Raw genomic sequence first — 57,392 nt, 5'->3', positions numbered from 1 at the left:
CTCGCCGTTGGTGGTCATCTTCTCTCTCTCTCTCTCTCTCTCTCTATATATATATATATATATATATAACACAACAAGTACACACTTGACCACAGTAGACTCAGCAATCATTTTATAAATTACACAACACAACCTCACTCACCCCTCCTCAACACAGCCCCTCACCCACAAACCCTCCAGGTCGCTCGCCAGACTGTAGAAACTGAAATCCACCCTGATCCTCCCTATGAGAGAGAGGACTATATTAACATTGTATCTCTCTCTACTGTTTCTCTCTAGCCTCTAATCCTCTCTACAAGGAGGCCCCAGTGAGACAGAACACTGGGTTTATGTGACAGAGCAGCTGCTTTATTTTACAGAATGAATCGGCACCAACAATGTCAGACTGGACAGGCTCCACTAAGGACTGGGGAAGCCAAGCAGGGAGCTCAAGCAAAGGTGTTCTGACAAGACACAAGATGCTATTCCAGCTGGCGGATTGAGACAGAGGAACCATAGCCACCAAGCCTAAAGCCCGGATAGAGGGGCTGAGTGAATGTGGTGTGGAATGTGTGCAGGAGGGTCATTGCGTCAGATGAGACACTGTAAAATGACAGAGTGCCGGCCGGCCAGTCCAGAAACACTCCTACTCTGGGGGAGCGGAGGGCAGGTATGACAGTCTCATTGTTATTGTGCCAGGCAGAGGAACTGCTGGAACCAAAGCACCACAAACACCAGGACTTGTCATTGTGTCCAAGGAGAGAGTCAATACCACTTCCTTTTCTGCTCATTCCTTTATATGCGACTCCTAATGAAGCCACTCCCACACACCACTCAATCTCCCAGTAGCAGCGAGCAGACAGACCTTCTCTGCACAGCACTTGCAGCCATCTGGCAAATCTTTTAGGGTGATCAGGATATGGCTTGGTCACTCCCTTAAATTTCACCTTTCTGTTCCCCTCAGAAAGATACAGCGCTGAGCATACTGTGTTGAGGTCGTGTGTGAGATCACAGGCATCTGAAGACAACATGGAGGTTAAAAGAAAGATTCCTGTACTAAAACCAACTGGATCAGAACCAGGAATCCAATACAATAGAATGTGGTTTTACTGGGACTACAACAATTATCCAGGCCATGCCACATTTGTTATATTTTGTAATCTTTCATATTGAATTTGAATGTTGCAAAGAAAAAGCAAATTTGTATTTAGTATACATTCAGGCAACCTGTAAAGAAAATAAACAGTTCTTCTCCTATAATACATTTTTAAACTAAGATTTTATTCCAGTGCACTGTGTTTAGCAGTAGTCTGCTGTGCTTCACACACCGATCTTGTTGGGAAAGAACCTTTGTTACATTTAAATTCCTAGCTGGCTTCTTAATGTTCACTTGTAGAATATCCCTATACATTTCTCTATTCATGGTGCCTTCTATTAGTACAAGGTCGCCAACACCTAAAGCTGCCATACACCCCCACACTTTAATGTTGCCTGCTCCATGTTTCATTGTGGGTTGCAGACACTCTTCTTTAAATTCTGGCTTTCTCCACGCCATCACTGTCACCATATGAGCCAAACAAATTACATCTGGATTCATCCCAATCATTAAATCCCTTCTCTGCACTCTGCACTGCCTGAATAAGCACATCTGGCATTTGTTTTAAAACTTTAATATTGGAGAAAATGTGTTTATCTTTTATTTACAAATTGCCTTATATATATATAAAATACAAATAAGTAGCTTTTTCTTTGCAACATTCAGATTCAATGTGGAAGCTTACATGTCACTGTCTATATGCTCATAGTTAAATCTGGATGCAATACATCTTATGGCATGTCACAAATGTTAATTTGTACATTGCCAAATAAATAAATACATAAAATAAACATATATAGCTATCAACCACACTGTCGTCTCAATGCTCTTAATAAATACATACAGACATTAAATTAGACTAGATAGATAGATATACAGATAGTTATAGAAAACAGGCCATGCAGAACGTAGCAGTAGAGGAGAAGTGAGGAGCAGGGAGGGAGATGAAAGAGGGAGAAAAGAGAAAAGGGGTAGAGAATGAGTGATAGGGTATAATGGGGGAGGGGGGAAGAGAGTCATGTGTCAGAGAAAGAGAAGGAATGGGAAATGGAGAAAAGGAGAGAGAAAGCTCTCAGAGCAACACACACCATTAAAACACTGACTGCATTTAATCAAAGAGAAAGCTCTCAGAGCAACATACACCATTAAAACACTGACTGCATTTAATCAAAGAGAAAGCTCTCAGAGCAACATACACCATTAAAACACTGACTGCATTTAATCAAAGAGAAAGCTCTCAGAGCACACTACACCATTAAAAACACTGACTGCATTTAATCAAAGAGAAAGCTCTCAGAGCAACACACACCATTAAAAACACTGACTGCATTTAATCAAAGAGAAAGCTGTCAGAGCAACACACACCATTAAAAACACTGACTGCATTTAATCAAAGAGAAAGCTCTCAGAGCAACACACACCATTAAAAACACTGACTGCATTTAATCAAAGAGAAAGCTCTCAGAGCACACTACACCATTAAAAACACTGACTGCATTTAATCAAAGAGAAAGCTGTCAGAGCAACATACACCATTAAAAACACTGACTACATTTAATCAAAGAGAAAGCTCTCAGAGCACACTACACCATTAAAAACACTGACTGCATTTAATCAAAGAGAAAGCTCTCAGAGCACACTACACCATTAAAAACACTGACTGCATTTAATCAAAGTGAAAGCTCTCAGAGCAACATACACCATTAAAAACACTGACTGCATTTAATCAAAGAGAAAGCTCTCAGAGCAACATACACCATTAAAAACACTGACTGCATTTAATCAAAGAGAAAGCTCTCAGAGCACACTACACCATTAAAACACTGACTGCATTTAATCAAAGAGAAAGCTCTCAGAGCAACACACACCATTAAAACACTGACTGCATTTAATCAAAGAGAAAGCTCTCAGAGCAACACACACCATTAAAAACACTGACTGCATTTAATCAAAGAGAAAGCTCTCAGAGCAACACACACCATTAAAAACACTGACTGCATTTAATCAAAGAGAAAGCTCTCAGAGCAACACACACCATTAAAAACACTGACTACATTTAATCAAAGAGAAAGCTCTCAGAGCACACTACACCATTGGTTGCATTTAATCCTCCTACAAAATGATTACTCAAGCTGTTAATTCAGCCAGTCCTGTTCTCTGGGAGTGAAGTCTGGAGTACAATCATGAGTGCAGATTACTCAAAGTGGGATAACACCCCCACAGAAATCACCTTCTATTCTGTAAAGAGGTACTCCACCTCTACAGTACTCTCAACAGGGAATACACCCTGGCAGAGTTTCTCATTATTATAAACACCTAGTAACTAAATACAGAATCAGTGACCACAAATTGGCTATTGAAACTGGCAGATACAGAGCACAGTGGAGACCCAGAGGAATGACTCTATACCTAGTGCCACAGTGGAGAGATTGAGACTGAGACCCACTTCATCCTCCACTGTGAGAAGCACAGAGAGCTGTAAGAGAGATACTTCCTCAGGCTCGCAGACAGAATAGGGGGCTTTCTGCACCAGAGCCAAGAGGAGAAACTGCAGGTCTTTCAGGGGAAGAGGAGAGAAGGAGCAGTAATATCTGCAGAGTTTGTAGTATCCTGCCACAGGGCCAGAGACACACAGTAGACGAGCCAGACGCACAAATATCATTGTTTATTTTATGTCTGTTCTTTTGTGTGAATGCATCTTTGGCAATACTTGTTGAACTTGTCATGCATATAAAGTATTTGAAAGGATAAATAACATTTGAATAGAAATAAAGAGGAGTATAAATGTACTGGAAAAAGATTGTATGGATGGATATGGATACAGATATAGATAGATAGATAGATAGACAGATAGACAGATAGATGGATGAAGATCTGGAGATAGGGCAACAGGGACAGAAGCAGAAGGAGAGAAGTGAGGAGTGAGGGAGAGTGTAAGAGGAGAAGAGGGGTGGAGGGGATAAGAAGCGGGCAGAAGAGAAGGGAGGGAGAGTAATGACTGACGGAAAGGATTAAGAGGGGAAAGAAACAGGGAGAGAGGAATGAGAAAGAGAAAAAGAGAAAAAGAAAAAGAAAGAGAGGAGAGGGGAGGGGATCAGACAGGAGCTTTCAATCGAAGGTCTCAGTCAAGCAGACTTACATTTTAAAAACTGCGCTCTGTTCCTGGGCTCTGGAGCCTGCAGACTACAAACTGCAACTTCATTGACTGGAGAGAGAAACAGAAAGAGGAATGGAACCTCAGCACCTCTCTATACTGTATCCCCTTTAAAGATCTCTTTCTGGACTGCCCCAGCAGGCTATGGCCTTCCCAAACTGCCTTCTGATGGAAGTCTTGTCTCTCCTGTCAAAGAATTCTAAAGGAATCGCACTCGATTTGGTCTTTCAGTTCAGCTATTGCTTTCTCAGCCTGGAAAGAGGCGTCAGTAATGCTGGGTAAGTCTCCAGCTTCAGGAGAGGCAAAGAAAGACTGGAAAGACAGGAGAAGGGAGGAAGAAGTTTTCAGTCCAACAGAATTGAGCTCCAGAACAATTCCCCACTTCTGTCCTTCCGATCTGAGAGCAGACAGTGTTGTTTCCTGTAAAAAGTGGATGTGATCATCTGGGTGTGAGAGCTGCTCCAGCTCAGCATCCCTATTGCTCAGCTCAGTGATGTCCTGCTCCAGTCACTCCTGGGCTCCTTCAGCCTCCCTCACTGCAGCATCCTGGGCTCCTTCAGCCTCCATCACTGCAGCATCCTGGGCTCCTTCAGCCTCCCTCACTGCAGCCTTCTCCAGGGCTCCTTCAGCCTCCCTCACTGCAGCCTCCTGGGCTCCTTCAGCCTCCCTCACTGCAGCCTCCTGGGCTCCTTCAGCCTCCCTCACTGCAGTCTCCTGGGCTCCTTCAGCCTCCATCACTGCAGCCTCCTGGGCTCCTTCAGCCTCCCTCACTGCAGCCTCCTGGGCTCCTTCAGGCTCCCTCACTACAGCCTCCTGGGCTCCTTCAGCCTCCCTCACTGCAGCATCCTGGGCTCCTTCAGCCTCCCTCACTGCAGCCTAATGAGCTCCTTCAGCCTCCTGCGCACTCAATACAAAAGAGATCGGATCAGCTCACAGAGCTCTGATTGAGAGAACAAACCATTGAGAGAGCTGGAACACTGCTGGAACTCGGCTCCTCCGTTTGTTTGACCGGTTCTTTTACAACACCAGTATTAAAGAGCTGCCCAGCCGCAGTGTTAGACCTGAGAAATCACCAGTTTGAACCACACTCGGAAATGGTGCAGCGCTTTTGCTGTTAACAATAATAATAATAATAATAAACACCCAACTGTGCATAATAAGGTTGTAATTCTCTGGTGAATTGTCAGAGTCACCAAAAACACTAGGAAGAATTACATACTTATATGTTCAGCTTTATTTTATAGTATTTATTACAATACATTGTCACATAACAGATAAATTCACATTCAATCCCCTTCAGATGCTTTAAAATAGAGTTATCAGTCTTATGATACACAGGTCTCATACATGGCAATCTTATTTTACACAAGTCTTATTTTACACAGTGTACAAGACTGTAAGAATGCTGCAGTTTAGAGGAAAGTTACAATTCCCCATGTAAAATAATAATAATAATAATAATAATAATAATAATAATAATAATAGTCAGCGCCGCTTTATCGGGACGCCTCGGGAGAAGGAAAAATATCCTGAATAAGCGGCTGTCCCAATTAAACAAGAGGCAGTTGAGACGACCTGAGTGACACTTTTTTATTCTTAATGAAATGAAAAAGAATGAAATCACATCACAGTATGATTAAATGTTAAACACGTCATTTAAAAGACTCCTTCGAGTTCAACGTAGTTTACGCAATTCACACGTCACAGCGTAATCACGCACTCACTGCACTGTGCTACACGACCTTGTTCTGAAAAGCAAACTCCGTTCATCATTTGAAAATACTGTATCCCAATTAAACAAAGCAACGTCCCAATTAAACAACATAAATAGCATTGGGAAGAACCGTCTCCCAGAGCTGTAAGCAGCAATCCCGATTATCAGTATCCCGATTGGGCAGCGCTGACTGTAATAATAATATTATAAGGAAAAATGTACCCGACTGTAATAAGCTGCTGGTTTTATACAGCTGATTCTGGAGGGAATTAAAAGCAATTACCCACCAAGGCATATAGAAAAGCTGTTTTGCAATATAAAATAGGAAATATTAATATTTTTAACTCTAACAAAACACTATTCTTGAGAAATGCATTTGCTTCCCAGCACAAAGCAGACTGGCCTGTCCCAGCTCACACATATACATAGCCATGGCTGCTCTACACACACTGTTTAAACTGCTGTAATACTCAGAGTCAGACTGATCTAAAGGGAATCTGGATCACTTTTTAAATATCTCCCTGAACTTTGTTCCTCCAAGTGACAGTGAGGATTGTGTGGTATGGGAGGGGTGACAGTGAGGATTGTGTGGTATGGGAGGGGTGACAGTGAGGATTGTGTGGTGTGGGAGGGGTGACAGTGAGGATTGTGTGGTGTGGGAGGGGTGACAGTGAGGATTGTGTGGTGTGGGAGGGGTGACAGTGAGGATTGTGTGGTGTGGGAGGGGTGACAGTGAGGATTGTGTGGTGTGGGAGGGGTGACAGTGAGGATTGTGTGGTGTGGGAGGGGTGACAGTGAGGATTGTGTGGTGTGGGAGGGGTGACAGTGAGGATTGTGTGGTGTGGGAGGGGTGACAGTAAGACTGTTGGGTTATGTGTAGTAGTTCTGTTTGCTGTGAGACTGCAGGGAGCGACTGCTACCGAGTGAATGCAGGTTTTAATTTTTTAATTTTCTTTGTTGTAGCTTTAAGAGTGTCTGCAGCTTTTAATATTTATTTTATACACTATGAAATAAAGTTTTTGCTCCATTGTATCATTTTGCAGACGACTACTGGCCATGATTGCCTTTGTATGGATGTACTGAGAAATTAAGCTTTTATAGGATTTACCTGAAATACGTAATTACCATTTCTGATTCAATTTACACTTTTGGTCCAGCGGTTCCCAAACTGTGGTAAAACGAGACAAATTGTGTAATGGCGAACATTTTTAGGTTTTCTTTTGCACTTTCATAATACTTGTCATACACAGACAAAGCATTAAAACACATTGGGAATTGCTTTTAATTTCAGGTGTGAAACGGCGTGTGACGCTAGTTAGTTTCAGAAACAAAAAGAGAGGCTGTGCAGTGCAAGACAATTACGTAGCTGCAGGACACTTGAGATGTGTATTGCTGCAGAATGCAGGCTCCCACAGCATAGCTCTCACAGGCAGCTCACACAGGGTAGTGCTGCGTGCGCAACTCGTAATAGACATCATCATTATATGCTACAGCCCGATCACATAAGGGTGATGAATTTAGGTACTAAAACTAAGTTTATTTCATAACAATAACCAAACCCTAAACCTAAGGTTCGTGGTGTATTGGCCGTGGATCACCAATTAATTCTCACTGGGTAATCACTATGTTCAGGGTTCTCCCCCTCCCACACCTTGTTTATGGTCATGTTTTAGGGGTGTTAAGGATGAATGGTGTAAATTACTAGTTGTGCACGCAGCACTACCCTATGTGAGCTCCCTGCGAGAGCTACGCTGTGCGAGCCTTCGTTCTGCAGATATATACTCTTGGGGACACTTGGGTTCACCGCCCTGGCGTGCATGTCTATTGCACACCTCCAAGAGGTACCAATGAGAACAAAGAGACAATGACACACAGAACCCTCACCACCAATCACCATACAGTGCAAATTATATGTATTATATTTAGGACTTATGTTTTTCGTTTTCTATTAATTACATTTTTTGGTGCTTATTTTTTAGCTATTTTCGAGTTTTATGTAAATGTTTTTTTCAGGGCGTTCGCTTTTTATATACTGTATGAAATTATTGTTTTCAGTTACTTTCCAAAATGCTTGGGCGGTTTTTTCTGTCACAATATGTATAGTAACTCCACAGTACTTGCACACTTGTGCCCTCTTTCCTTTGCTGTCTTCCACAATGAAATCATTATGCTCACGGCCACATTCTTCAGGGGTTTTGTGTGTAGACATTTTTTTACATTTCATAATTCGCAACTCTGTTTGAAATCCTCTGTATCTTAATTGAAATACAGCTTTAAATTAAATACATACTGTATAAAGGAAATTTTGGCTGGTATTAAATTCGGCAGATTTATACATTGGGGGAATTTTTTTCACAACACCTTCACAAAAAAAGTCAATTTTGCATTTATACTTTTAATTCCAAAAACATTTACATAAATGTTTACTTAATTAAATATTCTGATAAAACACTATCTCATTTACAATAACTTGTTATAGCATAAAAACATAAGAAAGTCAATAAACGAGAAGAAGCCAATCGGCCCATCTTGCTTGTTTGGTTGTTAGTAGCTTATTGATCCCAGAATCTCATCAAGCAGCTTCTTGAAAGATCCCAGGGTGTCAGCTTCAACAACAACATTACAGCGGACTTGGTTCCAGACTCTCACAATTCTCTGTGTAAAAAAGTGCCTCCTATTTTCTGTTCTGAATGCCCCTTTATCTAATCTCCATTTGTGACCCCTGGTCCTTGTTTCTTTTTTCTGGTCGAAAAAGTCCCCCGGGTTGACATTGTCAATACCTTTTAGAATTCTGAATGCTAGAATCAGATTGCCGCGTAGTCTTCTTTGTTCAAGACTGAACAGATTCAATTCTTTAAGCATGTCTGCATGACATGCCTTTTAAACCTGGAATAATTCTGGTTGCTCTTCTTTGCACTCTTCCTAGAGCAGCAATATCCTTTTTGTAGCAATATCCTTTTTGTAGAAAGGTGGCCAGAACTGAACACAGTATTCTAGATGAGGTCTTATTAATGTATTGTAAAGTTTTAACATTACTTCCCTTGATTTAAATTCAACACTTTCACTATATATCCGCTCCATTTTGAGGCTTCTCCTCTATTCAGTACTTTCTGTTTTGTACATGTTAACCACTCCCTAATCCATGTGCATGCATTTCCTTGAATCCCTACTGCGTTCAATTTGAGAATCTTTTATGCGGGACTTTGTCAAAAGCTTTTTGGAAATCTAAATAAACCATATCGTATGCTTTGCAGTTATCTATCCACTGTCGACGTTGCATCCTCAAAAAAATCAAGCAGGTTAGTTAGACACGATCTCCCTTTCCTAAAACCATGCTGACTGTCTCCCAGGATACGGTTACCATACAGGTAATTTTCCATTTTGGATCTTATTATAGTTTCCATAAGTTAATGTTGCTGGTGTTTTAGGCAAATTAAATTATACGTGTGAATTTGGTTTAAGGAAATGGTAAAATATTCTTATGCAATTCAGCCTTAGTATTTACTTTCGTGCGTTCCGTACATATTTGTCTTAAGTTCAAACAATTTAAATTTAAAGAAAAATACGGTAAGCCATACATATGTGCGCGGCTTTATTATGCGTTTTTCATGTACGAAAAAAAAACGAAACAATATTGGTACGAATATCAAATTCCACTAACAATACATACTTCGGATATTTCAACGTGGCGCCAACATTTCTGCAGAAAAAATAGGTTTTATGGGTGTGATTCGCTAGATATTTCAGGATTTAAGATGCTAGGTTTCTTAAAAAAAAAAAAAAAAGATTTCTATCTTGTAACGAGAAGTAACACTTAAAATATAATTAGCTGGAACCTATCACTCAGATTGAGCCCTCCCCTCTCCGCCTCAGTTCTTGTTTGGTAGCGCACTACAAGAAGGGCTTAACCCTGAGCTTCGTACTAAATTGGTACCAAATAGTACGCAGCTAGGATGAGCCTGAGATAGTACCGTATTAGCTAGACTGCAACTTATTAGTATAAGTTCGTTGCAATTGACCCGTGGTGCGTAGACCAGGGAAGTGCAGTGCATAGGGGTAGAGCTATAGATCTACAAGTGCAGTCTAAAAAGGTGGACCCCAGTTTGGCTGTTAAACGCATTTTTCCACTAGCCAACACAAACAAGTTGTTAAGCATGAGAAAGGCAGACAGAAATCAAGCATATCCTGTAGACTTCATTTGCTAAACTTAAATAAATGATCAACAAAATAATTTTATATACCGTACAGGCGAAAAGAATGGGAAAGAGTTTTAAAAACTTATCGGGTGTTTACTTCCAACAACCACTAACAACTAGTTCCCTTTCTGGACACGCCCATGAAAACTCTCCTAGCAGCATGATGTAAACCGGGCGGACATAATTGCCTAGGCAAGAAAAAGGCATTGCGCATGCGTCAGTGTTGTGGTTCCTCAGAAACTCCCAGTTGACTGTATCAGCGCAAAGCTTTAAATGACAAGCAGCTATTTCTTAAATTTAGCGACAGCACAAAGAAATCGCTACCTTGCAAAATTAGCGATTAATACAACCACACTACATATCCATTTGACAACGATGTCAGGACGAGATTATTTTCAAATGATTTAAAAAGGCTTCCAGAGATAACATACCCAGACATCTAGCATTGGAGACAGTGCTTACACCCGAAAAGCATATAGAAGCTCACTTGCGTACAACTACTTTTTTTTTTTTTTTTACTGGAGTCTCACACATCCCCCCCCATGTCTTTTCAAGACACCGGCCATACAACGGCCACCTCCCTCCACCCTTAAAAGACCACCCACCCTCAAGTCCACAAATGTCAATTTTCGCCTTCTTCCACGGGCGGGCTTGAGGGTGGGTTGGTCCCTCCGGCGTTTCCAGGGAGGGACCCAGGACCGGCGAGGAGGGACCCAGACGGCTTGTCCAGGGCGACCATAGCGCGGACCGGTGACCGGGAGCCAGGACTGACAGGCAGAGGCGTGCGCCTGTGGACCTGCGCAGCGACCTCTGGAATTCCAGGTGGAGCGCAGCACGATGCAAGGGGAGCGGAGCAATCAGCAGGGGGAACGCTAGTGACCTCTGCCCCTTGCGTAGCGACGTCTGCCTCTTGCGCAGCGACGTCTGGGATTCCAGGGGGAGTGGAGTAAGGGACCAGGTAAGCGACTGTGCCTGGCAGTGCTGCGACCTGGGAGCAAGATCCAGCGCAGGGAGGTCTGGGCATTCCCCACAAACTTTGCTTTTGTGACCAGGACAGTGATATTTTGAAATTTACCTATTTCCAATGAGAAAACGGGTGAATTTGTGTCTTTTTGTTCACATAAAGTCAGAAAAAAACAACATATGAATCCAAATTAACATGTATTTATACTAAAGTAATACAAAAATGACTACAAAAGATTTAGAAGTGAGTAGTCTTTTTGGTTGGGGTAGTATGGGTTTCTCTCCTCAGCTCCACCTCTGAAATTGTCATCTGGATCTACAACGTCTTCCTCGCTCTCTGACTTGCTGCTCTCTTCTAAAGACGGCTGCTCTCTCTCCGGAGGAGTGGGTACGGGGAGCTCATGGCAGTGTGGCACCGGGGCGATGGATGAAGGAAGGTCCGGATACGTGATAGCAGGTGCATTCTTGCCAGTCCGACGTTTGGAAGGGTCCACCATGCAGAAGTAGCAGTTGCTTGAGTGGTCAGTGGGTTCCCGCCAAATTCTTGGGATAGCGAACTTCATGGCTCTCTTTTCCCCTCTGTACCATCCTACAAAAATACATTTATTTCACCCATGACTAATGTGTAAGAGATTCTCGCAACATTTTTCATATAGGATATATTTTTTCAATAACATTGAAAATTGTAAAACATTTTAAAATTAAAAACTTTTACAATTTTAAAAATTAACAAATTTTATAACATAAAATTCCGAGCAACAATTGTCCATCTTACCTTCCAGAGTTTTTTTGCAGTGCTCGCAGGTGAAATGAGGTGCCCAGGGTTTGTCTTGATCCCTGACAGGCATGCCGAAATATGCCTTGTAGGCCTCACACATCTTAGCAGATGCTTCCACGGAATACTTTTTCGCTCTTGTCTTGATAAATTGGCCGCAGACATAGCAAAATGCATCTGCCGGATGCTTGCAGCCTCTTGATGCCATCTCAGAAAAATGCAGATATGTATCCACTTAGGCAGCTGGAACTAAACTGAACTGGTGGGCTTAAGGCCCCTGTATTTATACTACTATTTATATTTCTGGAAAGTTCTAAAAAGTTCTAGAAGTTACTCCAAGTTTACTCAGCACTGAATCTATCTGGAATGTTCTGGAAAATAGGTAAATTTCAAAATATCACTGTCCTGGTCACAAAAGCAAAGTTTGTGGGGAATAATAGCCACTTTCTATACTTCTGAGGCATACGCAATTAGGAAATAACACTTACTACCCAGGAACCAAAAAAAAATAAAAAAATTGTTACACGGTGTTATTTTTACATACAAATTCTGGTACCTATTTATACAGTTGGATTTTTACTGTAACAATCTGGTGTAAAAGAATCGCCCTCACGGAGGTTCGTTGCCCCTTTAAAAACACGACCCAACACAGAAATGGATTTTTTTTGAAAGCGCGGTTGCGCTATTTTTAATGAACACAAAAACAAAATTAAACAAAACAAACACCTAGCTCTCTTTGAGCAATAACTAAACAGAACAGGAACCTAAACTAAAACAGGACAGCTAAGCTGTTTACCTGTACAAAACAAAACAAACAAAACAAAACACACAAAAAAGGCTTCACTCTACCTTTCTTTTTCAAATTACGGCTGTACCCACACACCAGCACAGTCGGGCTTCTACCCTCTTCAGCAGCTGCCCAGAGCAGACTGACTGCTCTCCTTAAATACCCTGCACCTGGCTCCAATTTTCAATAGTAGCCAGGTGCAGGTAATGATCAATCAATAAAACAATTAACAAAAAGACAATTAAACAATTAACAAAACAAAAGTGTGCCTTCCGCACATGTTTTTTCAGCAGAGAGGTTTTAACCCCCTCCCTGCCATCTCACACTGGGTAAAGTACCTTGCTCACGGATACAGCAGCAGTGTCCCGCCTGGGATATAACAGCTTCAACATTTGTGTAACTTTCCATTGGAAATGATGGGGCTAAATATTCTAAGAGCTGTATCTTTAAAAAAAAAAAAGTGCTATACTAGGAAAAGCATGATATGAAACCAGTGTTATCTTGCATAAACTAATAATTACAACATTAAGGATTTTTTTTTTCTGTAACTTTTCCTTGACACATTTATCCTTCATTACTTTTTTCTGATGAAAGAACATACCATTACAATCTTCAAGTCAAGTGTGTTTGTCCTGATGTAAAATTGCACAAGTTAATAGGGAGTAACTTTACATAAGATATATGACAAACCTTTACAGATTAAATGAAGAATCACACAGATTAATAAAAAAGGAAAAGGCAACACAAATAAACAGCACATTGATAGATTTACATTACATATAGAAAGAAATGTAACCATGAATCATGTTAAATTATAGTTGAGTTTAATAGAAATGTAATAGTAAGATACATAGGAAATGGAACATATTATTATTATTATTATTATTATTATTATTATTATTATTATGGCAGATGCCTTTATCCAAGACGACTTAGTGTTTTTCAAACATTAAAATACAATATACTATATATACACAACATTACATGGTGTAACAACAAATTCAGGCACATTATGAAGGTACCATTTTTTTTAGACACAAATATGAAGTACAGTAAATGGAAAATTGAAAATATGTACAGCATTTCAAAACAGATTTTATTAGAAAATTGCAAAATATGAAGTGATCCAATCTTTTTTCACCAAGAAAGCAACAATATGTTTGGAGGAAGAGAGAAGAACTTAAAGAAAAGTTAATCCTGCCCAGTGTTAAACATGGTTGAGGTAGTGTGATGGCATGGGCTTGCTGTTCTTCCTCATGCACTTGGAGACCTTTGTATTGTAGAAGGATCCATGAATGCTGGAGGTTGTGTGGTTATGGTTGTGAGACTCTGTGGCAAAGTGGTAAGTGGTTCGTGCAGGTGCAGGGGTGATGCAGTGCAGTAATGAAACACACAGAGATTTATAATCCAGTTTGGAAACAGTTTTTATTATATCCAGGTCTGGTGACCAAATAATAATCCCTGGCAATTCACAACAATGTGTAGAGCACGGAGTAAATAACAACGGGGTTGCAGTTCCAAATAATAAACACGAATATCTGTCCCACAATATGCTAACACGGTCATCAGTCCTGGGTGCGTGCAGTAGTGCTCGTGGTGGGTGATACAAGTTTATTTTGTGACAGTGGTGAAGTGATGCTCCGGTTCAGTGCTGGCCCTTGGTGACAGCTCCGGACACTTGTTTTAGCCGTCTAACAATGTACAAGACAAGACGATAACAAACGAACAAAACACAACACTCACGATTTCAGTCCCCATATTGTTTTCACTGTCCTTTTCGGTTCTCCTCACATTTAAACCAAGCGAAGGCTCTGATTACGATTCTCCGCCCCCCTTATATTCTGTCACGCATGACCCCTTGGTAAACGAATGCAGCTTCCTTTACAATCTGCGGCTGCAACATTGTTTCCCTTCCGGGTCAATACGTTCTTGCAACAGAGTCTCGCCTTCTTCCAGATTGACCGACTTCCTGACCCGGGGAAAGAACTGTCAGGCCAGCCCGTCCAAAGAACTCTGTCCTCGCAGCTTAGCGCCCTCACAGGTCGGGAGGGAGATTTACAACCAAGATTCATTATATTTGCAACCAGTGTATTGAACTTCATTGGCAGATATGTGTGGTCGTGTACCAGACTGCCTCAGTCCTCAAATGGTGAATTTCCCACATCAGGTTCTAAAATTCTCCTTCCAGACGGCACTCGAACAAAGTCTGTCTTGTCCTGTGCGGTTAAATTTCCTGTTGTTCCTCCTTGAACACCGCAGCGCGTCACAAGGTGATGGAAGGCAGCCTTGAACTGTCCAGCCGACAGTAAAAATCAAAAACAAAGATACAATCCACAATAGGTAAAAGCTCAATTTTCAAACATTTTGTATTGGCTGCATGCTTTCACAAATGCATACGTATGAAATTTATTCACAATTACAAGAAGCAGAATACATAGAATAGTATATATCATAAGAAACGCCCAACAGCTTTGCACAAGCAAAAACTAAAACTCAGAGTAACAAAATGCCAGTAAACATTCACATTACCCAATCTCCGAACAGCGTTGAAGAACAGCTCCACATGGTCTTGTCTGACCTTGTAGGTACTTCTGCTTGGTAAGAGTTTCTGGAAGCAGCTGTAGCAGTGAGACAACCACAACAAATCCTGTGGTAACTGTATGTCTGGGAAACATAAGCATTATTACACCACCCATCTTACAGCCATGAAAAGCCTTATACAAATCACATGGAGGTAACACAACTTTAGACTGTCACAGTGCCATGGAATTACATTAACTATATATGTTTTATATTTGTAAGTCATAAATGATAATTTACCTCTGTGTGCAATAGAGCAGGGGTTTCCAAACTGTGATCCGCTGCCCTAAGGTGGTCCGCGACGCCGCCCTGGGTGGGCCGCAGGAGCAATGACATTCTATGTATTTTTTTCTATTAATAGCGAGAAGCAGGCATTGGCAGCAGCTGTAATTATAGAAAAATAAAGTGCAGCAAGGCAGTATTGGCGGACTGTCAATCAAAGCAGAAATTCACAAATCAGAGCTAACAGATTGCCTACCTGTAGGCGGGATGTAGAACGAGAGCTCTGACAATAGGGCGGTGTTAAGGTCATGTGATCGCTCTGCTGGCAGATGTAAAGTGTGTTCAGTATTAATAAAATTACAGTATGACGAATCCGCTACCAAAGAATATGTTTTGCAAAGTATAAAGAACAAAAAAGGCAGCTGCAGGAGTTTGAATGCATTTGTACCGTGGGCTCAGCTTTGAGGTGCTGGAATGGTTTTTTTTTTTCTTTTGTAGTAACGTTTTCATACTAACTTTTGTAATAACTTTTATTAAAAAATTCAATTGATGCCTAAGATGAATACGTTTCTCACCAAGTAGCTATTAACATTTAAAATATTGGAGTTCTTTGATGTATGTTTCAATATTAAATAAATCAAATTATTAATCAAACTCATAAATCTTACATACCGGTAATTGATTTATTAAAATGTTTCGATATACTGCTATTTTATTTATTACTGGCTCGTTCACAGTCGTCTTAAAATAACGCTAGAATATGTTTTGTTGGAAAAAGTTATTTGATCAATTTACGCACCTGAAAATAAATAGCACATGTTTTTACAAACGGGATGGCTATCCTGAGGTTTGTATGTCTGTGCAGGAGTGGGAACGCAGTGTTTGGAGCGTGGAACAACGAATGAGAGAGACGGAAATGGACCAGTAAGTATTGGGCTGATTGTATTCCGGTGTTGAATAATGAGTGCGAACGACCCGAGTGTTTTTAGCCTATTTGGTAGTCGATTGGAATTTAAGAAGTGCACGGAATAGGCTATATTGCGATATGGTTTCTCTCTCGCTCTCTCTGTGTTCCCTCCCCTGCACGGACATTGTGTGTGTGGGGGGTGTGGGTATTTGTACTTTTGTCCAGTGGTATTGTTTTTATGGACAGTTTTACTGTGTCTTTGAATGTTTATCTCCACTTTATTGCTGGGTAGCAGCGTTGTTGCATTTGCAGTTTAATACATGATCTCATTAATGTGATCCTTGTTTAACTGCTTGAAATCTTGCTCTCTGTTAATAGGTGAATGGAATTATTACATCTTGCCTCAAGAAAGAAAGCTCTGTCTTACTTCCTCAATTATCCTCCTGGGAAGTGGACCTCATACTCTTAGTGCTTGAGTCCCATAACTATCAATTATTTGTGTGTTTCAGATTCTCATCTCTTCCTTACATCAAGGCTTCATATGAGCCGTTCCATCGTCTGAGAGCCGAACCCGGCTGGTAACTGGGAGCCAGTCCTGAGGCTCTGCCTGTAACGACTCTCTGAGAAGTCAGAGGACTGTATTTTCAGGGGCCTGGAGGCGGATAGGGCTAGCCTCAACTCCATAAGGAAGGCTCTCTCGGTTGGAGTCTGGTCCATCCTTTTCTCTCTCTCCTGTTCCAGAAGCCAAGCCTCCAATCCTAAGTTGCAAAAACATTCTCTTCCTATGTCAGCTCTGGCTCCTGCCCCGTGAAATATATATATATTGTAATAAGGTCATACAGGGTCATTATGTGAGCCAGCGCCTGTCAAAGTATCTTTTCCCTGTGTAGTATTATCAGAGCCACTAGAGGGTGCTCTCAACATTACAGGATGAGGTAATGCTTATTGGATTTAATTATTGTGGACACCTGCTGGTAGTTTGATAATTGTGAGCCCTATCAATGAGACAGGTTTTACCCAGCTGGGGGGGGAGACTGGGTGTGGTACTGTGAGGAGTGAGATTGTTGGAAATCAAAAGAGAAGGGAACTCTGTGAAGTTGGGTGTTTTTTTTGTTGCTGGTTTAACTGCACTGGGTTAACAGCTTAGCTGTCCCAGGTGGTAGGTAGGGCCTCCGGCCTATAAAGTATAGTTAGTATCTTCTTATGAAGACAGGTTTTTGTTTGTTTTCTTCTGTTTGTGTTTTCTTTATTTAAAATACTGGGCATCGTGAGTGTCGTTACACCCTATCTGAAGTTGCCAGTCTGTGTTTACTGCACCAGCATACTGCACCACAGAATCACCACGTTACATCTGGTGGCAGCTGAAGCTTGCATCAGAGCTCTTACCAGATCTTCCATTATTTATTTACTTCCAGATCTGTAGGGGCAATAAAACATCCCAACTTCACAGAGTTCCCTTTTCTTTTGATTTCCAACAATCTCCTCCCCCTACCCAGCTGGGTAAAACCTGTCCCATTATGAAACTACCAGCAGGTGTCAACAATAATCAATCCAATAAGCATTACCTCATCCTGTAATGTTGAGAGCACCCTCTAGTGGCTCTGATAATGCTACACAGGGAAAAGATACTTTGACAGGCGCTGGCTCACATAATGACCCTGTATGACCTTATTACAACATATATATATATATATATATATATATATATATAAAAATTATTTTTTAGCTTGAATTTGTAATGGCATCAGCTGCCCCTGTGTTTCAGATAAACTTCCCCTTACCTGGTTAGTCTGATATGCAGTCACTCAAGTCTGTCATCGAAATCACTCAAAGTTAACATGCAAATGAGGCCACACCCTGAAAGTTATGCCGACCACTGGCACTAACGCAGACAGTAAAGGATGGGGCAAAGCATGTCACCACAATTGCATTACAGGGTAAAGGCAGTTTGCTCATCAAAATGAGGTGCATGCTCATTGTGCCCTAGTGTTAGAGCAGGGGTCCAATCACGGTCCTGGAGGGCTATTCCACCCTGGGTTTAACAGGTAAAAAGATATAAATTACCTTTAGATACAAATAGATCTAGACTAAAAGTGTTTGCCTGGGATGGAAGATGGAAATTCTAAGATATTTTTTTTTTATTTTTTTTATTAAGCAAAGCAATAAATACCAAAACATATCTCAATGTATCACTTCCATATACCATTTGCCTACCATGTTTCTTTTTCATTATTGCTACTGAAAACATTAAAATATAAAACCAATATAATAACTGAACATGTGAAACATTTCAGCTTTAAAATACAAATGATCTTATTGAAAATATAAGCAAAAGAAGCAAATGATCCAAAACAAATGAACACGTTTTCATTTTCATATCAATACAAATTCCCTGACAGTTTACACATGGGAGGATTTCATTGTTGTTTAACTTGTTCTGATAATAACACCTTGCAGAGATGAAGTCTTTAGCGCTGGCTAAGCTTTGCTGGAGGAGGCGGAGGGACAGTTGTCTTCTTGACTGCATGCTTCTTATAGTTCGATTCAGCAAATCTGCACCCAGGTCACTGGATTCATGCCTGTTGAAAAGCAACCTCTGGCTAAAAAAGACAATGAAATGCACATTACTAAACTTAGAAGAGTTTCTCTCTCTGTCATTCTCATCTATAATCATACACAATCCCTGCTTTCTACTTTTTTCCATAGGTGTGTAAATATTTTCAATTGCCCTTAATCCTAGCCAAACCCCAGGCTCTTACATAGAAATTAACAGCAGAGCCATATTATTAAGTTTGTTACATTACACTTAAAGAAAACACACAACAGCATGATTATTCACCCATTGTTCTGGTAGTGTGAATAGGATGATGGTGCATGTTTATGTAGAATATGATACACATTTACCATGTCAATGTAACTGCATTCAGATTTGCATCCAAAGGCTGATGTAGCGATAGCGATGCACATCTCCAGAATGTTCAGGACCAGAAGAACTGCCACAATGCCTACATGCTGTAAAACACAAATCAGTTCATTCAAAAGCCATTGTCTAGACAGCACATTATAACAAGAATGAAGCCTATTATAGGATATATTGAATACTGGATGCTGGGGTCCATTATAAGATGGTGAATCCGGAGATCTGATGCAGGACTTTGTGGAGTAGTCCTCTCTCAACAATGATCTTAACTTTAAGCAATAGTTACAGATTTGACTGCATGTAAGGGGTGTTATGTCCGTACTAAGCATCCTAGTATAGTAATATTATAGATATTAAATATTACATACAAGGCAGTTAATAATACAATGGGATTTTAACTGCAATAATGATCTATAACTATAAAACTCAATTTTAAAAAGCAGGGTTCCTAAAGATACAGCATTACATCCCCACATGTTGCTAAAACTGTTTAAATAACATATCTGTAAATGTTCTTTTCATTGTTAACATCCTGACAACGTTTTACACTTTAAAGTCTGTTTCAAAGCTCTTTTCAAAATGTCTGCTGAAGTGCACTGGGGTTTGAGATCTGTCCTCTAAATCACTGCAAGAAGAGTGACGAAAAAAAAACAAACAAAAACAAGTGCTCTGGCTTTTCTGTTCTATACCACATCATGGATCGTTATTGCTTTGTTACCGCTGAACAACAATCCTTACTGTGCACTAGAGTGGCAGTTTTGAAAAGCGCTTTGAAGTTATAAGTGTAAACAGCTGTCAGGATGTTAGCAATGAAAAGAATATTTCCAGGTACGTTATTTACACAGTTGTAGCAACATGTGGGGACGTGTAACGCTATATGTTTTGGAAACCGGCTACTTATTCTTTAAATATGTAGAAATTATATAGAAAATAAACTGGTAAAAATCTGACAAAAACAGAAGTTGTGGTGCTGTATGTGAGGGAGTGACAATGAAACAGTGAAAGAGAAACACGTGAATGAGACAAGAGTTGAAAAGGAGGTAATAAAAAGGAAAAAATAAAACGATAAAAGAGAGAGGTTGAAGATTGCAGGCGGTGCAAACACTTACTTGGATTGTCGAAGTTCTTATGGACAGGTCTACTGAATAGAGAATAAATCCAACTCCAGCAAAAATAGAACTGATAATGTTCATTCCTAAACATGCCTTCACCTGTAAGTGATATAAAACAACATTACAAATACAAGTTTTATTCATAATCAGATCAATACATTCAGAACTAGGTCTACGTTACCTCTTATATGATCACATATTCACAAGTGATAAATTACAACAAGCACACTGAAAAAGAATCTACTTGACCCTTGTCCTTTTTTATTCTGACATGGGTTTAAACAATGATGTGAGAATGATATAACACAAGTTCTCATTGTACTTACCTAATACAGACATGCTCAAATTATTTGGTACCCCTCCACAAAAAACGAAGAATGCACAATTTTCTCTGAAATAACTTGAAACTGACAAAAGTAATTGGCATCCACCATTGTTTATTCCATATTTAATAGAAATCAGACTTTGCTTTTGATTTTTTATTCAACATAATATTGTAAATAATAAAACAAATGCAAATGGCATGGACAAAAATGATGGGACCGCTAGCCTAATATTTTGTTGCACAACCTTTAGAGGCAATCACTGCAATCAAACATTTTCTGTAGCTCTCAATGAGACTTCTGCACCTGTTAACAGGTAGTTTGGCCCACTCTTCCTGAGCAAACTCCTCCAGCTGTCTCAGGTTTGATGGGTGCCTTCTTCAGACTGCAAGTTTCAGCTCTTTCCATAGATGTTCGATAGGATTCAGATCAGGACTCATAGAAGGCCACTTCAGAATAGTCCAATGTTTTGTTCTTATCCATTCTTGGGTGCTTTTAGCTGTGTGTTTTGGGTCATTATCCTGTTGGAGGACCCATGACCTGCGACTGAGACAGAGCTTTCTGACACTGGGCAGTACGTTTCGCTCCAGAATGCCTTGATAGTCTTGAGATTTCATTGTGCCCTGCACAGATTCAAGGCACCCTGTGCCAGGTGCAGCAAAGCAGCCCCAAAACATAACCGAGCTTCCTCCATGTTTCACTGTAGGTATGGTGTTCTTTTCTTTGAAAGCTTCATTTTTTCGTCTGTGAACATAGAGCTGATGAGACTTGCCAAAAAGCTCCAGTTTTGACTCATCTGTCCAAAGGACATTCTCCCAGAAGGATTGTGGCTTGTCAATATGCATTTTAGCAAATTCCAGTCTGGCTTTTTTAAGTTTTTCTTTCAAAAGTGGAGTCCTCCTGGGTCTTCTTCCATGGAGCCCACTTTCGCTCAAAAAGCGACGGATGGTGCGATCATAAACTGACGTACCTTCACCTTGGAGTTCAGCTTGTATCTCTTTGGCAGTTATCCTTGGTTCTTTTTCTACCATTCGCACTATCCTTCTGTTCAATCTGGGGTCGATTTTCCTCTTGCGGCCGCGCCTAGGGAGGTTGGCTACAGTTCCATGGACCTTAAACTTCTTAATAATATTTGCAACTGTTGTCACAGGAACATCAAGTTGCTTGGAGATGGTCTTGTAGCCTTTACCTTTACCATGCTTGTCTATTATTTTCTTTCTGATCTCCTCAGACAACTCTCTCCTTTGCTTTCTCTGGTCCATGTTCAGTGTGGTGCACACAATGATACCAAACAGCACAGTGACTACTTTTCTCCATTTAAATAGGCTGAATGACTGATTACAAGATTGGAGACATGTGTGATACTAATTAAAGAAACCAATTAGTTTGAAATATCACTATAATCCAATTATTTATTATCTTTTCTAAGGGGTACCAACAAATGTGTCCAGGCCATTTTAGAATATCTTTGTAGAATAAGCAATAATTAATCTCTTTTCACAGCTTCTTTGCTTTATTCTATGACATACCAAAGGCATGCAAGTATACATGATACAATAGCTTTTAATTTCATCACTTTTCAGGAGGAATGAAGCATTATTTCAATGAGCTGTAAGGGTACCAACAAATTTGAGCACGTCTGTAGTGGCCATCCAGGTTACCAGGTGGAACTGGCTCGTTCTACTGGTCTCAGAGGATGGTTACGTGTCATTATTTGTTAAACATTTCCATTACTACTAATTGCATGTGTGCTGTTAATGTGTTTCATGTGGTTAATTAACCCTCATCAGCAATGAGATCAGCAGTATCAATAGCAATTCACTGGAATTTGAATACAACTCTTTGTCAAACTTGTACAGCTTTAAGTAAAATAACATTTTTCTGGTAAAAGATCTATAATTCTTTATTCCAAATCAATTACTTTGTCAAAGAAAGGTCATAGCTACTATAATTATAGTAAGACAAGTACGATAACTTAGTCAGCCACGTTTCCAAAATCTAGAAAAGTATAGTAAGATAACGATATGATGACATCACAATTCTAGAAGAACGCTCCATTCTGGATGCCAGAAGTCGTTGGCTATTGTTACAGGTATCTTTTCTCCTTTTTAACTATTTGCATACATGCACCCTTTCATTTTTATTAAGGTGCCAATGCAGACTTCCTAAAGTTGTAAGAAACACTTCACCTCGACTGACGCACTGTACAATGACATGTGAAAGTTATGTGGACAGCTTCACATATGAGTGTTTACAAAGATGACAGTGTGCTGTCCAAGTGCTGGCAAGTTAAGCAGAGGTATGTATGAACAGTAATGAACAGTTTGAATTTGAGATCCGTCTTTCTAATATCTATCAGCTATGTAATTTATGGTGGACACAGACATGGATTATTGCCTTCAAATACAGATGGAGCAATGTTTGTTAGAATATCTGGATATTTGTCCCATCACTAACAAAAATAATATTATTCCTTACCGCTATTTTCATGTCACACTACTAAAGCCTTTTCTTGTTCATTTTATTTGTGACAGTAACTATGGCTATGCTTTCACTGAAATGTCGAAGAAAATAAACGTTTCTGCGTATATAAAATTCGACAAATGCTGTGTACATTCAGAAAAAAATGGGTTTCCATTAAAACACATTTCTAGTTCAGTTTCACAAAAAGTGTGTGTTACAGATTGCAGGTATTTCTATTTGTGTATCAATTTACTGACCAGATCTCTTCTGTGGATATTCTCAGCTGCAACAGCCAGGGATCCAGAGATAATATACTGTAAGAGATGCAAGATTTCCATTGTAAGCCATGATTATAAATAACAACTGAGACCTTTAAAAAGATGTGCAGGTTTGCAAATACTCAGTGCGAGATTAATAATGACCCAAATTAGCAGAACAAGCCAGTAGCCGACTACAGCATTGGGAAGAGCCCACACCGAGAATATTATTTATAGATTTGAACTTTACTCCAAAATGTTTAATACCAGGTTATTTGCAATAGATGATGGTGGTTGGTTTGGTCAACAAAGAATAATAAAATCACACAATTCAAGATGTTCTGTTATACAGCCAATTAGCCATTTACTGACACTTATTAAAAAAAAAAAAATCTAAGCCCTCTGTGGTCCTATGTCGGACCTGGTCCGACATTGCAATTATTCCTATCCGGTCCAATGTCGGACCCTGTCTGACATCATCAAAAAGACGCAAAAAACGGGTTTCTAGTTGTTTTTTCTACGGAAAATGTCGAAAAAAAACATTCAATGGCCGAGTGGGAGTGGGAGTGACAGGAGCCGAGACAAGCTGAAAAAAATAAAAAGGGCGTAACTCATGAATAGTCGTACTTGCCCCTGGCATCAGATAACGGCGGTCATAAGGAAACAAGCTGACTGTAACTGCATCAGCGCACAGAGAACATCACAGACATTTGCAGAGCTTTTTTAAGATGTTATACTAATAAAATAATGACTCGGATCGCATTATTGAGGCGTTTGGTGATAAAACGAGTGATCAGGCGATGATTGATCGGTATGTACGACTATTATTATTATTATTATTATTATTATTTATTTCTTAGCATATGTGAAAGCGATAGCGAACGAAAGGGTGGGGCGGGGCTGGAGATGCCTAGTGAGTGCTTTGTTGATATGCAGGGCCTTTTAAACCAGTTTGACTGTGGAAAAAAATACTTTTAAACAGCGCGTCTAAAATTAACTGAGTGTGTGAAAATAAATTGGACCTGACGCGCCTGACACGCACTTAATAAATGGACTGCAAAGGGCTAGGTTTAAATTTTAAATGTCTAGCACTCAATAATCAATACAGCATACAATCAGATTAATTGCAGTTATAAAAATCTAGATCCAGTAGTCTGGGACTTCCAACAGGCAGGACACAGTCAATACAGTACTGAAAGAAACAATCAAATTAGTTAAAGCTCACGGGAGAGACCAAGTTCACAGACACACTTATACAATAATAATAGTTCTCAATGAATGTAAATGAACTTCCTTAGTGAAGACACCAATAAATAACTCTACACATACTAATACATGTATTTAAAGCTTTAAGCATGGAAATGTGTATTCCATATAATTAATAGAACTGAAATACTTGAATCCATACTCTTAATTGGTAAGACTTAATAAACAACCTGTAATGCAATAAACATACATCACATTTAAGCATTGAATATAAATAGGATATAGATTATAAATAGCAGTTCTGAATCAAATATTAGAAAACACTTCAGTACCATCAGCCAATCAGCTTCCAGCTCTAGCTGGCTTCTATCAGACAGTAGATGCCCTCTGGAATGCCACGGCATCTACTGTCAATCAATCAAAATCAATCCACGCAAGTGCCAGCTTTATCATTTTGACTTGCCTTAATGAAAGCTCAGTTCATATCTATTGGACAGAAAATACTAAACAGAGACAATTGGTCAAAATATATTTTATTATTGAGCAAAACCAGTCAATCAATTCTTTGCACAGAGCAAAGCAACCAATCCTGTACCTGCAGAGTCAACCAATCATAGTCTGTCAGCTTGACTGGCGCTCAGTAACATTGTGCTCTTCAGATAAACTATAAGCAACTCTACAGAACTGGTCAGACACATGGCAAATTACATTTAATAGAGAAAAGTGTAAGGTACTGCACACAGGCAATAAAAATGTGTATTATAAATATCATATGGGAGATACTGAAATTGAAGAAGGAATCTATGAAAAACACCTAAGAGTTTATGTTGTCTCAGAAATGTCTTCGTCTAGATAATGTGGGGAAGCTATAAAAAAGGCCAACAAGATGCTCGGATATATTGTGAAAAGTGTTGAATTTAAATCAAGTAATGTTAAAACTCCACAATGCATTAGTAAGACCTCATCTAGAATATTGTGTTCAGTTCTGGTCACCTCGTTACAAAAAGGATATTTCTGCTCTAGAAAGAGTGCAAAGAAGAGCGACCAGAATTATCCCGGGTTTAAAAGGCATGTCGTATGCAGAGAAGACTACGCGGTGATATGAATCAAGCATTCAAAATTCTAAAAGGTATAGACAATGTGGACCCAGGGAACTTTTACAACCTGAAAAAAGAAACAAGGGGTCCAGGGGTCACAAATGGAGATTAGATAAAGGGGCATTGTGACAGGATGGCTCGCAGTGGTGAGGTGTGGTGACGTCATGGACCAGGAAGTAATTGAAACCAAAACAGTGGATGGCCGGGTGAAGCTGAATGCAACTGCATTCAGCGTGGATTTATTAACAAACAAACAAAACAAAAGATTTAAACAAAAACAACAAAACAGAAACCAAAGGGCACGAGGGCCAAACGAATAAACAAACAAACAAGTAAGTGTCGTGCTGGATTCACCAGCAAGTTTTAGCAATTGTTTTTAAATGTCGTTCTTTCTCTCCGCTCCCCGTACTCTCCTGTCTACACTCAACCCCTGCAGAACGGACAGCTGCCGCTTCTTATACTCTGGCTGAGGGGTTAACTAGTTGTTAATTATCTTAGCTGATCAGTCATGCATTCTCACAGGGTTTTTAAATATAATAATAAAAGACGCGGCGCTTTTATCCGCGCCGCAAAAAATAATACAAATAATAATAGGGGCGGGACACTCCGCCACAGGCATTCAGAACAGAAAATAGGAGGCACTTTTTTACACAGAGAATTGTGAGGGTCTGGAACCAACTCCCCAGTAATGTTGTTGAAGCTGACACCCTGGGATCTTTCAAGAAGCTGCTTGATGAGATTCTGGGATCAATAAGCTACGAATAACCAAACGAGCAAGATGGGCTGAATGGCCTCCTCTCGTTTGTAAACTTTCTTATGTTCTTATGTAAAACATTTGTTTAATAAAAACATCGACAAGCACCATCACTTAAATAGACACTTAATATTGTAGGGAAATACCTTTTGAAAAGTATCAGATGGTGCCATTTATAGAGAGAAACATGTTTGTAGTTCAAATCTATGTAAGGATAGCAATGATAATGCTCAGCAACAGGTCTGCTAATAAGGTCTGCTCAGCAAACCACTGTACTCTGAACAGGAAACCAGTCTTAGCTGAACAGACGCTGACAGAAATAGGTTGCTAAGGCAACGAGAGTTTAAGCCTTGTGGTTGGGACATTTCCAGATCTAGAAGAACACATTTAGCAGAAAAGAGAAGCAAGTGGCTTGCCAGACTACTGCTGTCAGCTAGAATTAGGAAGACAGCAAACGAGTTAAAACTTACGTAGGCTCTGGGATAGCTGGTTATAAACACCAGCAGAGCAGATGTCTGTTTGAGATGCATCTCAAGTCCATCCTGTTCACTTGGAAGGTGTGTGCCAGTGCCCCCAGAGGGAAAGGCCAAACTGATCAATACCCGACTTCTGTAATGGCTAGTTGCTAATGATAATGTTACTAATATGTGTGCCACCATAAAGGGAACTATGTTAAAGTCTTAATCATCGTTTGGACTTGAAACGTAAGTTATAAAATACGATTCCCTACAATATACACTCTCTCCAATTTAATAGATCCAGAAGTATAGATTTAATTCAAATGGCTGAGATTGAAATATATACACTAAAGTAGTTAGAAAAATAAATACAGCATGGCATAACTCTCAGTCCAAATAGACAAAAGACCATCTGGGTCAAATCCACAGAGCCTACGCCTCCCCTCGCTTCAGCCTCTGCCCTCCCCTCTTTACCCTGGAGTGATTGGGCCAAGCCTGTTTAAATAAGACAACCACTAAGACAATTGTGAACTATCAAACAGATCAGTGAGTCAATTAGGATCAACACTGCAGTGCAGCCCCTTTACCCTCCAGTGCAACAGTATCTTACCAACTAAAGAAGCCAACACTAAAATGTCAATATGAACGTGTAAACATTACCAAAATGAATTAACTAGTGACATTATAAAACATAAAGTGAACACACATGTATTTATTAAAAACACCACATACCACAGCAGGAGCCTTTCCACACGCGTTAACTCTGGAATTATTTGTTGATTTTTTTTTAATAATTATGAATGTGATATTTGTGAAACTGTTCTAGGCTGTTGTTGAAGAAACCAAGTAGAACAGAACAGAATATTTGCTACTTCTGCGTAACTGATTAAGTCCTTGGCCTATATTTTCCACTGTGGCCAAAATGCAAACTGCCAGTGCCATAGTAAATGAGTTATGTGAGCAATTTGACACAGTGGAAAACCAGGCCACATGATTAGACAAGTTTATCTGCATTATATTGACATTTTTGTTGTACATTTTGGTTAAAGTAGAAAAATACCACTAACTGGGTTTCCATCTTTAAGGTTTAAAAAAATCTATATCAATAAAAAATGTTAGTTTATTTTTATGGAAACACTGTTACTTGCTAAATGTGTGTGCACAAATGTTCTTCTTCAGCTCCCCTAAAAGCAGGCTGCATGAAAGACAAACAATATATTTAGCAAGGTAAGATCCTGCAGAGAGCCATGCATGAGACTGTTACCCTTGAGAATCTTCTGAAGATGCAGGATGTGAGCTTTCATTTCTGGAACGGTAACCCAAATATTCTGTGCCTACCTCAAGTAAATTGACAGCAATCTTCTAGAAATGTACAGAGTGGCCTATTGGGTCTCCACTGGAACCTGATCCTGGATGTAAGGGCTATTTTATCTCTCTGCCTGTTTGGAGCATACTGTGTGACATTTGAATTGGACATTTCAAATTGTGATGAAAATCTTGGGTAAAATCCATGAAGAAAAGAAGGTATTACTTATTTTCCTTACCCATACACCAGTCCAGAAAGGTAATCCAATGTCTCCTGCAAATATGTACACATTCACCAGGACAGGACCAAACAGCAGACTCACAATCCCAATTATTATTTGCACGACCTTACAAAACAAAAGCAGATTTCAGGATAAGAATACTCAGGAATTTTAACATTTTACACATTTTGCAAATAAATAAAACATTTCATTGGTATTACACATTGTTGTATAAATCGTAGAGATAAACGATGAATTCAAATGTTGCTTTAGATTGTATTAGAGCTGTAGGATGTAGGATCTATACTCTAGGGTCCACTCAGACTATGAAAAGCACTTGTTTCCAAGATTTTACAGACTCAGCTAGAATTGTGTTGGTAAGTCTGCCCTGTTTCTGTGTCCTTGCAACTTGAGAGTAAATGACATTTCACACCAAGTGTCAAAGCGTCAGCGTCTGGCAAATGCGTTAAAATCGTTGTACTGCAAAGAGAAGGTAAATCTGTGAAGCACAAGAGATTAAGAAGGAGGCAGCGATGAAGACATATTATTGTTATATGTGGGACAGCGGTGTCGTAAAATATGTTGTCTTTGTGGATTTGGGGTTTATAACATTGAAAATGCTGGGTGAATAGCATGAGCCTGTGCAGGAGCTGGATCTGGACAGTGATATGTTTCATTTTTAACATTCTTCAGAATGAGCAGAGACAGGTTTGCTGAGCGACATGGTTGGTCCAAACATTAAAAAAAAAAAAAAGAAATACCAACTATTGAGAGTCTGTCAGTCCAGACAGTGTCTGTCCGTCTGCTTGAGGAGAGTACTATACATATACATATTTACACAGTCGACTGCACATTAGTGTTCTGTAGCGCCCCCTAATAGAATACAAGTCTACTTACAGTGTAACCACATCTTTTATTAAAGATACAATGTTCCACTATCATTATTAAATATATGTAGTGACATTAAATACAACATTTTGAATTTGTTGTTTCTTAACTTTGATAGTACATGTTAATTTAATGCAAGCTCTGGATTCCATTTATTAAACTTTTTTTTTTTTTTTAAATCAATGCAAACCAGTATATTTGCATGAAAAGCAAGCACTTGTCCCTAAACCGGCTCAGCGTGTTCTGATTGCCAGTCTGTGCTCCATGTGAGCGCAAGGCAGAGCTGTCTACTGACTGGGAACTGTGGCTGCGCACTGCAACAACTGCTTCAAGACATAGCCAATATGTTTAATTAACTACACTACTGTAACAAATGCACCATCACACTAAAATGTAGTGTTCCCGTCATATATATGCATTTGTATAGATGAAGATGATTTATTCAGAGGGGAGTGGGGGTCTAAAGCTAAATACCAAAAGCCACTGTTTGAAACCCTGTTTACTAGATTAAAACAGTTTTACATGATTTAAAACCTCAGTGTTGATCTCACCCCAGTCTTCTTTCTCTCCATAGCTTTATCATTTTTGATATTTTGAAAACTGCTCAGTTGGACATTGATCACTTATAATGGTGTTCATGATGATGTTCATTGCCGTGACGATGATGTGAGGGGTAGCGTGCTGGACTGTGATTGGTTAGAGAAATACATTTACAGATCTGTTTTGTGCAATGTTGAATGAATGCCATGTGGCCAGTGTGAAAGCCTCCATGACATCCTAATGAAGGAGTGTTGCGCCGGACGCTGATGTTTTGACGTGACGCGCTTGGGGTGAAAGGGGCATCTGGGAATTGGATTTTTAAAAGTAGAATTGGCCGCGTTTTAGAATATAATTATTTTATCCTCACGTTATTCATGATCTTTGAATTCCAATTCAAGCTTTTGTATTATAACATTGAAGCTGACATATTGATGACACATTTTGTCATCAATAATCCAATCAGTTTCACATTCATCTCCTGTGCTTGACTTACCTGCTACCAACTGGATTGCTGTGCACTGTTTCAGTTATTGAACAGCTGTTAACAAGGGTTTGATCTGTATTTTTTTACATATACAGTATAGTATTCAAGTACAACATCTTATAAAACTTTTGAACATGTGTTATTTAGGTGAATAAAAAAATAACAAAAATAAAAACATGTCTAAAGAGACCCATGTTTTTTTCATTCAACTGGATGGAATTCACTGAGATGAGAACATTACATTTTCTGTACTATATATGCAGTTTAACATTTCAATATATTGCTTTCCTGCTGTACAACCCGTGGAAGAAACACTTTACATTGCATACCATATACAGTACTACAGTATTTCTGCCTGTACTGTGCTCTCTAAGCTTAAGAAATCGCTGCACACCATATGTATATAATTGCTGACTTACCCCCAAAGCTTTGGGCTGTCCTCGTAGAAATGTCTGCATCGACCCTGGCAGCTGGCTTGCCACTGTTCCTGATGCAGCCTGGCCAGCACTGCTCAGGGGGTACTTGTGAGTAACGATAACAAACCCTCCAGCTGTTGTTACATTTGAAGCCATGGCGCTTGCCTGGTCTGGTAGCGGCACATTAAAAGAAAAGAAACACAAATTGAGTTGTATTTATTTTTTGGTAATATTTGACGTATGACCTATGACATGTGACTTCAGTTTTTAAAAGAGCAATAACGTGGGCAGTAACTTTGAGAAATGGGACAAAGCAAAGGTAACGTGATGCGTTTCTTATAAACTTTGCAGAGTGTTTTAAGAACATAAGAAGAACATAAGAAATTTTACAAATGAGAGGATGCCATTCGGCCCATCTTGCTTATTTGGTTGTTAGTAGATTATTGATCCCAGAATCTCATCAAGCAGCTTCTTGAAGGATCCCAGGGTGTCAGCTTCAACAACATTACTGGAGAGTTGGTTCCAGACCCTTACAATTCTCTGTGTAAAAAAGTGCCTCCTATTTTCTGTTCTGAATGCCCCATTATCTAACCTCCATTTGTGACCCCTAGTCCTTGTTTCTTTTTTTAGGTTGTTAAAGTCCCTTGGGTCGACATTGTCAATACCTTTTAGAATTTTGAATGCCTGAATCAGATCGCTGCCTAGTCTTCTTTGTTCAAGACTGAATAGATTCAAATCTTTTAGCCTGTCTGCATACGACATGCCTTTTAAACCCGGGATAATTCTGGTTGCTCTTCTTTGCACTCTTTCTAGAGCAGCAATATCCTTTTTGTAACGAGGTGACCAGAACTGAACACAATATTCTAGGTGAGGTCTTACTAATGTATTGTAAAGTTTTAATATTACTTGATTTAAATTCAACACATTTCACAATATATCCAAGCATCTTTGTTGGCCTTTTTTTATAGCTTCCCCGCATTGTCTAGGAGAAGACATTTCTGAGTCAACATAAACTCCTAGCTTTTTCAATTTCAGTATCTCCCATATGATATTTATAAAGCACATTTTTATTGCCTGCGTGCAGTACATTACACTGTTCTCTATTAAATGTAATTTGCCATGTGTCTGCCCAGTTTTGTAACACTATAAGTCATATTTATGCAGAGATTAAACAAAGAATATAAACAAGAAATATACACACTCCTGCTACTTATATCAAAAGATAAGATGAAGTCATCAAGGCTTTTCTCTTGTGGTTTTGTTGGCTATGCCTCGTAGCTTGTTACAGATGTTTGCCACTAAACTCAAGGTGAGATTTTGGCTCCTGGTTTACCCGGGCAGTTGGCTCCAGGAGGTGTGGTACAGTGCAGATCAAAGAACAGTGACTAATTAATAAACACTCTCTAAAGTTTGCACTTTTACCTACACAGTTTGGACAGTTAATCCCACTTATGTACATTATTATTATTATTATTATTATTATTATTATTATTATTATTATTATTATTATTATTATTATTTATTTCTAAGCAGACGCCCTTATCCAGGGCGACTTACAATCGTAAGCAAATACATTTCAAGTGTTACAGTACAAGTAATAATACAATAAGAGCAAGATAAATACAATGACTTTGGTTCAAGCAAGTTCAAGTGTGACAAAATACAATTCAATAATACAGCAGATAACAGTGTCAGTGATAGTTACATCAGGATATGATTAACTACAAAATACTACAGATTAAACACTTGGTAACCTTTAAGTTTACATCAGGTGTACACAGCATGCTATTTGCTGATGATATCCGTGAGTGTTTATGTACAACAGATGTCTGCCTGGTGCAGAATGTGAGAACCTGGTCAAAATGTGATAATAACCTTTTTCTCTTTAAGGCTGGCTGCTTGCCAGAGGATTATAATCTGTGTTTGGCGCGTGTATTTCCATAGTGGTACAAAACTCATATTTGAGTGTCTCAAACAAACCCTTTTTTGATGTGTACTTGACTTGAAGTCATTTTAATTGTCAATTATATTTTATTACTTTCATGGGGTTCTAGTCCTACATGTGCATTTTATTAATATTGAAAAATACTGTATATGTGTCAAAAACGATTGTATTCTTGTAGGCCTAGTTAACACAAGAGTCTTTTTTTGGCAATACAAATAAATTGCAATAATTGATATGTGTTAAGATTCGTGGTCCGATTTCAAGTGAATTATTTGAAGGTGTGGAATAATTTGAATATACATATATAATTTCACTTTAAAAACAGTTATTTATTTATTTTTTAATAATTTAAACATTTTGCATACATCCAAAAAAATGAAAACTTTGTCAAATAATTAACTTTAATCATGTATCACTAATTGAAAATACAATTCACTGTTCAATGGCAGAAAAAGGGGGGTTTCATTTGTAATACTGTATTTCCTCAGATTGCACGTACATGCAAAATTCATCCAAATAAATACAATAAAAAATAGTTTCATTTGTGTACACTGCAGTTATACCTCCTTAGGTTATATTAGGGGACAAAACATTATTATTATTATTATTATATACATTTGACAAATCTTTCTGAACTTGCAATATTATTATTATTATTATTACATGTATTAAGTGAGTTTAAGTTAGTTTATTAATGTTATTATAATTTTTAAGCTTGTTATTATAGTTTATTAACATACGCTTGTCTATTGCTTTTATTTTATTTATTCTGTTCATCTCACATGTTGATGCACGTGTATCATGACATAAGTAATAAATACATTTGTATTTATTGATTCATATTGTGATTGGCATATTATGTACGGTGGTCAACTCTGAGCTAAGAGAACACTTTGCCTGCTTCCTGAGGGGTGTCCTCTTAGCCAGACTACTGTAATAATAATAATAATAATAATAATAATAATAATAATAATAATAATATCACAAGAAGGGATGCAGGGAAGTTTAGATCGATTCAAATGTCTGTATTAATATCTGTTCTATTATTAATTGGATAATTTATAGATTTACTGATTTTACAAATTAACTGTAACACAAAACTTAAGTGGTGCTGCATCGATGATTTCACAGTGGTCAATTAGCACCTACTGTCAAACAAAAGCCCTTCTCCAAATAACCAACCAGAGAAGAGAAGACTGAGAAAATAAGAACCTGGCTATTTCGAGCAAATGCGGTGTGTGTGTGTGTGTGTGTGTGTGTGTGTGTGTGTGTGTGTGTGTGTGTGTGTGTGTGTGTGTAAACAGGCTAGTGATAAAGCAAGTGAGAATATTTTTACATTATGAACACCTATAACAACCTACTGAGAATCTATCAGCGGGATAAATTCAGGTTGATGTTTCTACAGATCAAACAGGCATTCATTATAGTCCTTCTTTGATTGTGTACATTATTACATAATATGGCAATCATCGCGATAATATATAAATGCAATATTGTGTATTATGAACCCCTTTTAGCGTGAGATTATAGAATTATTGATCATCATCCCAACAGTCGCTTCCATTGTATGTGGAATTGTCTGTGACTAAACTGTTAACTTGTGTAAAGCATTTATCATCTGTATATATATATATATATATATATATATATATATATATATATATATATATATATATATATATATATAAGAAAATCCAGGATCATTAATTACCTGTGTGTCTTCCAGGCTGTGTATCCTGACTTGGTGTCTGCAGCCCAGGGTAAAAGTGTTGCATGTCCATAGCTAGTCCTCTAATGAAGAGAGGAAGAGCTGCACATGTTCCTTCTGACTTTCACATTCACACATTGGGACCAATCAGTGCAGGCTTGTTTTACGATGTTATGAGACCACCTCTGGAAGTGATTTACGGCTGAAAATACAGCTGTAAGGGCAGCGTGCATTGAAGCGCTACTGTGGTCTGGACATGTATTTGTGGTCTTTATTTCTTCTGCAGAAATAATAAGCATGGCCGGATGTACATTTAAAATGAGATCCATCAGTAACATGAAAAGTTTCTCATTGTGACCTACTTTACCTTGACATGTTATTAGGACCTGCACCCTGTATCGAGTTGAAAAACATTTGCAATACATAGACTCAACAAGCTGGAGTGATGAATGCATCATTCGAGCTCCCACCAAATCTCTTCAATTGGATTGAGATCTGGGGATTGTGGTGGCCATGAAAGATTCCTGAAGTCTCTGTCATGCTCCTGCCCCTGCTTCTGGCACGGTGCATGGGTGCATTATCATCTGCATCAGGGTACAAGTGCAGCATGGCCCTGCAGCAACATGAACCTGCTAACTTCCCTTAATTGTTTTTAATAACTTCTCTTATTTTTCATAAAAACAAAATAACGGTCTTACTCTCTCTTGCCTTTTCATTAATAGAGAATAAAAACAAACTAAACTAACAACTACCAAGCATATATTGAACTAATCATTCTTCTGTTTCATTCGCTCCATCCTACATGCACTATATTAATTTTACACAGACATATGATTTCGTTTTGGTTTGCAAAATGTTATGCTAAACCAACATTGACCACTCATGTTTTGGTATCAATTACATTTATTGTTGAGGCAAAGTACTTATCAGTGCCTAAACACAGCACTTTAACAAGGAAAACTACCAGTAAACAGTGTAAGGAGAGCAGTGAAAATGTCTTTTATTTCAATGAACCTATAAGAGGGAACTATGACAGATTAATAGAAGCAGTTAGTATACACACTTGCTAAGCGTATAAAAAATAAACTTTTCATTATTTGTATATTTCGGCCATACTCTGATTATGGAGTGTTTTGTGAATGCTAAGGTCTAACAAGTGCTTAATGCTTACAAAGCATTTCCACAGTTGCACACATTTTCTCAGCAGTTAGCAGGCATTTCGGTAACAGCCAGGTCACATTTACAGGTACAGTAACCATTTCCTCATTTGCATTATTAGGCAACACATCCAACAGGTGATAGTGACTGCTCTACCTGGAAACCTGATTGCCTGAGACACAACATAAGTTTTATTATCCCTTTTTATTATCCCTTTTATGGGAGCATACACCTTATCATAATGAAACTAAGATAAAGTGTTTGCAGACATTTTGAACAAGTTACTGTAAGTAAACCACACACAGACTGCAAAGCCTTGGTTTCTTTATGGCAGGCACTTGCAGTTCCTACATTATTCTTATATAGTCATTAAAAACACTGCAAATACATGTTTCATTTATGTTTTAGTACATACATTTCCACAGTTGCTTAACAAGTATTTTCTTAGCAGTTAGCAGGCTTTTAGGTAACATCTAGGTCACTTTTAAATAAGGCGAAGGGCAAGTATGATCTAATAATACTAATACTACTATTATTACGTGCCTCAGTTTAAATAAATGTACACCTCCTTCCTAACACCTCGGGTAGGACTCTTTTGTACTCCACTGGAGTTATCTTTAAGAGTAAGAACCCAGAAGAAGCAACACTCCAATCTTAAGAAAATGTCTCCAGCACTTGATATTCCCAGGCAGTCTCCCATACAAATACTAAACAGGGTCAACCTTGCTTATCTTCAGAGATCAGACGAGATCAGGCTTATTCAAGGTGATATGGCCGTATTGTGAAAACAAAAGTGAAATCTCCATGTTTAATTGGTTAGCATTGTGTGAAGTACAAGCTTGAACTGTGTAGGAAATGTTGTGAAATGTTGTCTCTGAAAACCAAACTAAGCCCATCAGCAGCTGTGGAACTGGTCCATTTGAGAGGTAACTGCAGAAGTTGTGCTGTCCTACAGGGTGGTGGTGCATGGGCATCTAACTTTGTTGAAAAGTATGTTGGGGGGGGGGGGGGTGGAATTGAAGGACTACAGTGCTGAGCGTAGCAAAGCAGATTTTTATATTTTATTTGTTATTATGATTAAGAAGCTCTAAGTAATCTTGCAAACCTTGCTGTTGTAAAGTTACGGTTTTACCCATTTCAAGCTGACAAAATTGGGCAGGCGTTTCAGCATAAAATGTTCAATATGTACTTACTGAGCACGTGCTAATTACAAATACATGCAAGTAGCGCCAGTAGCAATGGCATCTCTGCACAATGCCATACATGCAGCTTTTTAAATGCAAGGGCTAAACAAACACAAACACAGAGTTCTGTTTCTAAGTAAATATAAATAGTAGTTCAAAATACATGCCATGTCAGAAGCATTAGTTTTCTATTAAAAAAACTTCATTTTGAAACAAATGCAAAGATATTTTTTAGCTGAATAAAATAATCTTAACTTTATACATTTGCAGAACAGAGCAGTTAAGAGTTGTTTCTTGTTTTACACAACAAAAAATGTTATGTTCCTTTGAGAAATTGTGTCTTTGCCTTTGTGCTTGCTTCTAAATAGTATCCATTGAGTTAGAGGGCAAAGTTTTCCAATAATACAATAATTTTAGTTAAAACAATAATGTAACTGTGGTTACTGCAACCAAGTCATTTCTTGCTAGTTTTTAAATATTTATATATTTTTTACTTTAACTATTGAGGCAAGTTTTGCACTTGCTTCAGATCGGGTACATTATTTTATACACAAATAAGCTTCATTTAAACAAATAAAATGTCTTAAACGATGCAAGAAAATTCCTAAACTGGTTTAATTGAAGGAGTAGTACACAAAAAGCTTCAACATGACAGCTGAACATTCATTTCAATAAAGATCAATGAAAAAACCCACTGTAACCTACTTTGTTATTTTGAAATACCACTGATTCAGATTATTATGACTGCTTAATAACAGTAAGAACATTTTATTTAGAGTTATTTTTTAACTTAAACCCGTTCATAGCCCTGCAGCAACACGAACCTGCTAACTTCCCTTAATTGTTTTTAATAATATCCCTTATTTTTCTTAAAAACAAAATAATGGTCTTACTCTCTCTTGCCTTTTTTCAATGAATAGAATGTAATTAATAGAGAATAAAAACAAACTAAACTAACAACTACCAATCATATATTGAACTAATCATTCTTCTGTTTCATTCGCTCCATCCTACATGCACTATATTAATTTTACACAGACATATGATTTCGTTTTGGTTTGCAAAATGTTATGCTAAACCAACACTGACCACTCATGTTTGGGTATCAATTACATTTATTGTTGAGGCAGAGTACTTATCAGTGCCTAACCACACCACTTTAACAAGGAAAACTACCAGTAAACAGTGTAAGGAGAGCAGTGAAAATGTATTTTATTTCAATGAACCTATAAGAGGGAACTATGACAGATTAATAGAAGCAGTTAGTATACACACTTGCTAAGCGTATAAAAAATAAACTTTTCATAATTTGTATATTTAGGCCGTACACTGATTATGGAGTGTTTTGTAAATGCTAAGGTCTAACAAGTGCTTAATGCTTACAAAGCATTTCCACAGTTGCACACATTTTCTCAGCAGTTAGCAGGCAGTTAGGTAACAGCCAGGTCACATTTACAGGAACAGTAACCATTTCCTCATTTGCATTATTAGGCAACACATCCAACAGGTGATAGTGACTGCTCTACCTGGAAACCTGATTGCCTGAGACACACCATAAATTTTATTATCCCTTTTATGGGAGCAAACTGCATACACCTTATCATAATGAAACTAAGATAAAGTGTTTGCAGACATTTTGAACAAGTTACTGTAAGTAAACAACACACAGACTGCAAAGCCTTGGTTTCTTTATGGCAGGCACTTGCAGTTCCTACATTATTCTTATATAGTCATTAAAAACACTGCAAATACATGTTTCATTTATGTTTTAGTACATACATTTCCACAGTTGCTTAACAAGTATTTTCTTAGCAGTTAGCAGGCTTTTAGGTAACATCTAGGTCACTTTTAAATAAGGCGAAGGGCAAGTATGATCTAATAATACTAATACTAGTATTATCCCGTGCCTCAGTTTAAATAAATGTACACCTCCTTCCTAACACCTCGGGTAGGACTCTTTTGTACTCCACTGGAGTTATCTTTAAGAGTAAGAACCCAGAAGAAGCAACACTCCAATCTTAAGAAAATGTCTCCAGCACTTGATATTCCCAGGCAGTCTCCTATATAAATACTAAACAGGGTTAACCTTGCTTATCTTCAGAGATCAGACGAGATCAGGCTTATTCAAGGTGATATGGCCATATTGTGAAAACAAAAGTGAAATCTCCATGTTTAATTGGTTAGCATTGTGTGAAGTACAGGCTTGAACCGTGTAGGAAATGTTGTGAAATGTTGGCTCTGAAAACCAAAATAAGCCCATCAGCAGCTGTGGAACTGGTCCATTTGAGAGGTAACTGCAGAAGTTGTGCTGTCCTACAGGGTGGTGGTGCATAGGCATCTAACTTTGTTGAAAAGTTTTTTGGGGGGGGGGGGGGGGGGTTGGAATTGAAGGACTACAGTGCTGAGCGTAGCGAAGCAGATTTTTACATTTTATTTTTTATTATGATTGAGAAGCTCTAAGAAACCTTGCAAACCTTGCTATTGTAAAGTTACGGTTTTACTCATTTTAAGCTGAAAAAATTGGGCAGGAGTTTCAGCATAAAATTTTCAATATTTACTTACTGAACATGTGCTAATTACAAATACATGCAAGTAGCGCCAGTACCAATGGCATCTCTGCACAATGCTATACATGCAGCTTTTTAAATGCAAGGGCTAAATAAACACAAACACCAAGTTCTGTTTCTAAGTAAATATAAATAGCAGTTCAAAATACTTGCCACTTCAGAAGCATTAGTTTTCTATTAAAAAAACTTCATTTCGAAACAAATGTAAAGATATTTTTTAGCTGAATAAAATAATCTTAACTTTATACATTTGCAGAACAGAGCAGTTAAGAGTTGTTTCTTGTTTTACACAACAAAAAATGTTATGTTCCTTTGAGAAATTGTGTCTTTGCCTTTGTGCTTGCTTCTAAATAGTATCCATTGAGTTAGAGGGCAAAGTTTTCCAATAATACAATAATTTTAGTTAAAACAATAATGTAACTGTGGTTACTGCAACCAAGTCATTTCTTGCTAGTTTTTAAATATTTATATATTTTTTACTTTAACTATTGAGGCAAGTTTTGCACTTGCTTCAGATCATGTACATTATTTTATACACAAATAAGCTTCATTTAAACAAATAAAATGTCTTAAACGATGCAAGAAAATTCCTAAACTGGTTTAATTGAAGGAGTAGTACACAAAAAGCTTCAACATGACAGCTGAACATTCATTTCAATAAAGATCAATGAAAAAACCTGCTGTAACCTACTTTGTTATTTTGAAATACCACTGCTTCAGATTATTATGACTGCTTAAAAACAGTAAGAACATTTTATTTAGAGTTATTTTTGAACTTAAACCCGTTCATAGCCCTGCAGCAACACGAACCTGCTAACTTCCCTTAATTGTTTTTAATAATTTTCCTTATTTTACTTTGTCACGAAATCCGCGTGTTCAGATTTCTTTTACATACTCTTTTTATTTGCTCAGCACACACTCTTATCTCAGGGGAGACGTTAGGAGGACAGAGATGTTATTACTCCTAGTGGGATATAGTTCATGCTCTGGACCCGCAGTATATTCGGATGACCAATATAGTACCCAAGAAATTGACAGACTCATGTATCTAAAGTGTTTTTACGAATCAGAGTATGATCAGTACTCCTTCGGTTTATTAACAGTTAAATATTGGATTGAGTAGCTACAGGCTACTTCATATCCCCAGCTGACAGACGTTCTGGGCAGTCCAGTGTCTTAACAGGTATTAACGTTAACACTTTAATACATCTTTATGTATTCGTGCAGCCGGCAGGCCCGGCCACGACCACGACACTAAGTACACCCAGTAGCCTCTTTTCAGCACATTCAACAAATGTTCTCCTATCTTCTAAACATAGCGTGAGTCCCTTATAGCAATACATGATTAATGCTTACCCTTCAATATAGATCGTAAAAGGATATGACTGTCTTCACCAGGCAAATTAAACTGAGTTAAACCAGTTCAATTGTGTTTTTGGTTTGCAGAAGATGGACCACCTTACCCTGTCTGGGATGAGTGTGGTACTCCATTGAAATTACTCTGGAGTTAAATTGTTTTTTCGTCTCATTGGAATACATGGGACGCCTCAATTAAATCCAATCATTAATCAGGTGGGACAGTTCTTATCCATTTTACAAATAATAGTTTTCAAAAGATCCAGACTAACTTTTCAGAATTAATAGGTGTCATGTACTCAATAAATTCAATACTTCATATTTGTCTAACTCCAAACCTATGATCTCATTTCTTTGCTTTCCTCCGAGCCCCTCCTTTATCTGAAAAGTTAAGTGAACCAAGGTTCCCAGGATCTTGGTTTATAATATAATATAAAAACACTACTGCATGCAAAACACTAATTTTATATGTGTTATATATGAGAGATGTTCTTAATATGTGACATCATCTTCTGAGTGATTATATTATGCTAAATTAAAGGTATGTGTTTCTTTTAACTTCATATTGTTTCATCATTTTGTTAATGAGTCAGTTTTGATTCCATATACCATTGTCTATCAGAGTATTTGACAAAAGTTTGTCTCATACAATATTCAAGTCATTTAGTTTCACTAAGTTTAAGTGGTAATAGTTTTCATTACAATTGTTTATCCATTAAGAGATGCACTGACCAGGCTCTGACCTGTACCTCTCTGGGAATATGTTACTGCTAGCAGTTTCCACAGTCTCTTGTTTTTTCCAAGGTCAGAGTCTGTGCAAACACTTTTTAGATTTATGACCTATAAAGGTCTGTTAAGCCATAATTTTTGCATATTATTTCAAGATATATTCTTATCTGTGCTAAACCACTAATTCCATAAACCTTAACACTCCATCTACATGAGGCTTGCAGCTCTGCTGAAGTGGAACCCAAGGACATTCCCTCTTTCTAGATAAGAAGAGAGGCCCTGTTTTCACTGCAGCAGTTTCAAATCACCACATTATAAGGAATCCATCTACCATCATTAGACAATAGTATAGTGGATTAATAACAAGGTACATTATAGTATATTATTACAAACTTAACACAAAAACATAACACAACACCTTTTAACTTCTATACTTCAATGGATATCATAATGTCTAGAAGTCTTATTGTTCAATAGAAAGAAGAATAAACTTGTACCATTTTCCCATTTAAGTAAATCGAATACTGCTCCAGGTTTTAATCTTCTTATCACTACAGCAAAGTCGTGAACAAGCAATAATACTTGTCAGTTTTAAATAATATGTTTTATCATTATAGCAAATACTTAAAACATATTATTAATCTTATGAAATAACTGTTATGAACTATAAACAGTTTCAATTAGCACTGAACCTGTTTCATTATAAGATAATCTTTCAATTAATTTACCTCTTTTTATCAATTGCTATAATATTATTTTGGTGAATCCCTTTTAGGATTTAAATCCAAATATAGGCCAGTATAACTGCATTCAACTAGGCGCGACCCTTCTCTTTGTTCATACAAAATCCAGCCGAGACAGGATTTTTTTTCTCAAGACCTCTGGCTTGTTAGTTAATCTTTTGGTCATAAAGAGTCTCTTCTTATCTTGTGTTCTTAGGACATAAATTTGTAGATTAACGTTCACTTTTAGCCGGAATGGTGCTTTTTATCAAGCGTCATGCTTTCTGAAGATAAGATATACTAATGGTAAATCATTCATTATATATATTTTCTTAGGGATTCTCAGACCACTAAGTATTTAATTGAATACATGTGTAATTCCAAACAAGAGAGGACTGACCTATTTCATGGAGCAAGAGAGCCACCTACTAGTGGTACAAGGATACTCTTTCTTTATCCTTCCTAATATCTTTGACACTTCATTTTATAATACATTCCATATTTGAAATTGCCTAGTCCATGTCCTGCATATCCCAGCGTTCCCAGCAGGATTCAACTTCTGTGCCGGGTTCAGCTCTGTTTGGTTCTGCGAAAACGACAACAGGCCCCTTTATCCAAAGTTTAGCATCACAGGTGTGGATTTCCATGGCCTGACTTCATTCCTATAAGATACTTGGACACGTTTAGCTGTAAATATTATTTCTATATATTTCCTTTTGTTCGCACAGAGTCACTTTGCGAGGTACGCCTTCCATCCAGAACACTGAAGGAGGCCAAAACTCACTGTTATTCATATTTTCTGGTATCCAATTACTGTTCTGCCTCACATCATCCGTTGGCAGACACAATACAACTGAATCTGATTCAATTGATGAACCAACAGCTGTAGCTACCGAGATCCTCCATGCAAAAGGAGTCAATGTTTTACTATATGGAATAACTAGTTCAGCGTCACCTGCGACAACTTAAAAACAAAATAACGGTCTTATTCTCGCTTGCCTTTTTCAATGAATAGAATGTAATTAATAGAGAATAAAAACAAACTAAACTAACAACTACCAAGCATATATTGAACTAATCATTCTTCTGTTTCATTCGCTCCATCCTACATGCACTATATTAATTTTACACAGACATATGATTTCGTTTTGGTTTGCAAAATGTTATGCTAAACCAACACTGACCACTCATGTTTGGGTATCAATTACATTTATTGTTGAGGCAAAGTACTTATCAGTGCCTAACCACACCACTTTAACAAGGAAAACTACCAGTAAACAGTGTAAGGAGAGCAGTGAAAATGTCTTTTATTTCAATGAACCTATAAGAGGGAACTATGACAGATTAATAGAAGCAGTTAGTATACACACTTGCTAAGCGTATAAAAAATAAACTTTTCATAATTTGTATATTTAGGCCGTACACTGATTATGGAGTGTTTTGTAAATACTAAGGTCTAACAAGTGCTTAATGCCTACAAAGCATTTCCACAGTTGCACACATTTTCTCAGCAGTTAGCAGGCAGTTAGGTAACAGCCAGGTCACATTTACAGGAACAGTTATTAACCATTTACTCATTTGCATTATTAGGCAACACATCCAACAGGTGATAGTGACTGCTCTACCTGGAAACCTGATTGCCTGAGACACACTCTAAGTTTTATAATCCCTTTTATGGGAGCAAACTGCACACACCTTATCATTTGAAACTAAGCTAAAGTGTTTCCAGACACTTTGAACAAGTTACTGTAAGTAAACAACACACAGACTGCAAAGCCTTGGTTTCTTTATGGCAGGCACTTGCAGTTCCTACATTATTCTTATATAGTCATTAAAAACACTGCAAATACATGTTTCATTTATGTTTTAGTACATACATTTCCACAGTTGCTTAACAAGTATTTTCTTAGCAGTTAGCAGGCTTTCAGGTAACATCTAGGTCACTTTTAAATAAGGCGAAGGGCAAGTATGATCTAATAATACTAATACTAGTATTATCCCGTGCCTCAGTTTAAATAAATGTACACCTCCTTCCTAACACCTCGGGTAGGACTCTTTTGTACTCCACTGGAGTTATCTTTAAGAGTAAGAACCCAGAAGAAGCAACACTCCAATCTTAAGAAAATGTCTCCAGCACTTGATATTCCCAGGCAGTCTCCTATACAAATACTAAACAGGGTTAACCTTGCTTATCTTCAGAGATCAGGCTTATTCAAGGTTATATGGCCATATTGTGAAAACAAAAGTGAAATCTCCATGTTTAATTGGTTAGCATTGTGTGAAGTACAGGCTTGAACTGTGTAGGAAATGTTGTGAAATGTTGGCTCTGAAAACCAAAATAAGCCCATCAGCAGCTGTGGAACTGGTCCATTTGAGAGGTAACTGCAGAAGTTGTGCTGTCCTACAGGGTGGTGGTGCATAGGCATCTAACTTTGTTGAAAAGTTTTTTTTTGGGGGGGGGGGGGGGGGTTGGAATTGAAGGACTACAGTGCTGAGCGTAGCGAAGCAGATTTTTACATTTTATTTTTTATTATGATTGAGAAGCTCTAAGAAACCTTGCAAACCTTGCTGTTGTAAAGTTACGGTTTTACTCATTTTAAGCTGAAAAAATTGTGCAGGAGTTTCAGCATAAAATTTTCAATATGTACTTACTGAGCATGTGCTAATTACAAATACATGCAAGTAGCGCCAGTACCAATGGCATCTCTGCACAATGCTATACATGCAGCTTTTTAAATGCAAGGGCTAAATAAACACAAACACCAAGTTCTGTTTCTAAGTAAATATAAATAGCAGTTCAAAATACTTGCCATGTCAGAAGCATTAGTTTTCTATTAAAAAAACTTCATTTCGAAACAAATGTAAAGATATTTTTTAGCTGAATAAAATAATCTTAACTTTATACATTTGCAGAACAGAGCAGTTAAGAGTTGTTTCTTGTTTTACACAACAAAAAATGTTATATTCCTTTGAGAAATTGTGTCTTTGCCTTTGTGCTTGCTTCTAAATAGTATCCATTGAGTTAGAGGGCAAAGTTTTCCAATAATACAATAATTTTAGTTAAAACAATAATGTAACTGTGGTTACTGCAACCAAGTCATTTCTTGCTAGTTTTTAAATATTTATATATTTTTTACTTTAACTATTGAGGCAAGTTTTGCACTTGCTTCAGATCATGTACATTATTTTATACACAAATAAGCTTTATTTAAACAAATAAAATGTCTTAAACGATGCAAGAAAATTCCTAAACTGGTTTAATTGAAGGAGTAGTACACAAAAAGCTTCAACATGACAGCTGAACATTCATTTCAATAAAGATCAATGAAAAAACCCACTGTAACCTACTTTGTTATTTTGAAATACCACTGCTTCAGATTATTATGACTGCTTAAAAACAGTAAGAACATTTTATTTAGAGTTATTTTTGAACTTAAACCCGTTCATAGCCCTGCAGCAACACGAACCTGCTAACTTCCCTTAATTGTTTTTAATAATTTTCCTTATTTTACTTTGTCACGAAATCCGCGTGTTCAGATTTCTTTTACATACTCTTTTTATTTGCTCAGCACACACTCTTATCTCAGGGGAGACGTTAGGAGGACAGAGATGTTATTACTCCTAGTGGGATATAGTTCATGCTCTGGACCCGCAGTATATTCGGATGACCAATATAGTACCCAAGAAATTGACAGACTCATGTATCTAAAGTGTTTTTACGAATCAGAGTATGATCAGTACTCCTTCGGTTTATTAACAGTTAAATATTGGATTGAGTAGCTACAGGCTACTTCATATCCCCAGCTGACAGACGTTCTGGGCAGTCCAGTGTCTTAACAGATATTAACGTTAACACTTTAATACATCTTTATGTATTCGTGCAGCCGGCAGGCCCGGCCACGACCACGACACTAAGTACACCCAGTAGCCTCTTTTCAGCACATTCAACAAATGTTCTCCTATCTTCTAAACATAGCGTGAGTCCCTTATAGCAATACATGATTAATGCTTACCCTTCAATATAGATCGTAAAAGGATATGACTGTCTTCACCAGGCAAATTAAACTGAGTTAAAGCAGTTCAATTGTGTTTTTGGTTTGCAGAAGATGGACCACCTTACCCTGTCTGGGATGAGTGTGGTACTCCATTGAAATTACTCTGGAGTTAAATAGTTTTTTCGTCTCATTGGAATACATGGGACGCCTCAATTAAATCCAATCATTAATCAGGTGGGACAGTTCTTATCCATTTTACAAATAATAGTTTTCAAAAGATCCAGACTAACTTTTCAGAATTAATAGGTGTCATGTACTCAATAAATTCAATACTTCATATTTGTCTAACTCCAAACCTATGATCTCATTTCTTTGCTTTCCTCCGAGCCCCTCCTTTATCTGAAAAGTTAAGTGAACCAAGGTTCCCAGGGTCTTGGTTTATAATATAATATAAAAACACTACTGCATGCAAAACACTAATTTTATATGTGTTATATATGAGAGATGTTCTTAATATGTGACATCATCTTCTAAGTGATTATATTATGCTAAATTAAAGGTATGTGTTTCTTTTAACTTCATATTGTTTCATCATTTTGTTAATGAGTCAGTTTTGATTCCATATACCATTGTCTAACAGAGTATTTGACAAAAGTTTGTCTCATACAATATTCAAGTCATTTAGTTTCAGTAAGTTTAAGTGGTAATAGTTTTCATTACAATTATTTATCCATTAAGAGATGCACTGACCAGGCTCTGACCTGTACCTCTCTGGGAATATGTTACTGCTAGCAGTTTCCACAGTCTCTTGTTTTTTCCAAGGTCAGAGTCTGTGCAAACACTTTTTAGATTTATGACCTATAAAGGTCTGTTAAGCCATAATTTTTGCATATTATTTCAAGATATATTCTTATCTGTGCTAAACCACTAATTCCATAAACCTTAACACTCCATCTACATGAGGTTTGCAGCTCTGCTGAAGTGGAACCCAAGGACATTCCCTCTTTCTAGATAAGAAGAAAGGCCCTGTTTTCACTGCAGCAGTTTCAAATCACAACATTATAAGGAATCCATCTACCATCATTAGACAATAGTATAGTGGATTAATAACAAGGTACATTATAGTATATTATTACAAACTTAACACAAAAACATAACACATCACCTTTTAACTTCTATACTTCAATGGATATCATAATGTCTAGAAGTCTTATTGTTCAATAGAAAGAAGAATAAACTTGTACCATTTTCCCATTTAAGTAAATCGAATACTGCTCCAGGTTTTAATCTTCTTATCACTACAGCAAAGTCGTGAACAAGCAATAATACTTGTCAGTTTTAAATAATATGTTTTCTCATTATAGCAAATACTTAAAACATATTATTAATCTTATGAAATAACTGTTATGAACTATAAACAGTTTCAATTAGCACTGAACCTGTTTCATTATAAGATAATCTTTCAATTAATTTACCTCTTTTTATCAATTGCTATAATATTATTTTGGTGAATCCCTTTTAGGATTTAAATCCAAATATAGGCCAGTATAACTGCATTCAACTAGGCGCGACCCTTCTCTTTGTTCATACAAAATCCAGCCGAGACAGGATTTTTTTTCTCAAGACCTCTGGCTTGTTAGTTAATCTTTTGGTCATAAAGAGTCTCTTCTTATCTTGTGTTCTTAGGACATAAATTTGTAGATTAACGTTCACTTTTAGCCGGAATGGTGCTTTTTATCAAGCGTCATGCTTTCTGAAGATAAGATATACTAGTGGTAAATCATTCATTATATATATTTTCTTAGGGATTCTCAGACCACTAAGTATTTAATTGAATACATGTGTAATTCCAAACAAGAGAGGACTGACCTATTTCATGGAGCAAGAGAGCCACCTACTAGTGGTACAAGGATACTCTTTCTTTATCCTTCCTAATATCTTTGACACTTCATTTTATAATACATTCCATATTTGAAATTGCCTAGTCCATGTCCTGCATATCCCAGCGTTCCCAGCAGGATTCAACTTCTGTGCCGGGTTCAGCTCTGTTTGGTTCCGCGAAAACGACAACAGGCCCCTTTATCCAAAGTTTAGCATCACAGGTGTGGATTTCCATGGCCTGACTTCATTCCTATAAGATACTTGGACACGTTTAGCTGTAAATATTATTTCTATATATTTCCTTTTGTTCGCACAGAGTCACTTTGCGAGGTACGCCTTCCATCCAGAACACTGAAGGAGGCCAAAACTCACTGTTATTCATATTTTCTGGTATCCAATTACTGTTCTGCCTCACATCATCCGTTGGCAGACACAATACAACTGAATCTGATTCAATTGATGAACCAACAGCTGTAGCTACCGAGATCCTCCATGCAAAAGGAGTCAATGTTTTACTATATGGAATAACTAGTTCAGCGTCACCTGCGACAACTTAAAAACAAAATAACGGTCTTATTCTCGCTTGCCTTTTTCAATGAATAGAATGTAATTAATAGAGAATAAAAACAAACTAAACTAACAACTACCAAGCATATATTGAACTAATCATTCTTCTGTTTCATTCGCTCCATCCTACATGCACTATATTAATTTTACACAGACATATGATTTTGTTTTGGTTTGCAAAATGTTATGCTAAACCAACATTGACCACTCATGTTTGGGTATCAATTACATTTATTGTTGAGGCACAGTACTTATCAGTGCCTAACCACACCACTTTAACAAGGAAAACTACCAGTAAACAGTGTAAGGAGAGCAGTGAAAATGTCTTTTATTTCAATGAACCTATAAGAGGGAACTATGACAGATTAATAGAAGCAGTTAGTATACACACTTGCTAAGCGTATGAAAAATAAACTTCATTATTTGTATATTTGGGTGATACACCGATTATGGAGTGTTTTGTAAATGCTAATGTCTAACAAGTGCTTAATGCTTACAAAGCATTTCCAAAGTTGCACACATTTTCTCAGCAGTTAGCAGTCAGTTAGGTAACAGCCAGGTCACATTAACAGGAACAGTTATTAACCATTTACCCATTTGCATTATTAGGCAACACGTCCAACAGGTGATAGTGACTGGTCCATTTGAGAGGTAACTGCAGAAGTTGTGCTGTCCTACAGGGTGGTGGTGCATAGGCATCTAACTTTGTAGAAAAGTATTTTTTTTTGGGGGGGGGGGGGGAATTGAAGGACTACAGTGCTGAGCGTAGCGAAGCAGATTTTTATATTTTATTTTTTATTATGATTGAGAAGCTCTAAGTAATCTTGCAAACCTTGCTGTTGTAAAGTTACGGTTTTACCCATTTCAAGCTGACAAAAATGGGCAGGCGTTTCAGCATAAAATTTTCAATATGTACTTACTGAGCATGTGCTAATTACAAATACATGCAAGTAGCGCCAGTACCAATGGCATCTCTGCACAATGCTATACATGCAGCTTTTTAAATGCAAGGGCTAAACAAACACAAACACCAAGTTCTGTTTCTAAGTAAATATAAATAGCAGTTCAAAATACTTGCCGTGTCAGAAGCATTAGTTTTCTATAAAAAAAAACTTCATTTTGAAACAAATGCAAAGATATTTTTTAGCTGAATAAAATAATCTTAACTTTATACATTTGCAGAACAGAGCAGTTAAGAATTGTTTCTTGTTTTACACAACAAAAAAATGTTTTATTCCTTTGAGAAATTGGGTCTTTGCTTTTGTGCTTGCTTCTAAATAGGGTCATTGAGTTAGAGGGCAAAGTTTTCCAATAATGAAATAATAATTAACTATTTCACAAAGGAACAGATCAGATCACTACATCCCCTTCAATACCATCAACCATGACCCCTTGGTTAACAAGCGCATCCGCTCCTCCAATCCACGGATGCCACGCCGTTTCCCATCTGTCCCCTTTTTAGCTGGCCAACTTCCACTTAACCCTAGGAATGAATTGTCGGGCCAACCAGTCCAGGGTACTCTGTTCCCTTTACACAGCTGCCTCGCAGGGCAGGAGGGAGATCTAACACAAAGAATCATTCAATCTCTGTCACATATCTTTTTTGAAAATCATGCTGTTAATCACACCAAAACTACACCCCCCCAAAAAAATAAAACACAGTACAAAAACCAAAAATGCCGAATTGAAGCTGAACTTTTATTTAAAATCAATCTGACACGAAGAGTTTCAAAGTGCACCAAATCTTAACCCAACATGCAAAAATCCCAAACTGAGTTTTTATTCCAAGTCATACAGTTCCCCATTTATACAGTTGGGTTTTTACTGGAGCAATCTAGGTAAAGTACCTTGCTCAAGGGTACATCAGCAGTGTCCCCCACCTGGGATTGAACCCACAACCCTCCAGTCAAGCGTCCTCACCACTACTCCACACTGCTGCCCATCATGAAAAGTTTGACATGAAAAGTTCATCAGATAGTGATGGTGGTTTTTTCTTTAATCAAATTTGCTTTGCCGCATGGTTGCTGATCAAGCCAAAAAACAGAGTGCTTTTTAACAACCTATACTTACAACAGAGATATGCATGCGTTACTCCTTTTTTCAAACAATCAATATAATTTCCAGCTTTGTTGCAACATGAAATGATTTTCGTTTCGGAGGCACAGTTACACAGTGCAAGCTTTTTATTAAGACAAAAGAGTTAACTTCACTGGTGGCATCCTGTGCTTACAGACCGGGATGTTGACAGTGTGTGTTTCTGTTTATATTATCTATTTTTATTTTTTATTTAGGGCCAGGTTCGTTATAGCTGGAGGTTCATTATAATAAAGGGTGTTATAGCGAGGGTGTACTGTAGAAGCAGACACGTTTGTTACCATATAGTTTCTTTTATTTATTTATTTTTTTTATAAAGTGTTTTATAAAAACCTAAAATCCGATTACCACTCCCTGCAATGTTGTGTGATCAAGTGTATTGTGGTGTTTAAAGTGCACATATGGTAGATTAAAATAAAAATCTAATCTAAACACTTTTGAACTAAGTTAATTATGAATTTATCTAGGATGATCATTGCTTCTGCTGGATGTCTAATCTGTTTCTGTTATGAAACCTTTTTTAACAAGATAGAATGCTAGAAGTAGCTAGTAGTATCCCAGTTGTATTATTAAATGTACGGTTAATGTAATCAATGTTAATATAACTAGTATATTAATTAGTGCAGTAAGAATTGCTTCTGTTAAACAGTACTTTTTTATGAAATGGCAGGGAAACCATCAGGATTGCCACAGACCAAATAAAAAAAAGTGCTAGGACTTCATCACAGCAACTCATGGCCTGGATTTTCAAATGTTTTGATGTTTACAGTTGTGTGCTTGAAAAGTGTGCAGATTTACAAATAGAAAAAAATGCAGAATAAGTAATTTAGGGAATTATATTGAAAATAACACCTTATTATTTTTGTCATATCTATGTGTTAATGTGGCGGAGTGTCCCGCCCCTAGGTATATAAATATGTATGTGTGCTGTTTTTTGTAGTATTATTGTTTACGGCGCGGACGAAAAGCCACTGCCATTATTTGTTATTGTTTTGAATTTTTGATATTAGAACCTTGTGAGGATGCGTGACTGTCAGCTACTGATTGTTTAACAAGCTGACGGTCACGCGTCCTTATTAAACTCCTGCAGACTATGGCCAAGTTGTAATAAGATAATTTATAGCTAGTTAACCCCACGGCCAGAATATAAAAGCCTGCAGCTTTCCTTGTTTGGAGAAGGGGGTTCAGAGTGGAGAACAAGTGTGGACAGGAGGTAATAACGTAAAAACACAGAGAGATAACAATTGCTAAACATGCTGGATTATTATGGAGGATCGCTGCCCGCTCCGCTTCACCTGAGGTCGCTGCCAGCTCCACTTTCGCTGCAGGAAATTCGGTGGCTGGACCCCCAGAAGAGGGAGCTGCCGGATACAAATAAGGGGGGAGAGGTCAAGAGACCACCTTCCCACACAGCACTTTCGCTGCAGGAAAGTTGGTGGCCGGAGATCCACAAGAGGGAGCTGCTGGCTACAGAGAAGGTGGGGGGGAGGTCTCCTGACACAGACAGCCGGGCAGTTGCCAGGATTGCCTTGGCCGGAGGAGCTGGCCTGTGTGTGGTCAGCCTGGCCACTACAGCTGTCGGGGTGGGAGTAGGACCTCCCACCGTGGCTGCCATCCTTGGCCCATTGCTGCCCTTGTTCCTGGGCCGGGACGGTGAACCGGGACTTTGGGATTAAGGGGGGAGGTGGCCTTTTGTGTCGTGGAGTGTCCCGCCTCTAGGTATATAAATATATATGTGCGCTGTTTTTTGTATTATTATTGTTTACAGCGCGGACGAAAAGCTGCCGCTATTATTTGTTATTGTTTTGTATTTTTGATTTTAAAAACCTCATGAGGATACGTGACTGATCAGCTACTGATTGTTTAACCCTTGGCGATCCATTTATTCAGCGCGTCTCAGATGCGTCAGGTCCAATTTATTTTCACACGCACAGTTTATTTTACACGCGCTGTTTAAAAGTATTTTTTTCACAGTAAAACAAGTTTAAAAGGCACTGCGTATCAACAGGACACTCAGTACTGCATCTCCAGCTGCCCCTGCCCCGTTGCCATACCAGCAACGGGACAGATATTTAACCTCTGCTCCCTCCTTCCCCCCTACCTGTTTTAGATGCCAACAGCCGGGACACTAGGCCAGGTCATGCCCATCTACGATGGAGTGTGACGTGGTGGCGTGCAATTGGGCATCAGAAGCAGGTAAGTGAGGGGAAAATGGACGGGAGGGGCCTTGTATTGTTAACCCTTTGCAGTCCATTTATTTAGCTTGTCTCAGGCGTGTCAGGTCCAATTTATTTTCACACACACAGTTTATTTTAGACGCACTGTTTAACAGTATTTTTTTCACAGTAAAACAGGTTAAAAGGCTCTGCATATCAACAGGACACTCAGTACTGCCTCTCCAGCCCCGCCACACCCCTTGTTCGCTGTATTTTTCACATACCTCTTTATGTCTGTGTTATCTCTGTGGTGCCGGGGCTATGTGTGTTGCACAGATCCACCCCTGGTCCGACATAGGACTGCAAGGGTTAAGACCATTAGGACCTTGGTTTATCATCCTCAGACAGATGGTCTTGTGGACCCTCAAAAACATGTTAAGTAGATTTATTACTAGTGACGTGCGCTACTGGGACCAGCTGATTCCTCCCCTTTCCTTTACGATCAGGGGGGTACCCCAGGCTTCTACCTGGTTTTCTCCATTTGAGCTGCTGTTTGGGCGGAGACCCCAGGGTGTGCTCGATCTGGTCAAAGAGATGTGGAAGGAGCAGCAGGATAATTCTGTCTGGTATGTGTTGGACCTGCGCAAACGTCTTGAGTCTGTTGGGAAAGTGGGCGCATGACAATTTAGAGCAGACTCAACATAGACAGGAGACCCAATACAACAGAGGAGCCCGGTTACCCACATTTCAGCCAGGGAATAAAGTGCTTCTATTGTTAGCCAGCTCTGAGTCTAAACTTCTGGCGAAGTGGCAAGGACATTTTGAGGTTACACGCCGGATTGGGGCAGTGGACTATGAGATCTGCCAGCCGGAGCGACAGAGAGAAAAGCACATTTATCACGTAAACCTCTTGAAGCCCTGGTTGCAATGAGAGACATTGCTAGTGGTGCAAGCAGATGACGTCACCGACCTGGGACCTGATCTTTCTGTGTTGGCGAAAACAGGGTCGGTAGAGATTGCAGACAATCTGACAGCAACACAGAAATATCAGACTTGGACATTGGTGGCGGAATTTCCTGATGCATTTTCTCCCATCCCGGAGCAGACTCGAGTAGTACACCATCACATTGAAGTTGAGCCGGGGGCGCCAGTTCGCCAGAGGCCGTACTTCATAACTGAACGCAAACGGTAGGTAATGTGGCGTAGTGATTAGGGCTCTTGACTGGAGGGTCGTGGGTTCAATCCCAGGTGGTGGACACTGCTGCTGTACCCTTGAGCAAGGTACTTTATCTTGATTGCTCCAGTAAAAACCCAATTGTATAAATGGGTAATTGTATGTAAAAATAATGTGATATCTTGTAACAATTGTAAGTCGCCCTGGATAAGGGCATCTGTTAAGAAATAAATAATAATAATAATAATAAAATCGGAGATTGATTAGATGCTCAAGCTGGGAGTAATAGAGGAGTCCCATAGCGACTGGAACAGTCCAGTTGTTTTAGTGGATAAGCCAGATGGGTCGACTCGATTTTGCATTAACTTCAGGTCAATGAAAAATCGAAGTTTGATGCTTATCCCATGCCCCGGGTAGATGAGTTGCTGCAGCATCTAGGCACGGCTCACTTTATGACGACACTGGATTTAAAGAAGGGGTACTGGCAGATACCCCTGACCCTGGAATCCAAAGAGAGAACTGCGTTTTCGACTCCCTTTGGGTTGTACCAATTTAGGACCGTGCCTTTTGGTTTACATGGAGTGCCAGCCACTTTCCAGCGGATGATGGATCGCATTTTGCAGCACAATCAGCAGTACGCCTCTGCTTACATAGATGACGTGGTTATCCACAGTGAGGATTTGCTGAGTCATCTGTGTAAGGTAGCGTCAGTACTGCAATCCTTGCAGGAGGATGGGCTCACTGCTAACCCAAGGAAATGTGCCATTGGGAAGAGTGAGTATTTGGGGTATCGAGTAGTGAGTCGCCAGATCAGACCGCCGATTGCAAAGGTGAAAGCCTTAGCTGACTGGCAATCCCTATGACCAAAACCCAGGTGCTCTCCTTCTTGGGACTAGCAGGCTACTATAGGAAGTTACCTACCTCCTTTTCTCCAAACGTTAACACTGTTTATTTAAAGATACAAATTCACCTCCTTTTCTCCGACAGCAATCTCGGATTTGCCACCCTCACTGAAATTCATTTGAACTGTCGACAGGTGGGCGGACTTGCACGCGACATCACAGAAAGATGCATTTTGGGTCAACGATCTGCCTGGGAGGTTTAGTTGATTTACTCTTTCGTCCTCTTGCACCTGTGCATTGTGCCAGGGGATACAGGATTCTGAGGGGATAAAGAATTGGTTACAACACGGGAAATAAACAAACAATGCATTCTTTGAAAGCCCCGATGCTCCTCTTTCCAGATATATAACCGCTTGCAAGGGTGTCCATAATACTGCCTGATTAAATCGCCTTTAAAGCTATGACAGCTGGTGATCATTTTCCCATTAAGTCGAACCTTAAATTAAACAAGATTAGAAGAACCAAAAATAAACAGGTATTGTAAAAGGGATATTCCATGTATTGAATGAACTAGCTTAATTTGCACATGGCCCAAGTCATCTTTGAACAACTTTCAGAGAGCATTTACAAATCTCTTTGTGACAGGCCCCTAAAAATATTCACAGTGAAAATGTATTTTATTTTAATGAACCTAAAAGAGGGAACTGCGACAGATTAATAGAAGCAGTTAGTATAAGCACTTTCTAAGCACATAAAAAATAAGCTTTTCATCATTTGTATATTTGGGCTGTACACTGAATATCATATGTTTTGTAAATGCTAAGGTCTAACAAGTGCTTAATGCTTACAATGCATTTCCACAGTTGCATAACAAGCATTTTCTTAGCAGTTAGCAGGCATTTAAGTAACATCTAGGTCACTTCCAAATAAGGTGGAGGGCAAGTATCATCTAATAATACTAATACTAATACCCCCCCTCCCCCCTTAACCCATCAGTTGAGTTTTGTTTTTAAAAAGTGCAGCCAATAGGAGGAAATAATTCAGGGGTTGTGGTATAAAACAAGTCCCTGGTGTTACTGTGTAGATCACTTTGAAAACATCTTTAAGACTGAGGTAAGAAGATTCCCATTTCTTGAAACTGTACTAGTGGCTTATTTATGTAATTGTTGGTTGCATATTTTATTCAAATCCTTTTGAACAGGGTTCTACCTATCCTAAAGTCCATTCCTCTCTCCTTTCTCAGAACGGGCATGCAGCACTGACACGCTTCAGCAGGTAAATCATTTCTACATTTCTATTTACCTGGCTAGAAGGACCGGCGATATATTCATACCTAGAAGCCCCGCAGCAGTCTTTCTGACGGCTGTATTCAAAACACTGAAAATAGTATAACGAAAGGAGAAACAGTCGGATGTAATTAGTTTTTTTTATTGAGTATGTCACATAAACAGCTGAACAACTGAAGCATATATATATATATATATATATATATATATATATATATATATATATATATATATATATATATATATATTTATATATATATATATATGAACACATTTATTTTACAAATCAAAACAAGAAAATGTAAATAAACATCTGAACAGACATTTGTCTACAACATACATATTTATAAAACTGAAACGATAGCAATACATTTTTATCTTTTCAACAGCAATCTGTGTATTATCAGATGAGCAATAGCAACTGAATAACGTAGATAAATAAAAGTCTAAGGCTGTTCACAATCAACACAGATAATGCTCTTCTCCACACTGCCTTTCTGCACAGGGCACAGCTGTCCAAAGATTTATTTTCATTGCACTGGCCAACTTGGCATTGGCGTCTCTTGAGGCTCTAGTCCCGATGCTAATCGACTGACCAAAGCAGTGCAGCTGGCGAGCAGGCGCCAGCCTTCAAAAGCTTATTGAAAACAATAGACTGTCAGTCATTCACTCAGACAGAGAGTAAAGAGTAATCTGATTACAGCTAAACACATTGCGGACTGGTAAATAGAAACAATAAAGTAGAATACCGTTCTGTATAATCAAAATACAATTTGTTTTCTGTTTGGCCGTCAATGTGACTCTTCCCGGGGCTTTTAGGTATAGCCTAATGTAATATATCTCCTTTATTTCAGCACTCCTGCATTTCATGCTTTGTGAGAATATTTAATACATATGGACAGAAAGGTACATGAACGCGCAGCCCCATATGTGTTACACGACTGGAGAAAATCACATTTTAAAACCAAAAACCACCAAAATGACTGCCGCAGGGCTTTGAGTGTTAATTATAACTCTGAGGTTCTGCTGTATTTTTAGAATTAGCAGTTACATTTAGATTTAACTTTTGCTGTTAACAAAATTTGAGTAAATTATCAGAACAATATAGTTAAAGAGAATTAAAATAACAGGTAGATGCCAGTTAAAAATGCTCCAAAAATTACAAAGTAGCCGGTCCTCAAATGTAGACAACGGCAATTAATGAATTTAGT

At 38.3% G+C, this 57,392-nt stretch overlaps 1 protein-coding gene and 1 pseudogene across 1 annotated transcript; both read right to left on the bottom strand.

Moving 5' to 3' along the window:
* Positions 1–437: 437 nt before the first annotated feature.
* LOC131721173 (tripartite motif-containing protein 16-like) lies at positions 438–5,120 on the bottom strand (annotated as a pseudogene).
* A 13,129-nt stretch (positions 5,121–18,249) lies between these two features.
* Positions 18,250–34,539, bottom strand: LOC131721261 (membrane-spanning 4-domains subfamily A member 15-like). The gene is made up of 7 exons (XM_059014730.1): positions 34,474–34,539; positions 30,821–30,987; positions 28,508–28,615; positions 23,449–23,505; positions 20,403–20,504; positions 19,278–19,385; positions 18,250–18,973 (listed from the first exon to the last, which is right to left on the bottom strand). The coding sequence occupies exons 1-7, from the start codon at positions 34,535–34,537 to the stop codon at positions 18,947–18,949; spliced, it is 633 nt and encodes a 210-aa protein (XP_058870713.1). The 5' UTR covers positions 34,538–34,539; the 3' UTR covers positions 18,250–18,946.
* Between the last annotated feature and the right edge of the window lie 22,853 nt (positions 34,540–57,392).

Source organism: Acipenser ruthenus, chromosome 48 (assembly GCF_902713425.1).
Source record: "Acipenser ruthenus chromosome 48, fAciRut3.2 maternal haplotype, whole genome shotgun sequence".
NCBI lineage: Eukaryota > Metazoa > Chordata > Actinopteri > Acipenseriformes > Acipenseridae > Acipenser > Acipenser ruthenus.
This window is presented reverse-complemented; position numbering and strand designations above follow the sequence as displayed.

Coding starts and splice junctions, on each gene's coding strand:
- LOC131721261 (XM_059014730.1), bottom strand. CDS start 34,537: ATGCAACACTTTTACCCTGGGCTGCAGACACCAAGTCAGGATACACAG. Junction 20,505..23,448: donor ATATCCACAGAAGAGATCTG/GTCAGTAAATTG, acceptor TATCACTTACAG/GTGAAGGCATGTTTAGGAAT. Junction 18,974..19,277: donor AATGCAGTTACATTGACATG/GTAAATGTGTAT, acceptor TGTCTTTTTTAG/CCAGAGGTTGCTTTTCAACA.